Source organism: Arachis stenosperma, chromosome 4, assembly GCF_014773155.1.
Source record: "Arachis stenosperma cultivar V10309 chromosome 4, arast.V10309.gnm1.PFL2, whole genome shotgun sequence".
NCBI lineage: Eukaryota > Viridiplantae > Streptophyta > Magnoliopsida > Fabales > Fabaceae > Arachis > Arachis stenosperma.
Window position 1 is genome coordinate 88937359 of NC_080380.1, and position 72089 is coordinate 89009447.

Below are 72089 nucleotides of genomic sequence, written 5' to 3' on the forward strand. Positions count from 1 at the left end.
CAAAGCCCAGAAAGATAAAGGCGGTTCCGTTGAAGATAAGCTGACCTCACCCAAAGATAAGATAAAGATAAGATAAGATAACTAACTTATCTTATCTAAGAAGGTCACTTCTCACCATTATAAATACACTGGAGCACCCAGGTATAACTCATACTCTGATTCTACATAAAACCTGTTTAATACCCATGCTAACTTAAGCATCGGAGTCTCTTGCAGGTACCCCCCACCCTCCGGTGACGAAGGATCAGCAGTACAGCCAGTCCAACAAGTCGGACACGATAGCTCCGGCCGTCTCCCACCAGCCGGACACGTTAGCACCAACCAGTACAGGAGATCTCGTCCGAGATCGACCTCCAGTTTCAGGTAACCCTCGGAACAGAATCTAACAACAATTATTGAAAAGAATTAACAACAACAATCAAAAGAAACACATTTATTATGAATTACCTTGATTGAATTGAAAGAGAATAGAAGAAACAAAAGTAGATCTACAACAAAACACAAGAACAACATAAAAGAGATTACAATAAAAGAATGGTAGAAGAACGAATGTAACTACAAGGAATTGAGAAGATAGAAGTAGAAGAAGATGAATTAAAATCTAGATCTAAGAACTAAACCTAATCCTAATCCTAATCCTAGAGAGCAGTGAGAGCTTCTCTCTCTAAAACTAACTCTAAACTAATCCTAATGAGTGTGAATGATGGAATCCCATTTGCTCTTCAATCCTTGGCTTTAAATAGCATCTTTGGCGCCAAAGTTGGTTGGGATTGGGCCCCACAACTCCTCAGAATTTGTTGGTTGCGAATTCATTAAAAAATCATATATCAGCACCGACGCGTACGCGTACAGCACGCGTACGCGTCCATGGGCCATTTCACAGGGTGCACGTAAGCGCCAGGTGCGCGCGCGCATCCATGGGCGAGTTCAACTCTTTGGCTTTTCATGATCTTCTCCACTTTGCATGCTTTCCTCTTCACTCCTGTGATCCATTGCTAGCCTTTTCAATCTAAAATTACTAACAAACACATCAAGGCATCTAGTGGAATCAAAGGGAGATTAAAATCATCAAGTTAAAGGCCTAAAAAGCATGTTTTCACACTTAAGCACAAATAAGGAGACAATCACAAAACCATGCTAATTCATTGAATAAATGTGGGTAAAAGGTATTAAAATCTCCTAAAATCAATACAAGATAAACCCTACAAATGGGGTTTATCAAGGATCAATGACACTATCTGAATTTTGAGTTCTTATGGATGCCAATCATTCTGAACTTCAAAGGATAAATTGAGATGCCAAAACTATTCAGAAGCAAAAAGCTCTAAGCCCCGCTCATCTAATTTGAATTTTAGCTTCATTAAAGACTCTGAGATATTATTCCACCATAGCCTTCTTCTATTTATCCTATTTTATTTGTCTAGTTGTTTGGAGACAAGAAACAGTTTAAGTTTGGTGTTGTGATGAGCGGATAAAAATTATACACTTTTTGGTAGTATTTTCACATAGTTTTTAGCATGTTTTACTCACTTTTTATTATATTTTTATTAGTTATTATGCATAAATCACATTTCTGGACTTTACTATGAGTTTGTGTGTTTTTTTGTGATTTCAGGTATTTTCTGGCTGAAATTGAGAACCTGAGCAAAAATCTGATTCAAAGGCTGGAAAGGACTGAAGATGTTGTTGGATTCTGACCTCCCAAACGCACACCAAGTGGGCACCGGAAGTGTATTTCTGCACTATCTGCACCTAGTTACTCATTCTCTATAAACCTAGGTTACTAATTTAGTATAAAAACTACTTTTAGAGATTTACTTTGTATGGAATGACATTTTTGAAAAACCTTAGTGTATCTTTGTCGGCATGAGCCTCTAAACCCCATAGTTGGAGGTGAGGAACTCTGCTGTGCCTCGATGACTTAATGCAATTACTACTGTTTCTATTCAATCACGCTTGTTTCTGTTCTAAGATATTCACTCGTACTTCACCATGGCGAATGTGATTATTCGTGACATTCATCATCATTCCCAAAATTATGAACGCGTGCCTGACAACCACTTCTGTTCTATCTGAGCTCAACGTAGTCATTGGACGACAGCTTGAGTGTGTATCTCTTAGACTCCTGACTCACGAGTTTGATGACCTCTCCTGACAACAGAGCATTCGAATCTGTGAGACCAGAATCTTTGTGGTAGAGGCTAGAATCAATTGGCGACATTCCTGAGATCCGAAAAGTCTAAACCTTGTCTGTGGTACTCCGAGTAGGATCTAGGAAGGGATGATTGTGACGAGCTTCAAACTCGCGACTGTTGGGCGCAGTGACAGTGTGTAAAAAGATCAATGGATCTTATTCCAACACAAGTGAGAACCGACAGATGATTAGCCATGCGGGAAACTGTAGCGGATATGTTTTCACTGAGAGGACGGATGGTAGCCATTGACAACGGTGATCCACCAACATAAAGCTTGCCATAGAAGAAGCCAAGCGTGTTTGAAGAAGAAGGCAGTAGAAAAGCAGAAACTCAGAGGGTAGAACATCTCCAAAACCTTAACTTGTTCTCCATTACTGCATAACAAGTATTATTTATTTCATGTTCTTTTACTTTTTACAAATAAAACTAAGAATTATTATTGATATCCTGACTAAGAGTTACAAGATAACCATAGCTTGCTTCAAGCCGACAATCTCGGTGGGATCGACCCTTACTCACGTAAGGTATTACTTGGATGACCTAGTGCACTTACTGGTTAGTGGCACCGGAGTTGTGAAAAGTGTAAATCACAATTCCATGCACCACTGGTTGTCTGTTATTGAATGTTGTTAAGACTGATGACGCTGCTGAGTCTGAGACTAAATGCTGTGGTTCTTTTGCTTGATTTTGAATGCTGCAATGCATAGTGAACTATGATTGATGCTACTTGCAACTTCTGCACATAATATGCTTGACAAATTACTTGAATGGAATTTTTTATTCAACTTCTAGGTCTGATCATCTTGGATTTTAAATTTTCTTCCATTTGGCATTGTTACTCTCTAATTGTGCATGTCTTCTGTTGAATGTAACTACTGCCTGAGATGATGTAGTTATGCACTCTGTATTTTGCTGAAACATCAAACTGAACTTCACATTACCTATGCAATTATCTTGTTTGATGTCAATTGTTGGTGTGCATAGCATTCTTAGCCTACCAACCATGCACTTCATTGTTGATTTTGTTCTCGAGATAAAATTGGATTGATTTGATAGTATTGATTATTCTGTTTGGTACCTTTAAGTGCATAGCATGCTGGTTCACTGCATTTTATGTGACTGCCCATTCCTTTTTGCTCACACGCCAAACTAGCATTAAACTTCCAATCTTGAAATCTGATTGGTGCTTTTTGCAGTAGTACATATAATGTTTGTTTGGTGAACTGACTAACTGCTTATTCATGTGTTCTTGACCACAAATGATCATGTACAATTACTTGTCCCTTGTACATCTTTTTGAGTAATGAATCTGATTTCAACTGATATTGCTTTTTGGGAATAAGGATTGACTATGTGACTATTTTACCACTTTGTTCCATGAATAAGCAGGTGCTTTAAATTGTCAAGTTGATCATTGCCTTTTGTGTTAATTTTTACAAACTTTTTCAATCCTCAAGGCACAATCGCAATGAATCGATTTCTTTAAGTTCAATTCACTTACATAATGCACCTAAGAAATGCATATGCTTTCATTGTTTGTTCACTCATTCATTTGCTACTTAGGTTGCTTGATTTGGGGAAACACATTTCCTTTTTGACCATTTCACTACTGCATACATGTTTTTCCCTTGATTTAGTATCTGTTTACCTCATTGGCTCTTAATTAATTGTTTGATTATCTCCTCTAAATTTCTGTGACTTTTATCTATTCTCCTGAGTTGTATTCTATTTTTTCTTCTTTAAGATGACTCACAAGAGGAAGGAAAAAGCCAACCCTTTGGCTTGTCCTCCATCTGTGCCCCCAAGTAACCAACCAGACACGTTCATTAATTCTAAAGCCCAAGAGCAATACAAGAAATTAGAAAAATGTGCCTTTCATTACGAGAGAAAGCTAAACCTGCCTAAGAAATATGCAGATGCGATCCTTAACCGACTTGATTTTTATCATTGGGGATTCGTAAAATCCAACCCGGTGGAAGTGAATGAACACCAGGTCAAGGAATTTTACGCAAATCTCCTAAAGAGGGATGCCAAAACTATTTTTCTGAGAGGTGTCACTCTGGACACCTCTGATACTACTTTAGAGGCCCTCTTAGATATTCCGCATATTCCTCAAGATCGCGACGCTTACACTCAAGTAATGAGGGATGTTTCAACGGGTAAGATTTCTTTGGATGTGGTCTTGGAGAAGATAGGCCAGCCTGAAGCTAGATGAGAGTATAGTAAAGGGAACAATGCGTTTCCATTGAGCATTGCGTGCACTGAACTCAACCCAGAAGTAAGAATCTGGCAGCAGATCATCGCCGACTATATTCTTCCGAGCACGCATGCCACGCATATCAGAGTTCGGGTGGCAACGTTACTTTGGGCTATTCTGGAGGGGAAAAGAATCTATGTTCTTCCCCTTGTCAGAGAGTCGATGATGAAGGTGAACTAACAGCTGAAATTCAGTGTTCCTTTCCCATCATTGATCGCTAGATTTGTAGCCTTATCTGGTGTAGAGAGACGTCCAACAGACCAGACGTATGTCTACAATAGTAAGTAGCCCTTTCTACCATACGGAGACTACGAAGGACTGCCTTCGAAGAAGAGAAAGACCTCTGAGCCTACATCAGCAGCACCAGAGCCTTCAGCACCTCCTTCAGCACCCGCACCCATACCCCGACTCTAAATGCCTTATGAGCTGGGTCGGGAGATCTTGTAGACTCTGCACCGCATTGAGCACCGCAACGCTCGCCGCTTCCAGTGGATAGTGGCAAAGTTTGACGGTCGCAATCCGGGGTCACCTCCTCCAGATACACCAGAGCCTGAGGCCGAGGAGCATGCATTTGAGGAGCCAGCAGCTGAAGCTGGCCAGGCAGTATATATATCAGTTACTTTTAGTACTTTGACTTATGCACTTTTGCTTAGGTATATATATCAGTTACTTATAGTTATATCTAGTATTGCACTTTTATGTTGGTATATATTTACATATTGCATTTGATATTGCATGGTACATAGTATAGATATGGATTGTGATTGGATGTTATGAATAGCTTATCCCTAGCTCATTTTGATCCTAATTGTTCATGTTACTTTTGCTCGTTGAAAATTAGGAGAAGAACTAGGAAATTTTGAAAATTTTTGTATCCATCACAACATACATACATACATATATAGGAATAATTTTGGTGAAAAACAACATGACTTTCCAACAATTTTGGGCTTTCTATTGAATTGATTAGAAAACTATTTTTAAACTTGCTTGAATGAATTTTTATGGAAATGACATTGGGATTTTTGCTAGTAAAGAATTTTGTAAAAAAATAGTCGCGTTGTGAGTATAGATTCTAAACCAACAGAAAATCCCTTCGTACAAACATTTTGGTTGTCACAAGTAACAAACAACTTGAAATTGATAACCGAGTATTTAAACCTCAGGTCGTCTTCTCAAGGAATTGCAGGGAGGTGTTCTTATTATTGGTTATGCAAAGATATATTTTGGGGTTTTCAAAAGAGTTGAACAAGTAATGTAAAATAACAAGTCGTCAAAATAAAAACTAATAAAGCTCCTGGCAAGGTATGAGAACTGGAAGTCCTATCCCAGTTATCCTTATCAATTGTGATGAGAATTGGATTTTTCTCCCACTAAGTCAACCTCTAACTATGAAGGTAAGTCAAGTGGATGAATCAATTTTGATTCCTCAGGTCCTAGTCTTTCCTTGGGAAAGGCTAGAGTTATTGGAACTCAAATTAATTCTTGAAGAATTCCAATTTTCAGTCAACAATGAGTTTGATAACTCAAGAGTCACTAATTAATCAACCAGAGCCAAAAAGTAGAAAATCTAAATTATCTATATAAATAAAGAAAAGCAATCATAAATCTGAAATACCTCAAATTATATTAAATAGAAAGTTAGATTGAACATAGAAATCCATAAGCCAAATTGGCAACATCAAATAATCAACTAAAGTAATAAATAAAAGTAGAAAATAAATTAAAGGAACATTGAACCTGTGATGAAGAAGATGAAATTCTAATCCTAATCCTAATCCTAAATCCTAAGAGAGATGAGAGAACCTCTCTCTCTAAAAACTACATCTAAAACCTAAAATTGAATTATGATCTGATATGAATTGATGTCCTGAGTCTCTGCATGTTCCCGGACTTTAATCTGTGTTTCTGGGCTGAAACTGGGTTGAAATGCAGCCCAAAATATGTGCCAGCAACTTCTGTAGTTCTGTAGATCGCGCTCGTCACGAGTCCGCGTCGTCCACGCGTTCGCGTCACTCAGCATTTCTCGTACCCCGCGTGCGCGTCGTCCACGCTTTCGCGTCAATCGTGCAGCTTCCAATCCGCGCGGTCGCGTCAGACACGCGAGCGCGTCACTGTAATTCCTTCTATTTCGCGCGGTCGTGTGAGCCATGCGACCGCGTGACTTCTCGCAGGTCATCTTCTTAATTCCTTGTGTTCCTTCCATTTTTGCATGCTTCCTCTTTATTCCTTACGCCATTCCTTCCCTATGAAGCCTGAAACACTTAACATACAGATCACGACATCGAATGGTACGAAGGAAGATAAAAATATACAACATAAAGGTCCTTAGGAAGCTAGTTATTAATCATAGGATATTTTTAGGAAGGAATTGTAAATACATGCAAATCATATGAATAAGTGGGTGAAAAGCTTGATAAAACCACTCAATAAAACACAATATAAACCATAAAATAGTGGTTTATCAACCTCCCCACACTTAAACATTAGCATGTCATCATGCTAAACTCAAGGAGACTAAATAAATGAGTAGGAAAAGGCAAGACTCATACAATGCAACCTATGAATGTGAATGCAACTACATGCTAAAATGATTCTACCTACTTGGTGAAAAAGTAAATAAATCTTTCAAGAATAAATATGAGCTGGATTTCACTAATTCAAATCACAAAATACAATACAAATAATTTGCAAGAAGAAGATAACTCATGAAAGCAGGGAACATAGAATTAAGCACTGAACCCTTACTGGTAGTGTATATCATTCTAACTCTCAAGTGTCTAGGGTCAATTCTCTCAATTCTCTACTAATCTTGCTTTCTATAGCTTGCTCTTCATCTAACAATCAACAAAAATTTAATGCACCAATACACAAATCAAGAGGTCTTTTAAGGGTTGTAATGGGGTTAGGGTCAAGGTAGGATTGTATTTGGCCAAGTGGACTAAAATCTGAATCCTTAATTAACATAAACTTTTTCCACCTAACTTAAGACAATCCATATAATCACAATACAAGATCTAACTTCCCATTAACTGTGTTTTCTACATATTCATGCATCCTAAATTTGAGTTCAGTATATATGCATTGATACCAACACTTACTTTGGGGCATTTTGTCCCCTTTTATTATTTGTTTTTTTTTCACTTTTTTTCAATGCATATGATTAAGGTTTTGAATGTATAAACATGTTCTTAACATTTTTCATATTTTCACACAAAGTCTAACATACTCAATTCCCAAACCAAATGTTTCCAAACCCACTTTTCCCCACACTTAATTCATGAGCATTCTCACTAGTCTAAGCTAATCAAGGATTCAAATTAAGGACATTATTATTTTCCGCTTAGAGTTAGTGATGAGTTAAAGTAAAGAACAAGGGGTAAAATAGGCTCAACATAGGTTTGCAAAGGATAATAAAAGGTAAGGCCATATGGGTATGTAAGCTCAGTGAAACAAGGCCTCAATCATATAAGTGTATGCATACATCAAATAATGGAAATATAGAATTAAGCAAGACAAAGATCACAATTTTAGAGAGAAAAACACACACCAAAAATAAAATATTGGTTGATAGAATGCAACCAATCAAATAGGCTCAAAATCTCACTGGTTTTGTGTGTTCGAGCTCTAAACCATGTTCCAATATAATATTTCTCCAAACAAGTTTTTCAAAAAGTTTAATTCAAATTAGTGAAATGCTATAAAAATTTTCTTGAAAAAGAAAATGTTACTTCAACCAAGTGGTAAAATATGCACAAAATAAAACAGACATGCAATCAAACATGCAAATGCAACAATGAAAAACAAAAATTGGTGTTGAGAAGGGACTAACTAACCCGTGGAGATCGGTATCGACCTCCCCACACTTAAAGATTGCACCGTCCTCGGTGCATGCAAAGATGTGCAGGTGGCGGGGATTGTGGTTCCTCAGCCGGTGCTTGTTGTAGAGTCTTTCTCTTTACTCTTCCCGGTGGCCATCCTGAAAAGGGAGAAGAGAAAGAGACATGAAGTCAAAGGCACAGAGCAAGGGAGAGGGCAGTACGAGTAACAATCATGCCAAAATAAAGAAGAATGTCGTTAGCACATGGTCGTGACTCCATGAAATTAGGACAGCAATGGAAACAGGGCATGATAAATTGAGACAATTAAATGCAAGATGTTTATTGGCATGCTGGCAAAGGCATGAGTAGCGTAAATCAAGCATTAAAAGCCTTAATGTATTATTAGTCGTGAGAAACTAACAATAACGTTTGTATTGACAATTATATTTAATTAATAAAATATTGAAAAGGGTTTTGTAAAAAACAGGCATTAGAGTAGAAGGATAGATTATTAAAAATGCACAATGCCATACGGGCTTTTTCACAAACACAAAGCATGCATATTAAATAAGGTATGGAAAGTATTAAAATGAACATGAAAGCACCCTTAAAAAAATGATATATAATTGTCAAACAATTTCTTAACAATCCACAAGCAAAATAATGACCCAAATAAATTTCCAATACCAATTAAAAGAAAAAAGAAAGAAAAAAAAAGGAAGGAAGAAAGAAATAAGAAGGGAAAGAAAAGATTTAGATTTGGGGAAGAAAAGATAAGATATTTGGCTGATCTGGATAAGTTGTGCGGCGCTTGTGACGCGGACGCGTGAGTGACGCGTTCGCGCGGATAGCGCTTCTATGAAATGACGCGGACGCGTCATTCACGCGGTCGCGTGGATCGATTTGTGCCATTAGCGCGAGGGCAGCCTCGTGGTCGCGTAACTCTCTGTTTGAAATGCATATTGCCAAATCTTTGGGTGACGCGATCGTGTGGTTGAAACGATCGCGTGGATGGCCTAAATTTGAAAACAGCGCGGACGCGTGGGGCACGCATACGCGTGGCATGGCTTGTGCTTCTAGCATGAGTCCAGCCCAATTCTAGCTCAACTTTCGGCCATACACCCATTTTACGTCGATTTTGAGGCACGCGTTCGCGTGGGTGACGCGGACGCGTGGAGGCGTTTTTCTCACATGACGCGGACGCGTCAGCGACACGGTCGCGTGGACCAATTTGTGCCAAAGGCACGCCTCCAGCCACGCTTTCGTGTGACTCTCTGTTCAATTTATTTTCTTCCCAACGCACTTGTGACGCGGACGCGTCAGTGACGCTGTCACGTCACGGGCGTTTTTTTTATGCAAGATGCAAAATGTAGTATGCAGATGCAGATGCAAATGTTATGAACAATTCCAGGTTCGCTAAGAGAAAATAAAACTCAAAAACAAACAAAACTGAATTGAAAAAGGAACGATCATACCATGATGGGTTGTCTCCCACCTAGCACTTTTAGTTAAAGTCCTTAAGTTGGACATTTGGTGAGCTCCTTGTTATGGCGGCTTGTGCTTGAACTCATCCTGAAACTTCCACCAATGCTTGGACTTCCAATAAGCTCTATCAATACCAAGTAAATTTACCAAGCGTTGATGAAGTTCTCCACAAGCTTTGAGCTCCCAAAGTTGATCCTCATATATTCTTGGATCCCAAATCTTGTTTCTATACCTATCTTCAAGTTGATTATCATAATTCCATCCGGGTGGCAGGCAATCTGAATTCTCACTAAAGCGGCCAAACAACTTCCTAGACCCATTCAGTTGAGCTTTACACCAACTTTTGCGTTTAAATTTTGAGCACACAACCATGTTGAACCTTGCAGGACAACTCTTACCACGAACCATCTTCCTCTTACTCTTGATGCCACAGAGAGCTCTAAGTTGACCATCCATCTCCAGTAGCCCGTATTCAAGTGGAATTAGAAAGGTAAGGGATATGAATTTTACCCACTTGAATGTTGTGAAGGATGATGGCAACTTAGGGGGAGGTGTTTCTAATGAACGTGCAAGCTCCACTCCCTTGTGCTCTTCTTCAACAACTACCACCTCTTTGCAAGCTTCTTCAATTTCAACCTCTTCCTCTTGGTAACTTTCTTCCGATTCAATTTCTTCTTCATTGTTCACCAAGGGCATGGAAGGTTGTGTTTCTTCTTCTTTAATCTCCATGTCAAGTCCAATGGGATAGGATTCAAATGTAGATAAGAATTCATTAATGATTAAATCTATCTCTTGATCATCCCTTTCAAAGTCTTCAACCATGATATGCCTTGGAGGTTGTACACCCTCCTCAACATCAACATCAAACACCTTGGAAGGAGGCTCTATGAATGGACTGTCCAATGGAGGCTCAGCATCTCCTAAGTCTTCGACCACTTCTTCTTCTTCAATAATTCCAGCTTCCTCCACTTGTTCCAGTACAAAGTCATGATCCTTACTGTCCCCTGGAGTTTCTAGTATTTTCTTCATGCTACGTTCTTCATTAGATTCTCCACATGAAGCCATGGGGGTTCCTTGAGTGTCCAAACGTTTAGAAGGTAATTGATTTATTGCTTGCTCCAGTTGATGAAGGGTTGCATGAAATTGATCTACTGCTTCCTTGAGGTGAGCCTGTGATTCTTGGGTCGATGGACATGGATATGGTGCATAGGGAGGTGGTGATTCTCGAAAGTAATTGGATTGGAATTAGTGTGGATATGGGTTAGGGTCATATGGGGGTGTTTGGTGGTAAGGGGCTTGTGAGTGTGGTGGTTCAAAGTTATGTTGTGAGAATGGTCTCTGAGCATACGGTGGGGCTTGTTGGTAGCTACTAGGCGGTCCACCATATCTATCAGCTTGGTATGCATTGTAGAATGGCCTTTGTCTGTGATATCTAGGAGGGTGTTGTTGCCTAAAGGGTTGATCAGATCCTCTTGGCTCCATCCATCTTTGATTGCTTTGACCTTGATGCATATTCCTGTTATAGCTTCCTCTTCCTGCAACATAGTTGTAACCAGACTCATAGCCAAAGGGGTGAGAGTTCATAGTAGTGAGAGAAAATAAAAACAAAAACTAACAAAAAGAAAATATTTTGAAAAAGATATAATTTTTGAAAAAAAAATAAGATAGGATTTTGAAAAAGATATGATTTTTGAAAAAGGATAAGATAAGATAAAAATTTTTAAAATCTGAAATTTTTTTTTGAAAAATATTTACAATAACCAATAATAAGGCACACGTTTGCAATTCCCCGGCAACGGCGCCATTTTAACGTTAGAATTTTTGCTAGTAAAGAATTTTGTAAAAATATAGTCGCGTTGTGAGTATAGATTCTAAACCAACAGAAAATCCCTTCGTACAAATGTTTTGGTTGTCACAAGTAACAAATCCCTTTGAAATTGATAACCGAGTATTTAAACCTCGGGTCGTCTTCTCAAGGAATTGCAGGGAGGTGTTCTTATTATTGGTTATGCAAAGATATATTTTGGGGTTTTCAAAAGAGTTGAACAAGTAATGTAAAATAACAAGTCGTCAAAATAAAAACTAATAAAGCTCCTGGCAAGGTATGAGAACTGGAAGTCCTATCCCAGTTATCCTTATCAATTGTGATGAGAATTGGATTTTTCTCCCACTAAGTCAACCTCTAACTATGAAGGTAAGTCAAGTGGATGAATTAATTTTGATTCCTCAGGTCCTAGTCTTTCCTTGGGAAAGGCTAGAGTTATTGGAACTCGAATTAATTCTTGAAGAATTCCAATTTTCAATCAACAATGAGTTTGATAACTCAAGAGTCACCAATTAATCAACCAGAGCAGGTAGAAAATCTAAATTATCTATATAAATAAAGGAAAGCAATCATAAATCTGAAATACCTCGAATTATATTAAATAGAAAGTTAGATTGAACATAGAAATCCATAAGCCAAATTGGCAACATCAAATAATCAACTAAAGTAATAAATAAAAATAGAAAATAAATTAAAGAAACATTGAACCTGTGATGAAGAAGTTGAAATTCTAATCCTAATCCTAATCCTAAATCCTAAGAGAGAGGAGAGAATCTCTCTCTCTAAAAACTACATCTAAAACCTAAAATTGAATTATGATCTGATATGAATTGATGTCCTGAGTCTCTGCATGTTCCCGGACTTTAATCTGTGTTTCTGGGCCGAAAACTGGGTTGAAATGCGGCCCGAAATCTTTGCCAGCGACTTCTGTAATTCTGCAGATCGCGCTCACCACGCGTCCGCGTCGTCCACGCGTTCGCGTCACTCAGCATTTCTCGTACCACGCGTGCGCGTCGTCCATGCTTTCGCGTCGTTCGTGCAGCTTCCAATCCGCGCAGTCGCGTCAGACACGCGAGTGCGTCACTGTAATTCCTTCTATTTCGCGCGGTCGCGTGAGCCATGCGACCGCGTGACTTCTTGCTGGTCATCTCCTCAATTCCTTGTGTTCCTACCATTTTTGCATGCTTCCTCTTTATTTCTTACGCCATTCCTGCCCTATGAAGCCTGAAACACTTAACATACAGATCACGACATCGATTGGTACGAAGGAAGATAAAAATATACAACAAAAAGGTCCTTAGGAAGCAAGTTATTAATCATAGGATATTTTTTGGAAGGAATTGTAAATACCTGCAAATCATATGAATAAATGGGTGAAAAGCTTGATAAAACCACTCAATAAAACACAATATAAACCATAAAATAGTGGTTTATCAGGAACATAGAAGAGTAAAGAACAATTACCTTGTGAGATTTGAGCCATAATAAGTGGTTACACATTTTTAACCACTAATTTTGTTCATTGTGTGACATACCTCTTCTATGATTGTGATCTTGGTTTTGCTTGATTCTTTATTTCCAATGATTGATGTTTTGAATTACATTGAGCATGATTGAGGCCATCTTTGTTTAAAGCTTACTTTCCCATATAGCCTACCCTTTGCATATACCATTGTTAAACCCTTTTGAGCTTTATCTACCCCATTGTTCTTAATGTCACCACATTACAACCATAAGCGGAAAACCATGAATAACCTTGGATTGTATCCATGATTAGCTTAGGTTGGAGAAGTGTATTTCATTTAAGTGTGGGAAAATATTGGAAAATATTGGTAATGATTGAAAATATTACTTTTGGGTATTTATTGAAAATCTTAGAAAATGGGTGCATTCATGTATCAGCTACTAGAACCATATGCATTTTCACTTTCATTAAAAAAAAAACATTATCATCACAAAAAGGGGATGAAAGTTACCCCTAAGTGAAGGAAAATGAGTAAGAAATGCATATGTGATGTGAATGATGAGCCATACATGAGTGATTAGGATTGCCTTTTGTTTTGATTTGGTTGATATAGGTTGATGTGGAGACTTAAACTAATCAAGGATTCAACCATTTTAGTCCACTTAGCCATATCTATCCCACCGTTACCCTAACCCCATTACAACCGTATGAAGTCCTCATGATAATTACATTCATGCATCACTTTTTGTTGATTGTTAGACGAAAAGCAATTCCTTGAAAGCATGATTAGAAGAGATTTGAGTGATTGAAACCCTAAACACCAAGTGATCAAAGTGTATACACACCTAGTGAGGGTTCAATTGCTCAACTCTATGTTTCCATGCTTCTTATCATGCATTCTTGCAAGTTGCTTCGCTTTAATAAATAGGATCAATTCTTTAGATTTTGGTTGCATTGGATTATTCCCTTGCTTTGCTCTAATTGTCTATACTTGCTTGGAAATTTGATTGTTTGTTTTCACCATTTTCATATAGATACTATAGATAGATATATAGGTATAGATAGTATTTACATACTTGCATGCATAGATAGTTGCATTCAATAAATTGATTACCCCTTTGGATCATTCTCCTTGTTAGTTTAGCATAAGGACATGCTATTGTTTAAGTGTGGGGGAATTGATGAGTCCATATTTTCCAATATATTTTGGCTTGATTTGAATGGATTCTAGCATATGAACCCACACTAAAGCGCCCAAATAGCATACTTTTATATTTGATCCCTAATTTGAACCTAAATGAAAAAACATGCAATTTTGTGCTTTAATAGAGCGAATTAATTCCACTTTTTTTATGTCATTCGATGCCGTGATATGGTTTGTGAGTGATTTCAGGCCTTGAAGACAAGAATGGATGGCCAAAAGTGGAAGAAAGCATGTACAAGGGAGAAAACATGAAGAAAATAAGGAAAAGTACAAACAGCAACGTGTGCGTGCGCACAAGCCAGCATGCGTACGCACAAGAGAGAATTTGCATGCACGCGTGCGCACAAGTACCTGTGCGTATGCACAGGAGCCAAAATAGCAAAGTGTGCGGACGTACACATCTGTGCGTCTGCACATGACCCAACACGTGATTTCATTAATGAAACACATGCAGCGCATATTTTAGGGGCTTTTAGCCCATTTTGGAATGCTGAATTGCTGAATTGAAGTGCTATATAAGGGGAGAATCAACACTTAGCATGGGAGCTCACTTTTATTTAGGTAGTAGTAGTATAGGAAGCTTCCATAGGAGTAGGAGTAGTGTAACATTGCTCGCTTAGGGTTTATGCAATTTCAATTGTAGCATTTTATAGCAAGCTTTAATTTTGGATGTTGATCAACTCTTCTGTAAGTACTCTTAATTTTCTCTTAGATTACATTGTCTTTATTTTCATTTCCTCTTGGTTCAAGTGCTTTGTTTATATTTACAATTTTGAGTTCTTGAAGTTTTGATTGATGAATTTAGTATTTTATGCTTTCTTTTTGCTTGATTGCTTGTTTATACTTGGTTTTGTTGACAGTTGGTTATAGCTTTCCAATTTCCTTTGCAATTTTCCATACTTTACTTTTATGCACACAAGGTGTTTGTTAAAATGCCAACCTTAGATTTTGAGTAGATTTTCACACCTTGGCTTGTGGTTCGAGTTCCTAGGATACTAGAGTCATAATGTCCGACATTTAGTGGTAATTCTTGGGGAGTTAGTTGGCTCTTGTTTCCATTAAAGCTAGCTGGTGCACGAAATTGTGATCACTACTTTTCAAAACATAAACAATCCCTAGTAATGGCTCCAAAGACTTGGTGCTCAATACCATGGCATAAACACAACTTCGCACAACTAACCAGCAAGTGCACTGGGTCGTCCAAGTAATAAACCTTACGCGAGTAAGGGTCGATCCCACGGAGATTGGTGGTATGAAGCAAGCTATGGTCATCTTGTAAATCTCAGTCAGGCAGACTCAAATGTATAATGATGATGAACGAAAATACATAAAAGATAAAGATAGAGATACTTATGTATATCACTGGTGAGAGCTTCAGATAAGCGCATGAAGATGCCTTCCCTTCCGTCTCTCTGCTTTCCTACAGTCTTCATCCAATCCTTCTTACTCCTTTCCATGGCAAGCTCGTGTAGGGTTTCACCGTTGTCAGTGGCTACCTCCCATCCTCGCAGTGAAAGCTAATGCTCACGCACTCTGTCACAGTACGGCCAATCACCGGTTGGTTCCCGCCCCTACTGGAATAGAATCCCTCTTTTGCGTCTGTCACTAACGCCCAGCAGGTTAGGAGTTTGAAGCATGTCACAGTCATTCAATCATTGAATCCTACTCAGAATACCATAGACAAGGTTAGACCTTCCGGATTCTCTTGAATGCCGCCATCAGGTCCTGCCTATACCACGAAGATTCCGATTAAAGAATCCAAGAGATATTCACTAGAGCCTCGGATGCTTGTAGAACAAGAATGGTTGTCAGTCACCTTGTTCATGGGTGAGAATGATGATGAGTGTCAATCATCACCTTCATCAAGTTGAAGAACAAGTGATATCTTAGAACAAGAACAAGCGGAATTGAATGGAAGAACAATAATAATTGCATTAATACTCGAGGTACAGCAGAGCTCCACACCTTAATCTATGGTGTGTAGAAACTCCACCGTTGAAAATACATAAGAACAAGGTCTAGGCATGGCCGTGAGGCCAGCCTCCCAAAGTGATCAAAAGATCTAAAGAAAAAGGTTCCAAAGATCAGAAGATGTCAAATACAATAGTAAAAGGTCCTACTTATAGAAAACTAGTAGCCTAAGGTGTACAAAGATGAGTAAATGACATAGAAATCCACTTCCGGGCCCACTTGGTGTGTGCTTGGGCTGAGCAATGAAGCATTTTCGTGTAGAGACTTGTCTTGGAGTTAAACGCCAGCTTTTATGCCAGTTTGGGCGTTTAACTCCCAATCAGGTGCCAGTTCCGGCGTTTAACGCTGGAATTTCTGTAGGTGACTTTAAACGCCGGTTTGGGCCATCAAATCTTGGGCAAAGTATGGACTATCATATATTGCTGGAAAGCCCAGGATGTCTACTTTCCAACGCCGTTGAGAGCGCGCCAATTGGGCTTCTGTAGCTCCAGAAAATCCACTTCGAGTGCAGGGAGGTCAGAATCCAACAGCATCTGCAGTCCTTTTCAGTCTCTGGATCAGATTTTTGCTCAGGTCCCTCAATTTCAGCCAGAAAATACCTGAAATCACAGAAAAACACACAAACTCATAGTGAAGTCCAGAAAAGTGAATTTTAACTAAAAACTAATAGAAATATACTAAAAACTAACTAGATCATACTAAAAACATACTAAAAACAATGCCAAAAAGCATACAAATTATCCGCTCATCACTAGCATTTCACCAACTAGTTGGTGAGTTGGCTAGGACTTATGGATTAAGGTCAATTATGCTTGCTTGACTTACTCCTCGATGGTTGGGGTTAACTAGGCGAGACTAACTCATGACAATTACCATAGTTGTGGTTATGGCAATGATAGGACCCCTTGGATCTTCACTCCCAAGTCAAGGTCTCTTTTAAGCATTAATTCACAATTTTGCTCATTCCTTAGTTCTTTGATTTCTTAGTTCTTTTAATCTTCGATTTCTTGCTTGAAAACCCCTTTTTGTCTTAACAACCAAGGAAGTAACACTTCAATTGCGTCCTAGGGAGAACAACCCGAGAGTCTAAATACTCTCGGTTATATTTTGTTTTGAATTGAAATATTTGATTGTGAGGATTGTTTGTTGGTTTAGACTATACTTGAATCCATCACCTTTCTTAAATGAAAACTATTTTTATCACAAAAGAACAAGAAGTACAGGATTTCAAATTCATCTTTAAAACTAGCTTAATTAGTTTGATGTGGTGACAATACTTTTTGTTTTCTGAATGTATGCTTGAACAGTGCATATGTCTTTTGAATTTGTTGTTCATGAATGTTAAAAATTGTTGGCTCTTGAAAGAATGATGAAAAAGGAGACATGTTACTGAGGATCTGAAAAATCATAAAAATGATTCTTGAAGCAAGAAAAAGCAGTGAATACAAAAAAAAAAGAAGAAAAAAAGGGAAGGAGAAAAACGAAAAAAAAGAGAGAAAGAGAAAAAGAAAGATAAAGAAAGAAATAAAGTTGTGATCCAAGGCAATAAGAGTGTGCTTAAGAACCCTGGACACCTCTAATTGGGGACTTTAGCAAAGCTAGGTCACAATCTGAAAAGGTTCACCCAATTATGTGTCTGTGGCATGTATGTATCCGGTGGTAATACTGGAAGACAGAGTGCTTTGGGCCACGGCCAAGACTCATAAAGTAGCTGTGTTCAAGAATCATCATACTTAACTAAGAGAATCAATAACACTATCTGGATTCTGAGTTCCTAAAGAAGCCAATCATTCTGAACCTCAGAGGATAAAGTGAGATGCCAAAACTGTTTGGAGGCAAAAAGCTACTAGTCCCGCTCATCTAATTTGGAGCTAAGTTTCATTGATAATTTGGAGTCTATAGTATATTCTCTTCTTTTTATCTTGTTTGATTTTCAGTTGCTTGGGGACAAGCAACAATTTAAGTTTGGTGTTGTGATGAGCGGATAATTTGTACGCTTTTTGGCATTGTTTTTAGTATGTTTTTAGTATCTTTTAGTTAGTTTTTATTATATTTTTATTAGTTTTTAGTTAAAATTCACTTTTCTGGACTTTACTATGAGTTTGTGTGTTTTTCTGTGATTTCAGGTATTTTCTGGCTGAAATTGAGGGACCTGAGCAAAAATCTGATCCAGAGACTGAAAAGGACTGCAGATGCTGTTGGATTCTGACCTCCCTGCACTCGATGTGGATTTTCTGGAGCTACAGAAGCCCAATTGGCGCGCTCTCAACGGCGTTGGAAAGTAGACATCCTGGGCTTTCCAGCAATATATGATAGTCCATACTTTGCCCAAGATTTGATGGCCCAAACCGGCGTTCAAAGTCACCTACAGAAATTCCAGCGTTAAACGCCGGAACTGGCACCTAAATGGGAGTTAAACGCCCAAACTGGCATAAAAGCTGGCGTTTAACTCCAAGGAGAGTCTCTACACGAAAATGCTTCATTGCTCAGCCCAAACACACGCCAAGTGGGCCCGAAAGTGGATTTTTATGTCATTTACTCATCTTTGTAATTCTTAAGCTACTAGTTCCCTATAAGTAGGACCTTTTACTATTGTAATTTTCATCTTGGTTCTTCTGGTTCCCTCTTTGGGGCCGAAACCAATGATCACTTTTGTTCTTATGTATTTTCAACGGTGGAGTTTCTACACACCATAGATTAAGGTGTGGAGCTCTGCTGTACCTCGAGTATTAATGCAATTACTATTGTTCTTCCATTCAATTCCGCTTGTTCTTTGTCCAAGATATCACTTGTTCTTCAACTTGATAAAGGTGATGATTGACACTCATCATCATTCTCACCTATGAACAAGGTGACTGACAACCATTCTTGTTCTACAAGCATCCGAGGCTTAGTGACTATCTCTTGGATTCTTTAAAAGGAATCTTCGTGGTATAGGCAGGACCTGATGGCGGCATTCAAGAGAATCCGGAAGGTCTAAACCTTGTCTGTGGTATTCTGAGTAGGATTCAATGATTGAATGACTGTGACGTGCTTCAAACTCCTAACCTGCTGGGCGTTAGTGACAGACGCAAAAGAGGGATTCTATTCCAGTAGGGGCGGGAACCAACCGGTGATTGGCCGTACTGTGACAGAGTGCGTGAGCATTAGCTTTCACTGCGAGGATGGGAGGTAGCCACTGACAACGGTGAAACCCTACACGAGCTTGCCATGGAAAGGAGTAAGAAGGATTGGATGAAGACTGTAGGAAAGCAGAGAGACGGAAGGGAAGGCATCTTCATGCGCTTATCTGAAGCTCTCACCAGTGATATACATAAGTATCTCTATCTTTATCTTTTATGTATTTTCGTTTATCACCATACCCATTTGAGTCTGCCTGACTGAGATTTACAAGATGACCATAGCTTGCTTCATACCACCAATCTCCGTGGGATCGACCCTTACTCGCGTAAGGTTTATTACTTGGACGACCCAGTGCACTTGCTGGTTAGTTGTGCGAAGTTGTAGTGATCACAATTTCGTGCACCAAGTTTTTGGCGCCGTTGCCGGGGATTGTTTGTGTATGGACAACTGACGGTTCATCTTGTTGCTTAGATTAGGTATTTTTCTTCAGAGTTCTTAAGAATGAATTCTAGTGTTTCAAGGTGATGTTCTTATCATCACCAAAGCTGATTGATTCTCATCAATTTAGCTCTTGAATGCAATGTCCTGCTGAAGCTTAGCCGGCCATGTCTAATTCCTTTAGACTAAAGCTTTAGACTAACATTGCATGATTCCTGGAATTCTCATTAAGAATTTTGATACCTTTATTTTCCTTTTCACTTAATTTTCGAAAAAGCACAAAAAAATTACAAAATCATAAAAACCAAAAATATTTTATGTTTCTTGTTTGAGTCTAGAGTCTCATCTTAAGTTTAGTGTCAATTGCATGTTCTTACTGCATTCATGCATGTGTCTTCATTGATCTTCAAGTTGTTCTTGATGATTTCCTTGTTTTGATCTTTGAATTCTATTGACTTGAGCATTTTGTTGTTTCTCATATGCATTCTCATCTTGTTAGTGTCAATAGTATACAAACTGCTAAGTTTGGTGTCTTGCATGCATTGTTATTTGATTTTAGTTGCATTTTTTATTATTCCTCATTATTAAAAATCCAAAAATATTTTTAATTTGTGTCTTTTCAAGTCAATAATACAGAGAATTGAAGATTCAGAACATACAGCAGAGGAATTATACAGAAAAAGCTGAGCATTCGAAAATGCCCAGTGAAGAAGACAGACTGGCGTTTAAACGCCAGCCAGGGTGCCTGGCTGGGCGTTTAACGCCCAAAAGGGTATAGTTTTGGGCGTTAAGCGCCAGAATGTGCACCATTTTGGGCGTTTAACGCCAGGATGGCAAAGGGGGAAGATTTTGTTTTCAAAATCAATTTTTTTTCAAGTTTTCAAAGTTTTTCAAAATCAAATCTTTTTCAAATCATATCTTTTCAATCAAATGTTTTCAAAATCAATTTCTTTCCTTTTTCAAGATACTTACTAACAATTAATGATTTGATTGAACATTTTTTGCCTTTTCTGTTGAGGAAGGTTTTATGTTTAAATCATATCTTTTCTTGTTAGGCAAGTCATTAATTTTTAAAATCATATCTTTTCAAATTGTTTTCAAATCAAATCTTTTTAAAAATGTTTTTTCAATCATATCTTCTCAATTACATCTTTTTAAAACCAATCATATCTTCTTAACCACATCTTTTTAAAAATAGTTTTCAATCAATCTTTTTGATTTCTAATTTCAAAATCTTTTTCAAAAAATCACTTAATTTCTTTCCCACTTTTATTTTCGAAAATCAATTAGTGTTTTTCAAAATGTTTTCAAAATCTTTACTTAATTTTCGAAAATTACTTCTCTTCTTCTCACATCCTTCTGTTTATGGACTAACACTATCCCTTAATGCAAAATTCGAACTCCATCTTATTTGATAAGTTCGAATTTTCTACTTCTGTCTTCTACTTTTCTTTTCCTCTGACACTTCAAGGAATCTCTATACTGTGACATAGAGGATTCCATATTCTTGTTCTCTTCTCTTTCATATGAGCAGGAACAAAGACAAAGGCATTCTTGTTGAAGCTGACCCTGAACCTGAAAGGACCTTGAAGCGAAAGCTAAGAGAAGCTAAGGCACAACTCTCTGTAGAGGACTTGACCGAATTTTTCAAAGAAGAAGAACTCATGGCAGCCGAAAACAACAACAATGCCAACAATGCAAGGAAGGTGCTGGGTGACTTTACTGCACCTACTCCGACTTCTATGGGAGAAGCATCTCTATCCCTGCCATTGGAGCAAACAACTTTGAGCTTAAGCCTCAATTAGTTTCTCTAATGCAACAGAATTGCAAGTTCCATGGACTTCCATTGGAAGATCCTCATCAGTTTTTAGCTGAATTCTTGCAAATCTATGACACAGTCAAGACTAATGGGGTTGACCCTGAGGTCTACAGACTGATGCTATTCCTTTTGCTGTAAGAGACAGAGCTAGAATATGGTTGGACTCTCAACCTAAGAAAGCCTGGACTCTTGGGAAAAGCTAGTCAATGCCTTCTTGGCAAAGTTCTTTCCACCTCAAAAATTGAGTAAGCTTAGAGTGGAAGCCCAACCTTCAGACAGAAGGATGGAGAATCCCTCTATGAAGCTTGGGAAAGATACAACAATTGATCAGAAAATGTCCATCTGACATGCTTTCTGAATGGAGCATCATAGTATTTTCTATGATGGTCTCTCTGAACTATCCAAATGTCTTTGGATAGCTCTGCTGGAGGATCTCTTCATTTGAAGAAGACGCCTACAGAGGCTCAAGAGCTCATTGAAATGGTTGCAAATAACCAATTCATGTACACTTCTGAAAGAAATCCTGTAAACAATGGGACAAGTCAGAAGAAAGGAGTTCTTGAAATTGATACTCTGAATGCCATTTTGGCTCAGAAAAATATTGACTCAACAAGTCAATTTGATTTCTCAAAGTCTGTCTGGAATGCAAAATGCACCAAGCAGTACTAAGGATGCTTCATCTGAAGAAGAAGCTTATGATCCTGAGAACCCCTCAATAGAAGAGGTGAATTACCTAGGAGAACCCTATGGAAACACCTGTAATTCTTCATGGAGAAATCACCCAAATTTCTCATGGAAGAATCAAGAGAGACCTCAACAAGGTTTCAATAACACAATGGTGGAAGAAACAGGTTTAGCAATGGCAAGCCTTTTCCATCATCTTCTCAGCAACAGACAGAGAATTCTAAGCAGAACCCCTCTGACTTAGCAACAATGGTCTCTGATCTAATCAAAACCACTCAAAGTTTCATGACTGAAACAAGGTCCTCCATTAAGAATTTGGAGGCACAAGTGGGACAGCTGAGCAAGAAAGTTACTGAACTCCCTCCAAGTACTCTCCCAAGCAACACAGAAGAAAATCCAAAAGGAGAGTGCAAAGCCATCAATATGGCCGAATTTGGAGAGGATGGAGAAGCAGTGAACGCCACTGAGGAAGACCTCAATGGACGTCCACTGGCCTCCACTGAGTTCCCCAATGAGGAACCATGGGAACTGAGACTCAAAATGAGACCATAGAGATTCCATTGGACTTACTTCTGCCTTTCATGAGCTCTGATGAGTATTCTTCCTCTGAAGAGGATGAGTATGTCACTGAAGAGCAAGTTGCTAAATACCTTGGAGCAATCATGAAGCTAAATGACAAGTTATTTGGAAATGAGACTTGGGAGGATGAACCCCCTTTGCTCACCAAAGAACTGGATGACTTGTCTAGGCAGAAATTACCTCAAAAGAGACAAGACCCTGGGAAGTTTTCCATACCTTGTACCATAGGCACCATGACCTTCAAAAAGGCTCTGTGTGACTTAGGGTCAAGTGTAAACCTCATGCCTCTCTCAGTAATGGAGGAGCTAAGGATCTTTGAGGTACAAGCTGCAAAAATCTCACTAGAGATGGCAGACAACTCAAGAAAACAAGCTCATGGACTTGTAGAGAATGTTTTGGTAAAAGTTGAAGACCATTACATCCCTACTGATTTCATAGTCCTAGAGACTGGGAAGTGCATGGATGAATCCATCATCCTTGGCAGACCCTTCCTAGCCACAGCAAAGGCTGTGATTGATGTTGATGGAGGTGAACTGATCATTCAAGTGAATGAAGAATCCTTTGTGTTTAAGGCTCAAGGATATCCCTCTGTCACCATGGAGAAAAAGCATGAAGAGCTTCTCTCAAATCAGAGTCAAACAGAGCCCCCACAGTCAAACTCTAAGTTTGGTGTTGGGAGGCCACAACCAAACTCTAAGTTTGGTGTTGAACCCCCACATTCAAACTCTAAGTTTGGTGTTGGGAGGTTCCAACATTGCTCTGAGAAAATATGAGGCTCCATGAGAGCCCTCTGTCAAGCTACTGACATTAAAGAAGCGCTTGTTGGGAGGCAACCCAATGATTATATTTTATATATTTCTCTTTGTTATTTTATGTTTTTTGTAGGTTGATGATCATAAGAAGTCACAAAATCAAGTGAAAAAGCAAAAACAGAATGAAAAACAGGAAGAAAAACAGCACACCCTGGAGGAAGAACTCACTGGCGTTTAAACGCCAGTGAGGCTAGCAGTTGGGCGTTTAACGCCCAGTCTGGCACCATTCTGGGCGTTTAACGCCAGAAAGGGGCACCAGACTGGCGTTAAACGCCAGAAAAGGGCAAGAACCTGGCGTTAAACGCCAGGAATGGGCATCAGCCCGGCGTTTAACGCTAGAAATGGCTCAAAACGTGATTTTGAGTGCCATTTGGTGCAGGGATGACTTTTCCTTGACACCTCAGGATCTGTGGACCCCACAGGATCCCCACCAACCCACCCACTCTCTCTTCTTCACCCATTCACCAATCACCTCAATACCTCTTCCCCATAAACCCTTCTTCACTCCTTCATTTTCACACCACCTAAACACCACTTCTCCCCTCTATGGCCGAAACACAAAGCCACTCCCTTCTTCCTCACTTCTTCTTCTTCTACTCTCTTCTTTCTTCTTTTGCTCGAGGACGAGCAAACCTTTTAAGTTTGGTGTGGTAAAAGCATTGCTTTTTGTTTTTCCATAACCATTTATGGCATCCAAAGCCGGTTCAACTGAGAAGGCATGACCTCAAGCCCATCACTAAGAGAAGGATGGAGCAAACAAGAGACCCTCTCATCAAGAGATCCCTGAGATACCTCAAGGATGCACCTTCCTCCACAAGACTATTGGGAGCAAATCAACACCTCCCTAGGAGAATTGAGTTCCAACATGGGACAACTAAGGGTGGAGCACCAAGAACACTCCATTCTCCTCCATGAAATTAGAGAAGATCAAAGAATCATGAGAGAGGAGCAACAAAGACAAGGAAGACATTGAGGAGCTCAAACACTCCATAAGGCCTTCAAGAGGAAGAACAAGCCGCCATCACTAAGGTGGACCCGTCTTTAATCTCCTTGTTCTTCATTTTCTTGTTTTTCGAATTTTTATGCTTATGTTTATCTATGTTTGTGTCTTATGATCATTAGTGTCTTAGTGTCTATGCCTTAAAGCTATGAATATGAATCCATCACCTTTCTTAAATGAAACTGTTTTTATCACAAAAGAACAAGAAGTACAGGATTTCAAATTCATCTTTAAAACTAGCTTAATTAGTTTGATGTGGACAATACTTTTGTTTTCTGAATGTATGCTTGAACAGTGCATATGTCTTTTGAATTTGTTGTTCATGAATGTTAAAAATTGTTGGCTCTTGAAAGAATGATGAAAAAGGAGACATGTTATGAGGATCTGAAAAAATCATAAAAATGATTCTTGAAGCAAGAAAAAGCAGTGAATACAAAAAAAAAAGAAAAAAAAAGGGAAGGAGAAAAACGAAAAAAAAGAGAGAAAGAGAAAAGAAAGATAAAGAAGAATAAAGTTGTGATCCAAGGCAATAAGTGTGCTTAAGAACCCTGGACACCTCTAATTGGGGACTTTAGCAAAGCTAAGTCACAATTTGAAAGGTTCACCCAATTATGTGTCTGTGGCATGTATGTATCCGGTGGTAATACTGGAAGACAGTGCTTTGGGCCACGGCCAAGACTCATAAAGTAGCTGTGTTCAAGAATCATCATACTTAACTAAGAGAATCAATAACACTATCTGGATTCTGAGTTCCTAAAGAAGCCAATCATTCTGAACCTCAGAGGATAAAGTGAGATGCCAAAACTGTTTGGAGGCAAAAAGCTACTAGTCCCGCTCATCTAATTTGGAGCTAAGTTTCATTGATAATTTGGAGTCTATAGTATATTCTCTTCTTTTTATCTTGTTTGATTTTCAGTTGCTTGGGGACAAGCAACAATTTAAGTTTGGTGTTGTGATGAGCGGATAATTTGTACGCTTTTTGGCATTGTTTTTAGTATGTTTTTAGTATCTTTAGTTAGTTTTTATATTTTTATTAGTTTTTAGTTAAAATTCACTTTTCTGGACTTTACTATGAGTTTGTGTGTTTTTCTGTGATTTCAGGTATTTTCTGGCTGAAATTGAGGGATCTGAGCAAAAATCTGATCCAGAGTCTCAAAAGGACTGCAGATGCTGTTGGATTCTGACCTCCCTGCACTCGAAGTGGATTTTCTGGAGCTACAGAAGCCCAATTGGCGCGCTCTCAACGGCGTTGGAAAGTAGACATCCTGGGCTTTCCAGCAATATATGATAGTCCATACTTTGCTCAAGATTTGATGGCCCAAACCGGCGTTCAAAGTCACCTACAGAAATTCTAGCGTTAAACGCCGGAACTGGCACCTAAATGGGAGTTAAACGCCCAAACTGGCATAAAAGCTAGCGTTTAACTCCAAGGAGAGTCTCTACACGAAAATGCTTCATTGCTCAGCCCAAACACACGCCAAGTGGGCCCGGAAGTGGATTTTTATGTCATTTACTCATCTTTGTAATTCTTAAGCTACTAGTTCCCTATAAGTAGGACCTTTTACTATTGTAATTTTCATCTTGGTTCTTCTGGTTCCCTCTTTGGGGCGAAACCAATGATCACTTTTGTTCTTATGTATTTCAACGGTGGAGTTTCTACACACATAGATTAAGGTGTGGAGCTCTGCTGTACCTCGAGTATTAATGCAATTACTATTGTTCTTCCATTCAATTCCGCTTGTTCTTTGTCCAAGATATCACTTGTTCTTCAACTTGATAAAGGTGATGATTGACACTCATCATCATTCTCACCTATGAACAGGTGACTGACAACCATTCTTGTTCTACAAGCATCCGAGGCTTAGTGACTATCTCTTGGATTCTTTAAAAGGAATCTTCGTGGTATAGGCAGGACCTGATGGCGGCATTCAAGAGAATCCGGAAGGTCTAAACCTTGTCTGTGGTATTCTGAGTAGGATTCAATGATTGAATGACTGTGACGTGCTTCAACTCCTAACCGCTGGGGCGTAGTGACAGACGCAAAAGAGGGATTCTATCCAGTAGGGGCGGGAACCAACCGGTGATTGGCCGTACTGTGACAGAGTGCGTGAGCATTAGCTTTCACTGCGCGAGGATGGGAGGTAGCCTGACAACAGTGAAACCCTACACGAGCATGCCATGGAAGGAGTAAGAAGGATTGGATAAGATTGTAGGAAAGCAGAGAGACGAAGGGAAGGCATCTTCATGCGCTTATCTGAGCTCTCACCAGTGATATACATAGTATCTCTATCTTTATCTTTTATGTATTTTCGTTTATCACCATACCCATTTGAGTCTGCCTGACTGAGATTTACAAGATGACCATAGCTTGCTTCATACCACCAATCTCCGTGGGATCGACCCTTACTCGCGTAAGGTTTATTACTTGGACGACCCAGTGCACTTGCTGGTTAGTTGTGTGAAGTTGTAGTGATCACAATTTCGTGCACCAGTGAGCATTTTTCCCGCAAAGCAAAAATTGTTACGGGGTATGCACTGGAATTTCAAATTAGGGAAGAATAGAAGGGTCTTCTTGATTAAATGATTTAGCTTTACATATGGTTTCTCCTTTTGCTAGCTGTTTTCACTCTCGCTTTCCTGCCTCGATCTTCTCTATGGGTGTTGTGATCCCGATTCTTCCATCTCCACAAATTAGGGAAGAATAGAAGGGTCTTCTTGATTAAATGATTTAGCTTTACATATGGTTTCTCCTTTTGCTAGCTGTTTTCACTCTCGCTTTCCTGCCTCGATCTTCTCTATGGGTGTTGTGATCCCGATTCTTCCATCTCCACCGTGTGACCTTTCTTTCTATCCTTTTTCTCGGTTTCTCACTGCACGGTGTTGGTGTCACTCTGAAATCCTGGATCTTCAACCCAGTTTTCTTTATCCCCATCCAGTTCATGTTTCTGGATCCTTTCTTGGATTATCCCAGTTTTCTCTATCTGGATACTGATAAACTCCATTTGTAGGGTTTATCTTGTACTTGATTTAGGGGATTTTATAACCTTTTACCCACATTTATCCATTGAAATAGCATGGTTTTATAACTTCTCCTTTAATTGTGCTTAAAAGTGGAAACATGCTTTTTAGGTCTTAAAATAAATAAATTCAATTCACCTTGATTCCATTAGATGCCTTGATATGTTTGTTAAGTGACTTAAGGTTTAGGAGGCAAAGATTGGACCAAGGGAATGAAGGAAAAGCATGTAGAAATGGAGAACTCATGGAGAAATAAAGGAAACGCAAAAGCTGTCAAGCCAAACCTCTTCGCACTTAATCGACCATAACTTGAGCTACAGAGGTCCAAATAATGCGGTTCCAGTTGCGTTAGAAAGCTAACATCCGGAGCTTCGAAACGATATAAGATTTGCCATAGTTTCTATACGTATAAGGACGCGTACGCGCACTGTACGCGCACGCGTCGTTGGTGCACGTGATCACTTCATGCAAACTCGTGGCTAGCGAATTTACAAGCCTTGTGGGCTCAATCCAACTCATTTCTAATGCTATTTAAGCCAAGGATTGAAGGGGGAATGAAGACACTTTCATACTTTAGATACTTTTGATCATTAGTCATAGTTTTAGTAGTTAGAGTTAGTTTCTAGAGAGAGAAGCTCTCACTTCTCTCTAGGATTAGGATTAGAATTAGTTCTTAGATCTAGGTTTTAATCTTTGCTTTCTTCTACTTCTACCTTTCAATTCTTTGTTGCTACATTCATCTTCTTCTACTCTTTTGTTGTAATTTCCTTTATGTTGTTCTTATATTTTGTTGTAGATCTAGTATTGTTCCTTCTACATTCTTCCAATTCAATAAGAGGTAATTCATACTAAATGTGTCTTCTTTGCTTTTCTATTATTGATCTCTTGTTTTTGTAGTTGTAGATTCCTTTAATTCTTGCATTTAATAATGATTACTTCTATTGCACTTTATGTGTTTGTTGAAATGTCTCTTTTAGTTTTAGTGTAGATTTTGTTCCTCTTGGCCTAGGTAGAGTAATTAGTGACACTTGAGTTATCTAATTCCTTTGTTGATTGATAATTGGAGAGATTGCTAATTGGTTTGGAGTGCACTAAAGCTAGTCTTTCCTTGGGAGTTGGCTAGGACTTGTGGCTCAAGTCAATTCATCCACTTGACTTTCCTTTATTTAGTAAGGGTTAACTAAGTGGTAGCAATGAACAATTTTCATCACAATTGAGAAGGATAACTAGGATAGGACTTCTAATTTTCATACCTTGCCAAGAGCCTTTTATAGTTGTTAGTTTATTTTCATTGCCATTTACTTTTCATGCTTCTTATCCAAAACCCCAAAATAACTCATAACCAATAACAAGACACATTATTGTAATTCCTAGGGAGAACGACCCGAGGTTTGAATACTTCGGTTTATAAAATTAGGAGTTTGTTACTTGTGACAAACAATCTTTTGTATGAAAGGATTATTGTTGGTTTAGAAACTATACTTGCAACGAGAATTCATTTGTAAAATTCTAAACCGTCAAAAATCCAATCATCAAAATGGTGCCGTTGCCGGGGAATTGCAATGGTGTTATGTTGTTGGTTATTGTATATATATGAATATTGTGAATAGCTTGATTTTTGGATTGCTTGTTAGTTTTTGCTAGTCTTAGTATTTTGTTTCATTATTTCTTATTAGTTTTTTGTTTCTTATTTTCTCTTGCTACCATGAATTCTCACTTTGGCTATGAGTGTAGTTACAATTATGTTGTAGGTGATGAGAACTATAATGAGAATGTGTATCAAGGATGGGATAACCAAAGGTGGGAGGAGCCATATGCTTATGATCAATCCTCTTGGCAACAACCTCCACCAATGCACTATGAAGAAGAGCCATTCTATGATGCATATCAATCCAATAGCTATGGTGAATCTCCTTGTGATTTTCAAGAACTACCACCATATGCCTATGAGTCATACCCTCAACATGAGCCTCAACCACACTCACAAGCCTATTTTCAACAAACACCTCCATATGACCATGATCCTTACCCACCATACCAACCTCCTTTTGAACTATATGAGCCATACATGGAACCACAATTTCAAGATTACTACGCCCAAGAACCACCTCAATACACACCACCACCTTACCAAGAAGAACCACCTTCCTATAATGAACCCTTTCTCCAAGACAATGAACCCTCTTATCCACCCCAATCCTCAATGGATGAAATCCTTAGCCTTATACTTCAAGGGCAAGGAGAAATGGAAAGGGAGACACTAGAATTTATGGCTACCTTGGCCAAGGTAGTAAGCATTTTAGCCTCCCAATGCTTGAGCACTCAAAGCACTCCCATGGTCACATGTGGAGAATCAATTAAAGAGCATAGCATGAAGGAGAGATTGGAAACTCCGGTGGAAAATGAGGAAATGCCACTTTGTATTAGAATAATTGGAGAAGCCTATGATTATTGAAGAAAAGGAAGAAGTGGTTGAAGACTTAGGAGATGCGGAACTTCCATGGGAAGCTAAAATCAAAGAAAATCCCTCCAAGAAGAGTAAATTTGATGTTGAGGAGGAATGTGCACAACCTCCGAGGCATATTCTATATGAAGACTTGGAGAGAATGAAGCAAGAATTGAGTTCCCTTGTTGATGAAGATCATGCATCCAATCTTCTTGGTGAAGAATCCTTTGAATTTGAAGAACCTTCTCCCAATGAATTTAAAAGTGATGTGGAGGTAGATTTCTCTCAACCTCCCATTTATAACTTGAGTGATGGAGAAGAGTTAGAGGAAGTTGATGAACAAAGGATTGAGAATGAAGAAGTTTATGAAGAGGTGGTGATTGACAAGGAAGCAAACAAGGGAGTAGAGCTTGCAAGCACATTGGAGATACCTCTCCCCAAGCCACCACCATCCATTCTCTCATTCAAGTGGGTAAATTCCTTATACTTAAGCTTTGTTATTCCCCTTGAATATGGTTTGCTTGAGACGGATGGTCAACTTAGAAAAATTAGTGGCTTTAAGAGTAAAAAGGAGATGGTTAGTGGTTGGAAGCATCATTCTAGGTTCATTATGGTCACATGTCCAAAGCTTGATAGCAAAGGTTGGTGTATAACTAGAGTACATGGGTCTAGAAGGATGTTTGGTCACTTTGTTGAGAATTCACCTTGCTCACCACCCACATGGACTAAGGATAATCAACTTGGACATGGGTGTGAAGACAAAATATGGGATCCGGGAACACATGAGGATCAACATTGGGAGCCCATGGTTTGTGAAGAACTCCATCAAAGCTTGGAGATATTAATCTTGAATGATGGAGCTTATTGGAAGTTCAAGCATTGGTGGAAGTTCCAAGATGAGTACAAGCACAAGCCACCTTGAGAGAAGCTCCCCATAAGTCCAACTTAAGGACAATAAACAAAAGTGCTGGGTGGGAGACACCCCACCATGGTAACTTCTTTTCATTTTCTTTTTTTGTACATATTGATAGAATTAGTTTAAATTCTTGTTTTGATTGATTTGATGAGTTTAATTGGTATTTTAGTATGTTAAATAAGATTTTATGGTATTTTGGTAGCTGTTTGGAGGTTTGGAATGCTTGGATTAGTGCAAAAAAACATAGCAAAAATTTTTGAAAAACAGAGCACCATCCACGCGTACGCGCGCTTCACGCGTACGCATGCATCAAGCATTTTCGACCATCCACGCGCGCGCGCCATGCATGCGTACGCGTGGATTGAGAAGTTCCACATTCCATACATTTTCCAGAGAGTTATGCCTACGCCACGCCAACGTTGTGCCTTTGGCACAACCCCACTCACGCGCATGCGCACATGGCGCGTACGCGCCACTCTCGAAATAAACCATCCGCGCGCGTGCAGCATGCGCGCGTATGCGTGGATTTTCTTCCTTTACCACATTTCTTTTCTTCTCCTCTTTCTATTTCTTTCCTTCTCCTTTCTCCTACCCCTCATCCAACACTTCCAAACACCATCGATAACCATTTATTTTAGTTAGTTATTAGTTAGTTAGTTAGTCGATTAGTTAGTTTTAATTAGTTTTCATTTCATTTTTTCCTTTTCATTGTAAGTGTTGGATTGTTATTCTTGTTTACCATTAATTGCTGTTGAGTACTAAAAAGGGATGTTATCTTCACATCATTATGTTTACAATCTTTGTTGGATTCTATTGTTGAGGTTATATTTTGTTACTTGGTTTTAAGTTCTTCATGCTTACCTTTCGAAAAATACCAAGTGATGAGAATTGCCTTTGAGATTGTAACTCTTTTTGAATTACATGATTTGGCCACCATGTGATTTGAGCCTTATTTTGTGATTAGGCAATCTCTTGATGGATGATGTTATGCATTTACCTTAATGCATTATGTTCATGATTATATGCATCCATATGTGTTTGGCTTGAATGCTTTCATGCTTCTTTAATGCTTGTTTTACCTTACAAGTTCACTTAAAGCATCTCAAGCACACTAGGATAAGTAAAGTACATGCTTCTTTTGTGACATCACTTGTTATGCTAATGTGTGTTCTAACAGGCGCCTAATTTAGAATTCACACACTTATTTGTCATTAATGTCACACTAATTCACTCACTTATTTCTAGTGATTTACCTCATTCCAACAATGTATGCTTCTTTGCTTTTATGTCTTCTCATCTTATGGTGTTATATTTTTGTTTTTCATGAACAATGCACCACAAGCACACATGGAAGCGGAAGAAAGAACATGCAACAATCCGGAGACTCGCCGTACCCCCTTGCTCATCCTTCAATGCACCAAGGACGGTGCAAACTTTTAAGTGTGGGGAGGTCGTCCGACCGATCGGCAATTTTGGGTGACAAATTTCTAATCCCAACACTTTTGCATTTCATTCTAGGATTTTATGGTTTTTACTTGCATTTTCTTAATTTTGCATATATATACAAAATAAGCTTAGTCAAAATAATGAAATTTTTCAAGGATTTCTATCTATAGGGCACCTCAATTGATTTGAGTAAAAACTTTTTCATAAAACTTGCTTGAATTATATATCTTGTGGATCATGTTTCTGAGCTAAGAACACAAGCAAGTGAGATTTGAGCCTAATGGCGTGGTTACATCTTATAACCACTTATTTTTCCTTCTTGTGTGCATTATTCTCTTTCTATGAATGTAATCTTCGATTTGTTTGATTCTTTATGTCCATTATTTTGTGTATTCATGCATTTATATGATTGAGGCCATCATTTCATTAGCTCACTTACCCAAATAGCCTTACCTTTTATTTTCCATTGTTAGCCAACTTTGAGCCTACGATTAACCCACTTGTTCTTATTTTTAGCACATTACAAGCTTAAAGCGAAAAACAATAAATGTCCTCAATTTGGATCTTTGATTGGCTTAGGCTAGTGTGTGTGAGTACCATTCAAGTGTGAGAATCTTGGGACATTGGGGGAATAAAAAGGTAGTTTTGTATTGTTATTGAAAATATTGGGAATTGGGTACATACTCATGTATTGATCAAATGTAAAACCTTATGCATTGAGGTTCTTGTATATAGAAAGAAAAAAAATGAGAAAAACAAAAGAAAAAGAAAAACAATATGGAAAAGAAAAGAAAAAATAGAAAAAGAAAGAAAAAAAAAAAAGAAAAGTAATAAAAAGGGGACAAAATGCCCCAAGTAAAGCAAAGTCCAATAAAGATCAATGCATAAGTGTTGTGAAATAAAAAGGGATACATGAGTATGTGAAAAAAAATGAGAAGAATAGGTAGTTAGGTTAGAACTTAATTGTATAGGATGTCATAGGTTAGGTGGGAAGTTTAAGCTTATCAAAGATTCAAATTTCAAGCTCACTTAACCAAATATGCATCCTACCTTGACCCTAGCCCCATTACAACCTAAAGAAAAGACCTCATGATACTTGTATGCATGCATGAAATATTTGTTGATTGTTAGAAGAAAAACAAATCTTGGAAAGCATGATTAGAAGAAAATTGAGTGAATCAACCCTAAACACTTGAGCGAATAGAGTGCAAACACATCCGGTGAGGGTTTGATGCTCAATTTCATATTTCCACCTACAATCATCACTTTTCATGCAAGTTTGTAAAAATATTTAATAACTCAATTCAATTGTGGATTAAACTTGCTAGTCCTTAGCCCTTGTGCATATATGCTTCTTGGAGATTGATTTATTTTAACTAAGCAATTGCATTCATGTAGATAGTTGCATATAGGTGGATTGCATTTAGTTAGTTTCCATTGAATAAATGCCATACCCTTACTTCATTCTTGGTTTTAGCATGAGGACATGCTTGGTTTAAGTGTGGGGAGGTTGATAAACCCCATTTGTAGGGTTTATCTTGTGCTTGATTTAGGGGATTTTATAACCTTTTACCCACATTTATCCATTGAAATAGCATGGTTTTATAACTTCTCCTTTAATTGTGCTTAAGAGTGAAAACATGCTTTTTAGGTCTTAAAATAAATAAATTCAATTCACCTTGATTCCATTAGATGCCTTGATATGTTTGTTAAGTGACTTAAGGTTTAGGAGGCAAAGATTGAACCAAGGGAATGAAGGAAAAGCATGTAGAAATGGAGAACTCATGGAGAAATAAAGGAAACGCAAAAGCTGTCAAGCCGACCTCTTCACACTTAATCAACCATAACTTGAGCTACAGAGGTCCAAATAATCCGGTTCCAGTTGGGTTAGAAAGCTAACATCCGGGGCTTCGAAACGAAATAAGATTTGCCATAGTTGCTATACGTATAAGGATGCGTACGCGCACTGTACGCGCACGCGCCGTTGGTGCACGTGATCACTTCATGCAAACTCGTGGATAGCGAATTTACAAGCCTTGTGGGCCCAATCCAACTCATTTCTAATGCTATTTAAGCCAAGGATTGAAGGGGGAATGAAGACACTTTCATACTTTAGATACTTTTGATCATTAGTCATAGTTTTAGTAGTTAGAGTTAGTTTCTAGAGAGAGAAGCTCTCACTTCTCTCTAGGATTAGGATTAAAATTAGTTCTTAGATCTAGGTTTTAATCTTTGCTTTCTTCTACTTCTACCTTTCAATTCTTTGTTGTTACATTCATCTTCTTCTACTCTTTTGTTGTAATTTCCTTTATGTTGTTCTTATATTTTGTTATAGATCTAGTATTGTTCCTTCTACATTCTTCCAATTCAATAAGAGGTAATTCATACTAAATGTGTCTTCTTTGCTTTTCTATTATTGATCTCTTGTTTTTGTAGTTGTAGATTCCTTTAATTCTTGCATTTAATAATGATTACTTCTATTGCACTTTATGTGTTTGTTGAAATGTCTCTTTTAGTTTTAGTGTAGATTTTGTTCCTCTTGGCCTAGGTAGAGTAATTAGTGACACTTGAGTTATCTAATTCCTTTGTTGATTGATAATTGGAGAGATTGCTAATTGGTTTGGAGTGCACTAAAGCTAGTCTTTCCTTGGGAGTTGGCTAGGACTTGTGGCTCAAGTCAATTCATCCACTTGACTTTCCTTTATTTAGTAAGGGTTAACTAAGTGGTAGCAATGAACAATTCTCATCACAATTGAGAAGGATAACTAGGATAGGACTTCTAATTTTCATACCTTGCCAAGAGCCTTTTATAGTTGTTAGTTTATTTTCATTGTCATTTACTTTTCATGCTTCTTATCCAAAACCCCAAAATAACTCATAACCAATAACAAGACACATTATTGTAATTCCTAGGGAGAACGACCCGAGGTTTGAATACTTCGGTTTATAAAATTAGGGGTTTGTTACTTGTGACAAACAATCTTTTGTATGAAAGTATTATTGTTGGTTTAGAAACTATACTTGCAACGAGAATTCATTTGTAAAATTCTAAACCGTCAAAAATCCAATCATCAGGTACATTGTGCATTAAGGTGTCCTACTTCCATCGATGTTTTCTGTCCCAAACGACCCCTCAGAATAGTATTGGTATCATCATCATGTTTTCTATGATTTGCTTGATTTTGTTTCAATTAAATGCTAATTTACTAATTTTTATACTGTAATCTATTGGTAGATGAAGATGTATAAGAGATCAATTGAGAATGGGGTTGAAAAGAAAATTATGGATGAGAAAAAAAGTGATTAGTTGATTTTGAATTAGTGTGGGTTGGTCTTAAATTTATCTTTTTTCGGGTGTAGCTTTTACTTTATTTTTTAGCTCTCTTGGAGTTTCAGCTGAACTCTTCTGCATGATTGATAAAATTTTGTAGCTTTTATTTTATTTTTATCTGGGTCAATATTGATAAATTTGGTACTTAAAGGGGTTGTTTTCATTTACACTGGCTTTTACTTTATTTTTCAGCTCTCTTGGAGTCTCATGTGAACTCTTCTTCATGATTGATAAAAGTTTGTAGCTTTTATTTTATTTTTATCTGGGTCAATCTTGATAAATTTGGTAGTTAAAGGGGTGTTTTCATTTACACTGGTATGTGATCGATTGAGATTTGTGTTGGAACTATTCCAAAATTCAAAGGGCACTGTGTTTGAATTTGGATGGCTTGATTTGTTGGTTTGTTACCTTTTGGATTGATGCTTTTTTTCTTCTGATTGTTAGTTAATTATGTGTTTTGAGAATCAATTTTATGCTTATTAGTTTGTAGGAATTCATCATTAACATTAATTAAAGCTACATTAGTACATTTTCTAAGTTCTTCTTATGATTTGATACATGATAAATAGATCACTCCCAATTTGGATTGCAGAATAGTTCAAGTACTGCTAGAGGATGGGAACGAACGAATAGCACATCGAAAGAAGATTTAGCTTTGAAACTGAGTCGACTTCCATCGACGTTTTCTGTCCCACACGACCCCTCAGAACAATATTGGTATCATCATCGTGTTTTCTATGATTTGTTTTATTTTGTTTCAAATAAATGCTAATTGACTAATTTTTATACTGTAATCTGTTGGTAGATGAAGATGTATAAGAGATCAATTGAGAATGTTGCTGGTTTTGGATCTGAAAAAGCGTGTAGGAAGCCGTTTGGCCTTTGTGATGTTAAACATCACAAGTCCATCAGTTTACTCATGCACCAACAATCATAATTTTGAGTTGATTCTTTGTCTAATAGGGTCTTCTCTTCTGTATCCTTGTCTATGGTTAGCTATGATTATTTTGGAATACAGCCATCAAAACTCAATTCTGTCACCTATTTAAATATTATTGCATAGTCATTACCTTTTGATCGTTACTTCCTGGCATCAGCTGGCAATACTGTAATTCATGAAACTTGCCCCTTTTGTTCATTTATTCTATCACTTCCACACTGCCACTCCATCCTTTCTCAAGATTTTCTTTTCATTCAGTTGTATTTATGTTCTTATATAATCTACTCATTAAAATATTTTCTTGAATGCAGTTTTATATTTGTGATTTCCCAAATGACAATCCCCAAAGAGTGAGAAAGTTTGCACAGGGAAGGACACATTTCTTGGTAACATCATTGACTGTACATTTCACTAGAATCGCTATTGGTGATTGTCGTGATGGTGTCCTTGTCTATTCTTACCACGAGGTGAGTGGTACTGCGGTCTCTATTGTGGAAACCTCCATTTCCCCAACAACTCTGCCTTCTTCTTTTTTCTTGGAAAAAAAGGAAAAATAAAAGATAAATGGAAATAAGAACTCAATTTTTGAGGTTTACTTTTCATTGGATCTTCTTGGAAAATTAAAGAGCATTTTCTACATTAATATTGTTTTAGGTTTTCTGCTTTAGTTATGGATGGTTACACATTATTTTTGTATTCTTTTCCTTCTAATCAAATTTCTTGTTCTATGAACATCATTTCTCTCTCTCTCTCTCTCTCTCTCTCTCATGTTTCCTTAAGTAATAAAAGTTATCCTATGTTTGGTATAGTAGGATAAAAAATCCACTTATCTTAATATGTTTTGAGAAAATTGGTAAAGTGATAAAGTAAGACTTTAATCACCCTTGAATTAAGATAGGGCTCACAAATAATAAAAGTTACAAATTCAAAGGTGATTAAAACTTTACTTTTCCTCTTTACCAAACCTCCACATTTTAGATGATCTTTTTCCCCTTTCATGACCAGAACTATTTGACTTTTTTGGTGAACTATTTCACTTATAAATTCTAATTTAGGATACAAAAAGATTGGAGCAACTTTACTCTGATCCATTACTGAGGTTAGTTGCTGATTACATTCTTATGGATGCTGAAACGGCTATCGGCTGTCGTTTTGGATCATAAAGGAAGCATTACTATTTTATGTTCAGATCATTTGGAAGGCTAGCCTTCTGTTAAACCAGCTTCTCCTTAATGATTTTCTAATCTAGGTTCATGTTGAAAGAAAATTATCGACGAGAAAAAAAGTGATTAGTTGATTTTGAATTAGTGTGGGTTGGTCTCATATTTATCTTTTTTTAGGTGTAGATTTTATTTTGTTTTTCAATTCTGTTAAAGTTTCAGTTGAACTCTTCTGCATGATTGATAAAAGTTTGTAGCTTTTATTTTATTTTTATCTGGGTCAATCTTGATAAATTTGGTTTAAGTGAATTTTCTAGAGAAAATATTCTGCTTTATTTGCAAATTGGCTTTTTGAAACTTAGCTTATTACTCTAAAGATTTTGGCTACTGTAGAATAATAATATTTATTTTTTAGTATCTATTAATTGAAAAAAGGAGTTTATATTTCTATGATTTTTTTAGACTTTATATTTGATGGGCTGGTGTGGTTGAGTAAGATGTATGCAATTCACTTGAGTTTTGGTGGACTTTAACTCATTCCAAATATTGATTTATAATATTGAATAAGATGTATAGCTTATAATCAATTTTATGTTTTCTTAAATAGATAGTCACATGGGCTGGCAACATGAGGTCTATATATTCTCCTCCCATTCTCCATTCTCTCGACTCCACTTCTCCTCTCTAGCTCTCTTTAATTTGTCAAAGCTTTAGAAGATATGGGTTAGGTAGCTCTCTCAAATGGGCAGAGCCATTCTCTGAATGGTTATAGAAAGAGCTGTTGGTATGAAGAAGCGATTGAAGACAACTTAAGATGGTGTTTTGCTCTTAATAGGTACATCTTTTTAACTACTCTTCTTCCAAATTCTTAATTAAGCAACCCAAATGTATCATATCTGATGTTTAGAAAAACCACATTGCACTTTAGTTTCTGATGAATCCACATTTCATGGTATTTAATAGTTTTAATTAGGTAGATTTCATTGACTTTTCTTGCATTTATTCATTGAAATAGCATAGTTTCATAATTTCTCCCCAAATTGTACTTGAAAGTGAAAACATGCTTTTTAAGCTTTATAATTGCTAAATTTTATTCACTTTAATTCTATTTGATGCCTTGATGTATTTGTTGAGTAATTTCAGGCTTACAAGGCAAGTATGGGTTAAGTGGAAGGAAAGCATTCAAAATGGGAGAATTCAAGAAATGAATGATTTGTAAAGCTGCCAGCCCTGACCTCTCGGTACTAAAGTGATCATAACTTGAGATACAGAGGTCCAAATGAAGCGGTACTAGCGGCATTGGAAAGCTAACATTCGGGGCTTCGAAATGATATATAATTTGCTACAATAGACTAAGTTGAAGTGTGCGTGTGCACACAATTTGTGCGCACGCACAGGTAAAAAAACAGCAAGTGTACGGACGCACATATCTGTGCGTCCACACAGGTCCTGAAGCTATTTCAATCCAAATTGAAGAGGAATGAAGGGGGGAGCACTTAGGTTTAGGTTTTTACATGTTTTTGTTAGTTTTTCTAGAGAGAGAAGCTCCCCCTTCTCTCTAGAATTAGGGTTTTTATCTTTATTCTCTCTTTAATTTCTCTCTTTAATTCTTGTTTAATTGTAGTTTCATTTACATTTTCTTGTTCTATTGCTTTTACTCTCTTTGTTTTTTTGTTAATTTCTCTTTTATGCTCATTTTAGTTGTATGAACACACTTGTCACTTTTAATTTTCTTTAATGCAAATTTGATATTTATGTTTCTTTATTGCCTTATTGAGTTGCTATCTTTATTTTCTTTGCTTGGTAGTTGTAGCATTTATTAATTCTTGTCATTTACCATGCTTTCTTTTCGTACTCACCAAGTGTTTGATAAAATGCTTGGTTGAATTTTTACATAGTTTTTCTCACTTTTGGTTGAGAAATTGAGTGGTTTGGGTGAACTTGAGTAGTGAATGTCCATTCCACATTGTGTGAGGGTTGTTAATTAACTTGGTTTCAACTAACGCTAGGCTTTCACTAAGTTAATTAGTGAGTTGGTTAGGACTTGTGATTGAGGTTAATTATGCCCTTTTGACTTATCCTCGATGTAGGGTTGACTAATGGGAATTAATTCACACACAATTACCATGTTTGTGGTCCACTACTAGGATAGCAAGCCCTAATCACCCAATCCTCACCAAGAGCTCTTTTAGTATTTAAATTCTATTTTCATCACCTTTACTTGCCTTCATTTTATTTCTTGTATGTTAAGTTACCTTCTTACCTTTTAATTTCTTGCCAATTGCTATCATAACAACCTCCAATCCCTCATAGCCAATAATTGAACATTTCATTGCAATTCCTAGGAAAAACGACCTGAGAATTCAAACTCCCGGTTATTGTGTTTTGATTGTGACTATCTTTTGAATTAACATTTGATTATGAGGATTCATTGCTGGTTTGGATTATGCTGAATTGATCTATTGTTTTGATTGATTCTAAACCGGCAATAATTCTCTTATCAAATTTGGCGCGGGAATTGCAATGGTGTTATATTGTTTGCTATTGTTAATATGCGAATATGTGAATAGATTATTTTTTATTGGTTGCTTGTTTTTGTTTGTAAATATGTCTTTTGATTGTTAGCTTGCCTTAATAAATTTTTGTTTTAAAATGCATATGTGAATAGTTAGTAATCTTGTTTAAATTGTCTTTTGATTTAAATTGCATATTTAAAATATTTTTTAATTAGTTTTTAAATGGTTAAAATAGTTTTGAATAGATTTTTGTTGGTATATATTACAAGTACTTTGAATAGTCCATAATTTTTAATTTGAAAAATATAATTTTAGATTAATTTTAAAATTAATATAAATAGTTACATATTTTTATTAATTTTTTGTTTATATTCATTTTGCATTGTTGGCTGCATTTCTGTTTAAAAAAAAAAAAAATCACTCTCTGTGCGTACGCACATGCGTACAGACACTCTCATGCACGCCCTCTGCTCACAACGTTCGCACCCCCAATTCATCCTCTTCTGCTGGGAGCACCAGCACTGTTGGTGCGTCCGCATCCCCCTACTCTTCCTTCCCTTCTCTTTTCCTATTCCCCAACGTTCATCCCTCTCCTCTCATTCTCTGTTCCAACATCCACCACCACCATCACCCATCAACGTCCATCACCACAACCTCCGCCGGCAACCGCCAGCGACCGCCGCGCCCTTTCCCTTCTCTTCTTCCACTCTCCCTCTCTCGGCCTCACCACCGCGTCCTCTCTGTCCTCCCCGCTTGTCTCCTCTTCGCGGTACCCTAGCGCCGCCCAGAACCACCGAGCCTGCGCGGACCGGCATAGCCACCGTAGCCTCCACCATCGACGAGCCACGGTGACCCAACCCTCTTCTCCTTCCTCCGCGAATCACCGCCCAGCGCCGCCAGCCACACTAATTGCTGAGCCCAGAACCCACCGCGTGCTCTCTGTCCTCCTCACCGTCGTCCAACATCTCTCGGCAGCCTCCTTCTTCTCCCTCTATCCTTCCCGTCGCTGTCAGGTCCAGAGACCACAAGGTCCTCTTCTTCGCGACCCCCTTCTGACACAACCCTTGTCTCTCTCGTTCCTTCTGGGTTGAAGAACAGAGCAAGTTCAAGCTCCTGTTCTCTTCGTCTGAGGTGAGTTCCAGCTATTGCGACGACACCACCCCTGTTCCACCAAGCCCAGAACTCCTCTCCCCTGTTTCTTTGCTGCGTCAACTCTCCGCCGCTGCTATTGAAGCAGCGCCACCACCAGGCCAGCTGGGTTGCTCTGGCCGTTCACTCACCATCATCCACCATCTTCTATCCCTACCCTTCCTCTGTCCAATTCTGCTTCCCAGGTTCCCTTTCTTCTCATTTTCATTTTAGTTCTGTTTGGTTAATCTGTTAGTTAGTCTGTTTAGTTTAATTTAGTTAGTTATATATGCTTAGTTGATTAGGTGGTTAGAGAATATGGACTGGTTAGTGGATTTAGTTTTGTTTGGAATAATGCTGGTGTTTGGAAATGTTGCTGTTTTATTGATTTTCCTTGGTTTGTGGTTGCTGTATGGTTTGCCCCTGTGCTAATTTGGCTGGTTTGATGCTGCTGTATATTGGTTTATTGCTGCCTTGTCCTGCCTGGTTGAGGCTGAGTTTTTGTTTTAATTTGAACCTAATCATTTGATTCAGTTAGGTGCATTTGTTTGGATTCATATTGCTTTCTTGTGGAGTAGTTATTGAATTCAATGGAAGGAATCCTGACTGAATTAATTACTGTTGTTTCTTGCTGCTGTGCTTTTGTTCATGGCTGTTTGGAGTGAACCAGTTGCTAGATATTGTTAATGGTTGCTTGTGCAGTGAGGATTTTTGCTTAATGTATGAATTTAAGTTGTTTATGTTGCTGTTTTGTTCCAATTTGAACTCAATCGCTTGACTCAAGATACTTAGTTGTTCAAATTCATGATGAATGCTTGTGATTGGTTGTGAAATCGAACAAAAAGAGTGCTGCTGCATTGTTCTTTGTTGATCTGTTGTGGTGCTGAATTTTGAACCATTACTTTTGTTCATGGTTCAAAGAATGTTGCTTGATGCTGTTGGTTTGGTTTTAATTGTTTGTTCATGCTTTATTACTGGATAATTGGCTTATTTGTTTGGTTCATATGAATTCAGATATGATCTTTGTGTTTTTACTAGTTAATGCATTCATATGGAATCTGAATTGATTGGTTGAAGTGGGAAAATAGGCCAAACTTACTGCTGAAATGCTGCAGGATTTTTTCTAACCTTGTTTCATTAAATGACATTGTCTTCTTTGGTGCAACAAGATTCTATTTGACGGATTTCTGTGTCAATAGAATCTTGTTTGCTAAATGGGTTTGGAAATTTCCTCTTGAGCTTCCTTGCAAGTTTTGGTCATGCTTCTAACTTTCCTTGCTTACTTGTGATGTTAATTTACTTCTATGCATTGAATAGTTCAAGTGAATTTTTAAATTGACATTAAACTTGAAATTCTTTGGAAAATTTGAGCCTCTTTTGCATAAACTCACAAGATTGAAGATTTTAAATCTAAGTGGCTGAATTGATCCATTTTATTTTTGCCTAACTTTCATTAAGTCACTTAGATCATGAGGTTTTCAATTCTTGTTTCAACTTGTGACGTTTATGCCTCATTGAATTTGGTGTTTGAATGTTTCTTGATCAACTTGTTTCTCAATGTTTTGATTTTGCCAACACCAAATTGCTTAAATTTATGCCACTTTGCTTGTGATTGATAATTACTTGATTATGTGCTCTACACATACATGTGCATCACTTGTTTTGGAATTTTGAATTGTTGAGAAGTTGAACATGAACTTGCTTGTTTTGGAAATTGTTGGAATTTTCAGAATTAAGGGATGTTTTTGCTATGCACATAACTTTTGCTTTTCTTTTTTCGATTTCAACTAACTCTTCCTTTTTCTTTATACGACTTTTGACTTTTGTTTTCTTTTTCAACCAACTTTTTCTTTTTCTTCATATAACTTTTGACTTTTCTTTTCTTTTTCAACTAATTTTTTCTTCTACTTAACATAACTTTTGACTATCTTTTCTTTCTTTTCTGTTTCAACTAATTATTTTCCTTTTACTAACATAACTTTTAACTTTTAACTTTTAACTTTTAACTTTCTTTTTGTTTTTTAACTAACATTAACTTTTAACTTTTGACTGTTTTCTTTCTCTTTGTGCATAGTAACAAGGCTCTTTCCTTCTTTTATTTTTTGATAAACAAGCAAGATAGCTTTCTTAGATTCATTTATTTGATTGGAGGTTGCTTCTGTTTGCTTTCAACTTGAATCTCATGCATGCTTCCATTCAAATATACATTATTTGTTCACTTCATATATATGTTGTCTGGTGATTCAGTTTTCAGCTTCTGTTCACTTGAGGAGGAGGAAGACCAGCATCATGAGCCGGAGGAGGCCCGAGACCCACCAGCAGACGGAAGAGCCGATGATAGCGGCGACTCCTTCCACTCCGCATGATCGTAAGCACTGAGGACGGTGCTACATTTTAAGTGTGGGGAGGTTGTCCAACGTCAGCAGCGCATTTTGGGTGACAAGCTTCATTTCCGAACACTTTTAGTTTAGTTTTCTTTGTATGCTTTTTAGTTGTTTGGTATATATTTTATCTTTTAAGAAACATTTTACTTAGTTTATTGCACTTTATTAGTTTATTGCACTTTTTAATTTTGCTTGTACATAACTTAGTATTATATAATAGTTATGCATATTTTGGCATTTTGCTCTCAATATTGGCTTTTACATACGCTTTTTAGTTTTTTTAGCTATGATTGTGATTTTGGATGATGTGATGATTGCACCTAGTTTGATTTCCTATATATTTGTTATTTTGATTTGATTGAAAGTAGGAATTAGACTTAGGATTTTTGACTTTTTCATCTAATCACACTATATACATATATAGAATAAGTGTTAGTGAATTTAATGAAATTTCCAAGAAACTTACTTTTTATAAAGGGCATTGAAAATTCAAATTGAATTGAGTTCAAAATTTTCATTGAAACTTGCATGATTTATACATTGTGGAATATGGTTTTTGAGTTGAAGAACATACAACTTGTGAGTTTTTGAGCCTTATTGTGTGGTTACATTATTTGACCACTTATTTCATTCTTGTGTGTTGCTCTTCTTTATGATTACAATCTTTAGTTTGTTTAATTTTATATATCAATTATTTAATGTATGACTATGCAATTATGTGATGAAGGCCATTACTTCATTATAGCTCACTTAACCCAAATAGCCTACCATTGCATTTACCCTTGTTTGCCACATTGAGCCTTGATAATCCCCTTTGTTTTTTATTTTGCCACATCATTAACCTTAAGCGAAAAACAATGAAATATCCTTTATTTGAATCTTTGAGTAGCTTAAGTTAGTGAGTGTGTGTGATGTTTAAGTGTGGGGAAGATGTGGGAAACTTGAGTTGATGAAAATGTGTTTTATTCTTGTTGAAAGATCTTGGAAATTTGGGATGCATACTCATGCACTACCACAAAAACGGAAGATAGCGGCGGCCAATTAGCAGCTATTTTCACAACCGTCGCTATCTGGTGGTTTTCCAACAGTTTCAGTGGTAAACACTAGAGGAGCAGCTATTTGATTTAGTTTTATCACGAATTTTAAAAAACCGCGGCTAATCTACCTCTTCTTTGGTGACATTTCAATCTCTCCCTTCCCAAAAACACAACAACACTCAGCAGCTTCACCAAAAAAAATGGGAAAGAAACCTAAAGAGAAAAGAGGGAAAAACGGAGAAGGAGAGGGAAGGGAGGAAGGAGCCGGGCTGGTGCTGCTGGATTCGCCGCCGCCGTCGCGTTACCCTGCCGTCGGAAAGCCAGAACCGCGAAGAGAGAGGAAGACCGCATCAGCTCACTGCGAAGCCAGCGCCGTCGTCGTCCTCATCGCGGGTCTTCACCATCGCGTCTTGCCACCGCCGCCACCACTAAGCTTGCCGTTGTCGCCACTGAAGCCGAAGAGAGAGAGAGTTCGCAAAGAGAGTGAGTGCGCGCGCTCACGAAGGAGAAGAACGACGAAGAGTGAAGGAGAAGCAGAAGACGATGAACGTAGGGGAGAAGGAGGAGGTCCGTTCTCGCACCGTCCTGCTCCGCCGCCGCCGCTGCCGCCATCGATTGGGGTCAAGGTCGTCACCGTCGCACCCTGTTCCCGTCGCCATTAGGGTTTGCTGCTGCTACCACTGATAGAGCCGACGCTGGGATGAGCCGAATACGGAGAGGAGGTCGCCATTGCACGCGCCTCCACCAGTTACAACCGTCGCCGAATCCGGGACAGATTCACGAGTAACTCTGCTTCTTCCTTTCTTGAATCTGTTCTGCTTCTATTTTGTTCCACTATTCTCCTAACTTTCTTTCTATGTACTTTGAAATTGGTTTTGCTCATTTGTTGTACCCAGTAATTGCTTTGCTTCATTGATGGTATGTCTTGTTTGCTTTTCAATTTTAATTTTGCTGCTTGACTGGCAATGACATAGGTATTGTACATTTTATTGATTTGTTATTTCCTTGGATATGTTACTGGCACTTGATAAACTTGTTCTCCACCACGAGGGTGTTGAGATAATATACTCATTAAAATCTGCACTATTGTTAGTTTAGTAGACCTCTAAACCACTCAAATCTTCTTAACAGGTATGGTTCATGGAGAGTTTGCTTCACCTATGCCACATGGTTTGGGATAAATGAGTTGATTGCTTCTGGAAAGAGTTATAGTGATTCCCCAGCCATTCATAAAGCTTGTGAATTTTTGCTGTCTAAGCAGCTTTCAAATGGTTGCTAGAGAGAGGGTTATTTGTCTTGTCAAAACAAGGTTAATTTTACTGTTTCTAAATGCCAATATCATTTATTTTTCTTCTTAGAAATCCCTAAAACTACTAAGCATTTTCTTGTGGGAGAGTCTTTTCCGAGTAGTGCATGCATAAACACGATAAAGAAGTTGCTGAGATTATAACTCTCTGGGAAGTGTGTAGGAAGGAAAGGGGAGTATAAGACGATGAATTTTATGAAACTGATAAAATTTTGATATAACGTATTGTATTTTGTTTTTAAGTAACATTCAGTTAGAATACTCTATTACTTTCAGGAATCTAAAGGCTGAGAGTTATATTTATGTTTCTCCCAATGTCTGTTTTTCAGGTGTATTCAAATCTTGAAAACAACAGGGCTCATCTTGTAAACACATCGTGGGCCTTGCTGGCTCTCATTGCTGCTGGACAGGTATATACAGCAAAATATTTGCTACTTTTGTGTTGCTGCCTTTGAACTGATTAGGTTAAAACTTTGATTCTAACACAAAATTCTAACATTTGCATTATAGATGGAGAGTTTCTGTGCCACACATTCCAGTACTTAGTTACTCGCGACGACTACTCAGCCATTGCCAATGGGACTTTTTTCCAACTTGGTCACAGCAGAGTGGCTGCAGAACACTAACAGCTATTCACAAGATGCTATTCTGGCCGGTGGAAAGGTTAATGTGACAGTTAAACTGTTCTTGTGGAGACAGTAATATTAGCAAAGATTATGGATTGTTCATCACATACCCTCTTAAGCCTGAGGATTCTTTGCAGTCAATTGCAAACCAGACAAAGCTTGATCCTGAGTTGTTGATGAAATACAACCCCGGTGTAAATTTCAGATAAGGGAGTGGTCTGGTTTATATTCCCGGCAGAGGTTCGCTTTCTGATTTCGATGCCATGTTTAGGTCGTCTTATATAAATTCATGAGGATTATGTACATGTTAAGATTTGTGACATATGGTGCATTTATAGATAGAACTGAAATTAGAGTAGTCCCTCATATCTATGCTAATTCCTAAGCAGTTTGGCTTTTTGCAGTTGAACTTAAATGCATTCAAGAGTATAATAATTAATAAAATTAGCATCATGGTTATGAATGTATGTTTCAAATTAGTTTATCAGGAACTTAAACCTTGAGACAAATTCTTCATATTTTCTTTTCATTTCACTTTCCAGATGAAAACGGCAACTATGCGCCTCTTCACCGAAGGTATTGTTCTTTAAAGTTCAAACCTTATTGGGTTCATGCAATTCTCTAATAACCTGCTAATTTTTATGAATGTATTGTCATTTTCATTTTCAGCTCTGGAGGTTTGTCCATTCTCAATCAAAAGAAAGTAGTCTTATTGATAATTGTTTACACTCGAATTTGATATCAATACCCAATCCAGGGTAAGGATATCCTAAAAGAAAAATGTAATAGTACTACTTTCTGCTCAATTTTGTTCTTGTAGAACAGGTTTACCAGGTAAGGTTGTTGCTGGAATATCTGTTGGAGTTGTAGCAGTACTTCTGTTATTAGCATTTTGTGTTTGTATTAAATGTTGCGGAAGGAAGAAGAAAAAACTGAGAACAGAATATTTCGGTCGGAACACTACTCGAGCTAGGGAAGGTATGGATTTTGCACATATTTCATACTTGTTCAAAGTTTGAAACTCCCTCAAATAGCCCTTTAATTTGAACATGGGGAAGTACTTAAAAATTTTAATGATTTGATGGGCTTGACATTCCAAAATTATGATGCTACCATATAAAATGAGAGTCAAATACTTAGTTTGTACATCTGAAAAAACAAATGTTAAAAAAATAGTTTGACAACTCTTTTACTTATAGATAGTTTCCTTTCCAGTTCCTTGATGGCTTCAGTACAATTTATGTTGTGTATCATGCAAGAATGGTGAACATGAACAGTCGAGTGACTCTTACTTATCATTCCTCTTTCAGATAAAGCCTCAGATAGCTTTGTAAACACAAGTATAGAAAAATCAGCAGAGTTTTCATATGAAGAACTGGCCCATGCCACAAGTAACTTCAATTTGGCTAACAAAATTGGTCAAGGTGGTTTTGGAGAAATCTATTATGCAGAGCTGAATGGCAAGGTTTGTAATCTCTATGTTGTTAGATTTGATTACAAGATTTTTCAGAAAGGTTACATATTTGTTTTATAGTTGTATATACTATAAATATGTTAGAATTAGGATAGATTGGCAGTTGTTTTACCTTCCATCTTTTCTAATTCCACTGAAGTTCTCTCTAATAACACAGAAAGCTGCAATAAAGAAGATGGACATGAAAGCATCAAAATAATTTCTCGCAGAACTATGATCAATGGTGGTGCTGAAATCAAGGGACTTGTAGCTTTGGTGAATTTTGATACCCTACTATGCATTACTTCTTTTTTGTGTGAAAGCTGATAACATCAGAGGGCCTAGTGGCTTTACACAAGTAATTCAGATTATATTTATGTTCCTTCTTTTCTAATTTTTCTGGTGATTTTTGTGGCAGTTTCATCAAGTTTTTGATCAACCAGATCCTAAAGGTCTTAAAGAACTGGTGGATCCTAGGCTTGGAGATAATTACTCAATTGATTCAGTTTTCAAGGTATTATCTACTAGTTATATATTACTCTCAGAGATCGGAACTAGCACAGGCCTGCCTCACAATCCACAAATACTAAAAGCTTATCCAATTTATTTGAATTGAAGCTAATGTTTTCTCTTTCATTAGCTGATCTGTTTACACTATACATTCCTCATGAATAAAAGATTAGAATCTTTCTCTTGCTTCAAAGTGTTAGGTTAGCTAGTTTTTAACCCACTCCAACAGACATGACAATAACACGTAGGTAGTGGCATTAATTTAATTGAGGATACTAATCATAAACCCAATGTAAGAAGATATTTATTCAATGGAATGCACAATGCTAAATTGCTAATCAACCATAAATGTTTATAGCATCCAGTCATACATATCACAAGTTGATCAAATTCTATGAATATTGAAAGTCTAAGGCTTCTTTCTTCTTTGGTGTAGTCTATAATAAGGTTTTTATGTGTGGCTTTGAAGTATTGATAACGTGACAAAGTTAATCAAAAATGGCCTAAACAATTGTAATTAGTCATTTTTTTAAAGCACATGTATGAAATTGCGGCGGTTTAAAACCTTGCATTTTTTTTAAAAACCTCACAGTTTTGCGGCGGTTTTAAAACCGTCGTAGTTTTTTTAAATCCATTGACCAAATAGTGGCGGTTTCAAAACCGCTGCAAAATCAATTATCTGATTTGCAGCGGTTGTGCCCGCGGTTCCTTAGAACCGCCGCTAAATCATATAACCACTCCCTAATAGGCGACGCTTAACGAACCGCTGGAATCCCGTTTTGCGGCGGCTTAAAACCGCTGCAAATCACTCCAAAAAGCGCCGCAATTTCCCGTTTCCATATTACATATGTAATATTATAGAAACAATATGCATTGATTAGTATAAATTATGTTCTTGATAAATAAAAGAAAAGAAAAGAAAAAGAAATCATAAAAAGGGGACAAAATTACCCCAATGAAAAATTCAATAATAATCAATGCATATGTGATCGAATTTGATGCATGAGTGTGTGTATTTGTAAAAGTGAAATCATGGGTAGCTAAGCTTGATATTAGAATTGTATAGAGTATATATGTGTTAGTGAGAAGTTAGGCTAATCAAAGATTCAAATGCAAGCTCACCTTGCCATATATACATCCTTACCTTTAACCTTAGCTCCATTACAACCTTAAAAAGAGTTCATGATTTTTGCATATGTACATTAAATTTGTGTTGATTGGTTAGATGAAGAACAAACTTTAGAAAGCATGATTAGAGGAGAATTGAGTTAATTGACCCTAAATACTTGAGTGACTATAGTGCATACACATATCCGGTGAGGGTTCAATCACTCAATTCCATATCTCCAGCTATGATCTTTGCTTATCTTGCAAGTTTGGTTAAAATTCTTTTATGACTCAATTCAATTGTGAATAGAATTTGGTTCTAATTGCTTTAGCCCTTGGTTGTATATAAATGCTTTCTTGGTAATTGATTTACTTGGACTAATTAAATATATATAGATAGTGAAATAGTATAAGGTATAATAGTTACATACATATATAGGTACATTGCATATAGATAGTTACATTGAATAATTGTTGATTCCCCTTCTTATCTTCTTTTGGTATAGCATGAGGACATGCTATTGTTTAAGTGTGGGGATGTGATGAATCCACATTTCATGGTATTTAATTGCTTTAATTAGGTGGATTTCATTGACTTTTCTTGCATTTATTCATTGAAATAGCATAGTTTCATAATTTCTCCCTAAATTGTGCTTGAAAGTGAAAACATGCTTTTTAAGCTTTATTATTGCTAAATTTTATTCACTTTAATTCCATTTGATGTCTTGATATGTTTGTTGAGTAATTTCAGGCTTATAAGGCAAGTATGGATTGAAGAAGTGGAAGGAAAGCATGCAAAATGGGAGAATTCAAGAAATGAAGGATTTGTAAAGCTGCCAGCCCTGACATCTCGATACTAAAATGATCATAACTTGAGCTACAGAGGTCCAAATGAGGCGGTTTCAGCGGCATTGGAAAGCTAACGTCCGGGGTTTCGAAATGATATATAATTTGCTACAGTGGACTAAGTTGAAGTGTGCGTACGCATACAATTTGTGCACACGCATAGGTCAGAAAATAGCAAGTGAGCTCATTAACTGATATATAATTTGCTACAGTGCACACAATTTGTGTGCGTCCGCACAGGTCCTGGCACGTGAGCTCATTAACTGAAAATCGCTGGGGGCGATTTCTGGGCCCCAAAAACGAACCCAACTCATTTCTGAAGTTATTTCAAGCCAAATTGAAGCGGAATGAAGGGGGGAGCACTTAGGTTTAGGTTTTTACATGTTTTTGTTAGTTTTTCTAGAGATAGAAGCTCCCCCTTCTTTCTAGAATTAGGATTTTTATCTTTATTCTCTCTTTAATTCTTGTTTAATTGTAGTTTCATTTACATTTTCTTGTTCTATTGCCTTTACTCTCTTTGTTTCCTTTGTTAATTTCTCTTTTATGCTCATTTTAGTTGTATGAACACACTTGTTACTTTTAATTTTCTTTAATGCAAATTTGATGTTTATGTTTCATTATTGCCTTATTGCGTTGCTATGTTTATTTTCCTTGCTTGGTAGTTGTAACATTTATTAATTCTTCTCATTTACCATGCTTTCTTTCCATACCCACCAAGTGTTTGATAAAATGCTTCGTTAAGTTTTTACATAGTTTTTCTCACTCTTGGTTGAGAAATTGAGTGGTTTGGGTGAACTTGAGTGGTGGATGTCCATTCCACATTGTGTGAGGGTTGTTAATTAACTTGGTTTCCACTAACGCTAGCCTTTCACTAAGTTAATTAGTGAGTTGGCTAGGACTTGTGGACTGAGGTTAATTATACCCTTTTGACTTATCCTCGATGTAGGGTTGACTAATTGGGATTAATTCACACACAATTACCATGTTTGTGGTCCACTACTAGGATAGCAAGCCTTAATCACCTAATCCTCACCAAGAGCTCTTTTAGTATTTAAATTCTATTTTCATCGCCTTTACTTGCCTTCATTTAATTTCTTGCATGTTAAGTTACCTTTTTGCCTTTTAATTTCTTGCCAATTGCTATCATCACAACCCCCAATCTCTCATAGCCAATAATTAAACATTTCATTGCAATTCTTAGGGAAGATAACCCGGGAATTCAAACTCCCAGTTATTGTGTTTTGATTGTGACTATCTTTTGAATTAACATTTGATTATGAGGATTTATTGTTGGTTTGGACTATGCAACTAACGAATTGATATGTTGTTTTGATTGATTCTAAATTGGCAATAATTCTTTTATCAGTTTCCTTAACTACTCAGAATCAAATGAAGTTTTGCTTCCCATGCTTTTCTCATTATTACCTTGATACCTTTTATCTTTGGGTAAAAAGAAGCAAGAATATCACTAACAATTTAGTGATTGCAACTACTTCTCATGTTCGGAAAAAAGTATAAGTGATAGAAAATAAAGACGAACATTAGAAAATCACTAATAATTTTGACCTCCTATCAAAACCACTCACTATACGACTTTCTACATCTCACACTATCATGGTTCTTTTATCATATTCTTTGATGCAGTTTGTTTTTTTTAATTCCTAATTCTTATACCATTATTATAACTATATATTTTTCTTAGACTAAATTATAATTTTAGTTCTCATAAAATTCAATTTATTTATAAAATTTATTTTTGGAAAAAGGGATATTTTAAGTTTTCAAATGTCATCTTAATTTGATAAACTTTAAAATTTCATTTTGTATTTGAAAATAATTCATATATTTCATTTTGTGGGTTAATTAGAAATTTTATTCTAGAGTACATATAAACAATTATTATCTAGATAAAGTTTACCTTTCTTCTTTATGTTACAAAAGTTATTCATCTGGTAGATATAAGAAAAAAGGAAAAATTACTTTAAAAAATTGTTAGCAAGATTTAATTTTTAAAAAGAACATTTAATACTAAAATTATTAACAATAATTAATTTTTCTTTTAATATGTATCATATTTAAGAGGAAGGATCAATTTTTTTTATAAAACAGTAAATATATTCTTAATTATTTTTTTTACTTATTTTTGTTAATTTGTATGTTAATCTCTTTTATATTGTCTAAAATTTTCATTGATTAATTATTTATTTATTTTTTTATTTTTCTGTGATTTTCCGTCATTTTTTTCTCTGTTTATCAATAGAAAATAAAAATAAAAAAAATTGTGAAAATTACTTAAACTTTGGAAAAAATCAAATTTATTGATATCAAAAACTTTGAAATGAATAAAAAAAATTATATTATGATATATTTTTTGCAATATTTAGTTCTTTTTAACTATCATAAATATTTAAAAAAATAGTGCTTAATAATTGTGTAATTAATTGTCTTCTCTAATAATTAATTTGTCATAACCGTTTTTTTAGTGTAATTTATTTTAAAAAAATTATCCACATAGTTTTAAGTATTATCTTCTATCTTCTATTAGTATTTTCCCAATCTTTAACATCACCAACGAAACATTAAAAAACCAAAGGTCACTCCCTCCCCCCCAACACGCAATAAAAAAAAAGAACGTCACAAACAAGAGGTAACGCAGTGACTGATAAACCCCATTTGTAGGGTTCAGCTTCTGTTGAATTTAATTCAGTACAATTGTGGGTTGGATTAATTCCTATTGCTTTAGCCCTTATGCTTACATATGTTCTCTTGAAGGGTTGATTTGTTTTGGCCTAAGCATTTACATTCATGATAAATAGTTGCATTTTGATAGTTTGCATATAGTCTAGTTGCATTGGATAAAGGTCATACCCCTTGTTTCCTTCTTGGTTTAGCATGAGGACATACTAAGGTTTAAGTGTGAGGAGGATGATAAATCCTATTTGTAGGGTTCATCTTGTGTTGAATCTAGAGTATTGGTGCACGAAATTGCAATCACACTTCGCAATCCCGCACAACTAACCAGCAAGTGCACTGAGTCGTCCAAGTAATACCTTACGTGAGTAAGGGTCGATCCCACGGAGATTGTTGGCTTGAAGCAAGCTATGGTTATCTTGTAATTCTTAGTCAGGATATCAAAAATTATCAGGATTGATTGTGAAAAGAAAAAGAACATGAAATAAGTACTTGATTTGCAGTAATAGAGAATAGGTTGAGGTTTTGGAGATGCTCTGTCTTCTGAACCTCTGCTTTCCTACTGTCTTCTTCTTCAAACACGCAAGGCTCCTTCCATGGCAAGCTGTATGTAGGGTTTCACCGTTGTCAATGGCTACCTCCCATCCTCTCAGTGAAAATGTTCAACGCGCTCTGTCACAGCACGGCTAATCATCTGTCGGTTCTCAATCAGGTTGGAATAGAATCCAGTGATTCTTTTGCGTCTGTCACTAACGCCCAACCCTCAGGAGTTTGAAGATCGTCACAGTCATTCAATCCTTGAATCCTACTCAGAATACCACAGACAAGGTTTAGACCTTCCGGATTCTCTTGAATGCCGCCATCAATTCTAGCTTATACCACAAAGATTCCGATTAAAGAATCCAAGAGATATCTACTCAATCTAAGGTAGAACGGAGGTGGTTGTCAGGCACACGTTCATAGTTGAGAATGATGATGAGTGTCACGGATCATCACCTTCATCAGGTTTAAGAACAAGTGATATCTTAGAATGGAAGCAAGCATGATTGAATGAAAAACAGTAGTAATTGCATTAATCCATCAAGACACAGCAGATCTCCTCACCCCCAACCATGGGGTTTAGAGACTCATGCCGTAGAAGATACAATGAGAAACGTGTAAAGTGTCATGAGGTACAGATACAATGTCAAAAGATCCTATTAATAGTGAACTAGTAACCTAGGGTTTACAGAATTGGGTAAATGACAGAAAAATCCACTTTCGGGCCCACTTGGTGTGTGCTTGGGCTGAGCATTAAAGCATTTTCGTGTAGAGACTCTTTCTGGAGTTAAATGCCAGCTTTTATGCCAGTTTGGGCGTTTAACTCCAATTTTTATGCCAGTTCCAGCGTTAAAACGATGGGAATTCTGAAGCTGATTTGCAACGCCGGTTTGGGCCATCAAATCTCGGGCAAAGTATGAACTATTACACGTTGCTGGAAAGCCCAGGATGTCTACTTTTCAACACCATTGAGAGCGCGCCAATTGGGCTTCTGTAGCTCCAGAAAATCCACTTTGAGTGTAGGGAGGTCAGAATCCAACAGCATCTGCAGTCCTTTTCAGCCTCTAAATCAGATTTTTGCTCAGGACCCTCAATTTCAGCCAGAAAGTACCTGAAATCACAGAAAAACACACAAACTCATAGTAAAGTCCAGAAAAGTGAATTTTAACTAAAAACTAATAAAAATATAATAAAAACTAACTAAAATATACTAAAAACATACTCAAAACAATGCCAAAAAGCGTATAAATTATCCGCTCATCACAACACCAAACTTAAATTGTTGCTTGTCCCCAAGCAACTGAAAATCAAAATAGAATAAAAAGAAGAGAATATACTATAGACTCCAAAATATCAAAGAAACTTAGCTCCAATTAGATGAGCGGGACTAGTAGCTTTTTGCTTCTGAACAGTTTTGGCATCTCGCTTTATCCTTTGAAGTTTAGAATGATTGACATCTATAAGAACTTAGAACTCAGATAGTGTTATTGATTCTCCTAGTTAAGTATGATGATTCTTGAACATAGCTACTTTATGAGTCTTGGCTGTGGCCCAAAGCACTCTGTCTTCCAGTATTACCACCGGATACATACATGCCACAGACACATAATTGGGTGAACCTTTTCAGATTGTGACTCAGCTTTGCTAGAGTCCCCAATTAGAGGTGCCCAGGGTTCTTAAGCACACTCTTTTTGCCTTGGATCACAACTTTATTTCTTTCTTTTTCTTTTTCTCTTCTTTTTTTTTTCGTTTTTTTTTTTTTTGCTTTTTCTTGCTTCAAGAATCAATTTGATGATTTTTCAGATCCTCAATAACAGTTCTCCCTTTCCATCATTCTTTCAAGAGCCAACAATTTTAACATTCTTAAAACAACAAATTCAAAAGACATATCACTGTTCAAGCATTCATTCAGAAAACAAAAAGTATTGTCACCACATCAAACTAATTCAACTAGTTTCAGAGATGAATTCGAAATCCTGTACTTCTTGTTCTTGTGTGATTAAAGCATTTTTCATTTAAGAGAGGTGATGGATTCATAGGACATTTATAGCTTTAAGACATGAACTTTAAATTTTATTAATCATGAACTAAGAACAAGACTCAAAAATAGATATAAGATAAGACTAATAATAATAGAAAACAAAAAATTTAAATAGGCTCCTAATGATAGAGGTTATCACAGAGTTAGGACTCAACAACCTTGATTTTGAGAAGTGGATGCTCTCTCCACTTGAGGAGAGAGCTTTTGGCATTTCATCTCTTGAAGTTCACGCCCCTGCTTCTCTTGTTCCTTCAGCAATTTGCAGAGCATGCAGTTCTGATTCTGCTATTCTTCCTTAAGTTGCTCCATAGTTTCTTGCAACTTGGTGATAGATGCTTCTAGGCTGGCCCAGTAGTCAATTTCAGGAAATTCAGGGAGGAACTCCTGCACCCTCTTTTTGATAGAATTGTCTTGTATTTGTCCTTCCATTGACTTCTTGGTGATTGGATGTTCAATGGGTATGAATTCATCTACACCCATCTTCACCCCAGCCTCTTTACAGAGCAAGGAGATCAAGCTTGGGTAAGCCAGTTTGGCTTCAGTGGAATTCTTATTTGCAATTGTGTAGATCTCACAAGCAATCAGATGATGAACCTCCACTTCTTTTCCAAGCATAATGCAATGAATCATCACTGCTCTCTTGATGGTGACCTCAGAACGGTTGCTAGTGGGCAATATGGAACGCCCAATAAAGTCTAGCCAACCTCTTGCAATTGGTTTGAGGTCTCCCCTCTTGAGTTGGTTTGGGACACCTTTTGAATTGGTTATCCATTTAGTTCCAGGGAGGCATATGTCCTCTAGAACTTGATCCAACCCTTTATCTGCTCTCACCATCCTCCTATTAAAGGATTCAGGATCATCTTGCAGTTGAGGCAATTTGAAGACCTCTCTTATTTTGTCCAGATGGAAGTAAATAATTCTCCCTCTGACCATGGTTTTGTAGGTATGAAAAGCAGTTCCAGTCATTCTCTGCTTATCTGTCAGCCACAGATTTGAGTAAAATTCCTGAACCATGTTCCTTCCAACCTTTGTCTCAGGGTTGGTTAGAACTTCCCATCCTCTGTTTCGAATTCGCCCTTGGATCTCCGGATATTCATCTTCTTTCAGATTGAATTTGACTTCCGGGATCACTGACCTCAGACCCATTATTTTGTGGTAATGGTCTGCATGTTTTTTGGTTAAGAACTTTTCTTGACTCCAATCATCCTTTGGATTATTCTCTTTCTTGCCTCTTGAATTGGTTTGTTTTCCTCTAGGAGCCATGATCTTGATAAATCTTGGCCTAGTGATCACGGAAAGCACACCAAACTTAGAGGTTTGCTTGTCCTCAAGCAAAAGAAGGCAAAGAGAGGAGAGAAGAGGAGAGCAAATTCGAATGGTGTGGGAAAGGAGGGTGGCCGAACGTGTTTAAATAGGAGAGGAGGAGAGATTTTCAAAAATTTGCAGGAGATTTGAGAAGATATGGACAAAATTTTGGGGAGATAATTGAGTTTTTTGAAAGAGTCTAGGAAAGGATTTGAAATAGATTTGAAGAAGATTCTAATTTTTGGAATTGGAAGGTGAATGATGAAAGTTTGTAATGTGTTTATATAAAAAGATATGGATTAAAATAAGAAATTTTGAAAAAAATTTGAAGTGGGAACAAAATCTCCTCCCTCTGCCTTTCTGGCGTTAAACGCCCAGAATGGTATCCATTCTGGCGTTTAACGCCCATTTGTTGGCCTATTTGGGCGTTTAACGCCCAACCAGGTATCCTGGCTGGCGTTAAACGCCAGAAATCCCTTCATCACTGGGCATTTTGCTAAACGCCCAGGATGCTACACACCTGGCGTTAAACGCCCAGAATGGTGCCCATTCTGGCGTTTAACGCCCAAAGTACCCCTTACTGGCGTTTTTTCGCCAGTAAGCTCTTTTTCTCTGCTTTTCGCACTGAATCCTTCTGTAACTCTGTGAATTCCTTCAAATTTGATAATTGCCCTTTAAGAATATGTATCAAATCTTGATTAGACAGAACAGATACCCTTCTAATCACTGGGTTGCCTCCCAGCAAGCGCTTCTTTATTGTCTTTAGCTGGACCTTCACTGGAAATCACTCAAGTCTCAGTTTTGAGCATTTTTGCTCAAAATTGCTTTCAAGATAATGCTTGATCATCTGTCCATTAACAATGAACTTCTTGTCAGAATCAGTATCCTGAAGCTCAACATATCTATATGGTGATACTCTTGTAATCAGATACGGACCCCTCCAGCGGGACTTAAGCTTTCCTGGGAATAATCTGAGCCTAGAGTTGAAAAGTAGGACCTTTTGTCCTGGCTTAAAGACTCTGGATGACAATTTCTTGTCATGCCACTTCTTTGCCTTTTCCTTATAAATTTTTGCATTTTCAAAGGCATTGAGTCTGAATTCCTCTAGTTCATTTAGCTGGAGCAATCTTTTTTCACCAGCTAACTTAGCATCCATGTTTAGGAATCTGGTTGCCCAGTAGGCTTTATGTTCCAATTCCACGGGCAGATGACAGGCCTTCCCATACACCAGTTGGTATGGAGAGGTTCCTATAGGAGTCTTGTATGCTGTTCTGTATGCCCACAGAGCATCATCCAAGCTCTTTGCCCAATCCTTTCTACGGGCAATAACAGTCCGCTCCAGGATTCTTTTGAGCTCTCTGTTAGAGACCTCAGCTTGCCCATTTGTCTGTGGGTGATACGGAGTTGCTACTTTGTGGCTAATTCCATATCTAACCATAGCAGAGTACAGTTGTTTATTGCAGAAATGGGTGCCTCCATCACTAATCAGTACTCTGGGAACACCAAACCTGCTGAAGATGTGTTTTTGGAGGAATTTCAGCACGGTTTTGGTATCATTATTGGGTGTGGCAATTGCTTCCACCCATTTAGATACATAGTCCACTGCCACTAGAATATAAGTGTTTGAGTATGATGGTGGGAAGGGACCCATGAAGTCAATTCCCCATACATCAAACAATTCAATCTCTAAGATCCCTTGCTGAGGCATGGCGTAACCATGAGGCAAGTTACCAGCTCATTGGCAACTGTCACAGTTACGCACAAACTCTCGGGCATATCTATAGAGAGTAGGCCAGTAGAATCCGCATTGGAGGACTTTGGTTGCTGTTCGCTCACCTCCAAAGTGTCCTCCATATTGTGATCCATGGCAATGCCACAGGATTCTTTGTGCTTCCTCTCTGGGTACACATCGGCGGATTATTCCATCTGCACATCTCTTAAAGAGATATGGTTCATCCCATAGGTAGTACTTGGCATATGAAATTAATTTCTTTCTTTGCACTCTGCTGTACTCCTGGGGTATGAACCTCACAGCTTTATAATTTGCAATATCTGCAAACCATGGAGCTTTCTGAATGGCAAAGAGTTGCTCATCTGGAAAGGTCTCAGAGATCTCAGTAGAAGGGAGGGACGCCCCAGCTACTGGTTCTATTCGGGACAGATGATCCGCTACTTGGTTCTCTGTCCCTTTTCTGTCTCTTATTTCTATATCAAACTCTTGCAGAAGCAACACCCATCTTATGAGCCTGGGTTTTGAATCCTGCTTTGTGAGTAAGTACTTAAGAGCAGCATGGTCAGTGTACACAATCACCTTTGATCATACTAAATAGGATCTAAATTTGTCAATGGCATAGACCACTGCAAGTAACTCTTTTTCTGTGGTTGTGTAATTCTTCTGTGCGTCATTTAGAACACGGCTGGCATAATAAATGACGGGCAGAAGCTTGTTATGCCTCTGTCCCAACACTGCACCAATGGCATGGTCACTGGTATCACACATTAATTCGAATGGTAATATCCAGTCTGGTGCAGAGATGACTGGTGCTGTGACCCGCTTAGCTTTCAGGGTCTCAAATGCCTGCAAACACTGTGTATCAAACACAAATGGTGTGTCAGCAGCTAGCAGGTTGCTCAGAGGTTTTGCAATTTTTGAAAAATCCTTTATAAACCTTCTGTAAAATCCTGCATGCCCCAGAAAGCTTCTGATTGCCTTATCATTGGCAGGTGGTGGTAATTTTTCAATTACCTCTACCTTTGCCTTATCCACCTCTATACCCCTGCTTGAAATTTTGTGCCCAAGGACAATTCCTTCAGTCACCATAAAGTGACATTTTTCCCAGTTTAAAACCAGGTTAGTCTCTTGGCACCTTTTCAGGACAAGTGCTAGGTGGTTAAGACAGGAGCTGAATGAGTCTCCATATACTGAGAAGTCATCCATGAAGACTTCCAGAAATTTCTCCACCATATCAGAGAAGATGGATAGCATGCATCTCTGAAAGGTTGCAGGAGCATTACACAAACCAAAAGGCATCCTTCTGTAGGCAAACACGCCAGAAGGGCAAGTGAATGCTGTTTTCTCTTGGTCCTGAGGATCTACTGCAATCTGGTTGTAGCCTGAATAGCCATCCAAAAAGCAGTAATAATTATGACCAGCTAGTCTTTCTAGCATTTGGTCTATATATGGTAAAGAAAAATGATCCTTTCTGGTGGCTGTATTGAGCCTTCTATAATCAATACACATGCGCCACCCTGTGACTGTTCTTGTAGGAACCAATTCATTTTTTTCATTATGAACTACTGTCATGCCTCCCTTCTTGGGGACAACTTGGACAGGGCTCACCCAGGGGCTATCAGAAATAGGATAAATAATCCCAGCCTCTAGTAATTTAGTGACCTCTTTCTGCACCACCTCCTTCATGGCTGGATTTAGCCTCCTTTGTGGTTGAACCACTGGTTTGGCATTATCCTCCAATAGATCTTGTGCATGCATCTTGCTGGACTAATGCCCTTAAGATCACTTATGGACCACCCAAGAGCTGTCTTGTGTGTCCTTAGCACTTGAATCAGTGCTTCCTCTTCCTTTAGATTTAAAGCAGAGCTTATAATCACTGGAAAAGTGTCACCCTCTCCCAGAAATGCATACTTCAGGGATGGCGGTAGTGGTTTGAGTTCAGGTTTGGGAGGCTTATCCTCCTCCTGAGAAATTTTCAAAAATTCTCTTGTTTCCTCTGATTCTTCCTGATCAGGCTGAGCATCCTTGAAGATGTCCTTAAGCTCTGATTCTAGACTTTCAGTCATATTGATCTCTTCCACCAAAGAGTCAATAATGTCAGCGCCCATGCAGTCAATTGATGTGTCTGGATGATGCATAGCTTTTACAGCATTCAACTTGAACTCATCCTCATTGACTCTCAGGGTTACTTCCTTTTTTTGTACATCAATGAGAGTTCGTCCAGTTGCTAGGAAAGGTCTTCCTAGAATGAGAGTTACACTCTTGTGCTCTTCCATTTCCAGCACTACAAAGTCAGTTGGAAAGACAAATGGCCCAACCTTGACAATCATGTCCTCAATTATGCCTGATGGATATTTAATGGAGCCATCAGCAAGTTGGAGGCATATCCGGGTTGGTTTGACTTCTTCAGTCAACCCAAGCTTCCTGATAGTGGATGCAGGTATTAGATTGATGCTTGCTCCAAGGTCACACAGGGCTGTCTTGGTGCAAGCACCTTCTAATGTGCATGGTATCATAAAGCTTCCTGGATCTTGAAGCTTTTCTGGTAAGCTTTTCAGAATGACTGCACTGCATTCTTCAGTAAGAAATACTTTTTCAGTTTCTCTCCAATCCTTCTTATGGCTTAAGATTTTCTTCATGAATTTAGCATAAGAAGGTATTTGTTCAAGTGCCTCTGCAAACGGAATCTTTATCTCAAGAGTCCTTAGATAGTCTGCAAAGCGGGAAAATTGCTTATCCTGTTCCGCTTGGCGGAGTTTCTGAGGATAAGGCATCTTGGCTTTATATTCTTCAACCTTGGTTGCTGCAGGTTTATTCCTTACAGAAGTGGTTGGAGAAGCCTTTTTAGAGGGGTTACTATCAGCACTTTCAGGTGTCTGGTTCCCTTTTTGCGTTTGAACGCCAGGATTGGGTGGAAAATGGGCGTTTAACGCCAACTTTTCCCCCTTTTCTGGCGTTTGAACGCCAGAACTGGGCAGGGAATGGGCATTTAACGCCAGCTTTCCCCCCTTTTCTGGCGTTTGAACGCCAATAGTATTCCTCTCTGGGCTCTTACTGTCCTCAGAGGGATTTTGGATAGTGGTTTGGCCATCCTCTGTCAATTATTCCTTTATTGACTTTTTGCTACTTTGAGCAGTGTTATTCAATGTCTTCCCACTCCTCAGTTGAACTGCTTGGCATTCTTCTGTTATCTGTTTAGATAACTGCTGTTTTGCCTGATTCAACTGTGATTCTATGTTCTTGTTAGCAATTTGAGTTTCTTGGAGCATCTCTTTAAATTCTGCTAACTGTTTTGTCATCAGGTGTAATTGTTGATTAAGCTCAACCATCTGTTCTTGAGGATTAGGATTAGTGGCTAATGCCATAACCTCTTTTTGTGTAGAGGGCTCATTGCTAGAGTACAAATGTTGATTTCTAGCAACAGTATCTATAAGCTCTTGAGCCTCCTCAATCGTCTTCCTCATATGTATAGATCCACCAGCTGAGTAGTCTAGAGACATCTGAGCTTTTTTTGTAAGCCAATAGTAGAAGATGTCTAACTGTACCCACTCTGAAAACATTTCAGAGGGGCATTTTCTTAGCATACCTCTATACCTCTCCCAGGCATTATAGAGGGATTCATTATCCTCTTGTTTAAAGCCTTGGATGTCCAGCCTTAGCTGTGTCATCCTTTTTGGAGGGTAGAATTGATTCAGGAATTTGTCTGATAACTGTTTCCATGTCTTTATGCTTGCTGTAGGTTGGTTATTTAACCACCTCTTAGCTTGATCTTTTACAGCAAATGGAAACAGTAATAATCTGTAGACATCCTGATCCACCTCTTTATCACGCACTATGTCAGCAAGTTGTAAGAATTGTGCCAGAAACTCAGTAGGTTCTTCCTGTGGAAGACCGGAATACTGGCAATTTTGCTGCACCATGATAATGAGTTGAGGGTTTAGCTCAAAGCTGCTTGCTTTGATGGGAGGTATACAGATGCTACTCCGATATGCAGCCGTAATGGGGTTAGCATATGACCCCAGAGTCCTTTTGGACTGTTCATTCCCACTTATGTCCATGATGGAGAAAAAGGAATTGATGTGAATAGTAATCAAGATATATATGTATATATATATTTTTTTGAAAAGAGGAAAGATAAAAACAACAAAGGGACACCAAACTTAAAATTTTTCAGAAAATCAAACATGAATTTTCGAAAACCTAAAGAAAAAAAACACAAAGAAGACACCAAACTTAGAATTTTTAAAAGATCAAAAAGGGACTAAGGACATGCAAATTCAAAAATTAAAAGAAAAACAAAAGCATGCAATTGACACCAAACTTAAAATATGAAACTACACTCAAATAAAAGACTCTAAACCAACAAAAATAAAACAGTCCTAATCTAAGCAACAAGATAAACCGTCAGTTGTCCAAACTCGAACAATCCCCGGCAACGGCGCCAAAAACTTGGTGCACGAAATTGCAATCACACTTTGCAATCCCACACAACTAACCAGCAAGTGCACTGAGTCGTCCAAGTAATACCTTACGTGAGTAAGGGTCGATCCCACGGAGATTGTTGGCTTGAAGCAAGCTATGGTTATCTTGTAACTCTTAGTCAGGATATCAAAAATTATTAGGATTGATTGTGAAAAGCAAAAGAACATGAAATAAGTACTTGATTTGCAGTAATGGAGAATAGGTTGAGATTTTGGAGATGCTCTGTCTTCTGAACCTCTGCTTTCCTACTGTCTTCTTCTTCAAACACGCAAGGCTCCTTCCATGGCAAGCTGTATGTAGGGTTTCACCGTTGTCAATGGCTACCTCCCATCCTCTCAGTGAAAATGTTCAACGCGCTCTGTCACAGCACAGCTAATCATCTGTCGGTTCTCAATCAGGTTGGAATAGAATCCAGTGATTCTTTTGTGACTGTCACTAACGCCCAACCCTCAGGAGTTTGAAGCTCGTCACAGTCATTCAATCCTTGAATCCTACTCAGAATACCACAGACAAGGTTTAGACCTTCCGGATTCTCTTGAATGCCGCCATCAATTCTAGCTTATACCACGAAGATTCCGATTAAAGAATCCAAGAGATATCTACTCAATCTAAGGTAGAACGGAGGTGGTTGTCAGGCACACGTTCATAGTTGAGAATGATGATGAGTGTCACGGATCATCACCTTCATCAGGTTTAAGAACAAGTGATATCTTAGAATGGAAGCAAGCATGATTGAATGAAAAACAGTAGTAATTACATTAATCCATCAAGACACAGCAGAGCTCCTCACCCCCAACCATGGGGTTTAGAGACTCATGCCGTAGAAGATACAATGAGAAACGTGTAAAGTGTCATGAGGTACAGATACAATGTCAAAAGATCCTATTAATAGTGAACTAGTAACCTAGGGTTTACAGAATTGGGTAAATGACAGAAAAATCCACTTCCGGGCCCACTTGGTGTGTGCTTGGGCTGAGCATTGAAGCATTTTCGTGTAGAGACTCTTTCTGGAGTTAAACGCCAGCTTTTATGCCAGTTTGGGTGTTTAACTCCAATTTTTATGCCAGTTCCAGCGTTAAACGCTGGGAATTCTGAAGCTGATTTGCAACGCCGGTTTGGGCCATCAAATCTCGGGCAAAGTATGGACTATTATACATTGCTGGAAAGCCCAGGATGTCTACTTTTCAACGCCGTTGAGAGCGTTCCAATTGGGCTTCTGTAGCTCCAGAAAATCTACTTTGAGTGCAGGGAGGTCAGAATCCAACAGCATCTGCAGTCCTTTTCAGCCTCTAAATCAGAATTTTGCTCAGGACCCTCAATTTCAGCCAGAAAGTACCTGAAATCACAGAAAAACACACAAACTCATAGTAAAGTCCAGAAAAGTGAATTTTAACTAAAAACTAATAAAAATATAATAAAAACTAACTAAAATATACTAAAAATATACTCAAAACAATGCCAAAAAGCGTATAAATTATCCGCTCATCAAGTATTTTGTCAACCTTTTCTCACATTTACTCAATGAAATAGCATAGTTTTGTGATTATCTCCTAATTTGTGCTTAAGTGTGAAAACATACTTTTAGACCCTTAATTTGATATTTTTAATCCCCCTTTGATTCCAATAGATGCCTTGATGTGTTTGTTAGTGATTTCAGGTTGAAAAAAGGCTAGAAATTGATCGAAGGAGTGAAGAGAAAGCATGCAAAGTGGAGAAATCATGAAAAGCCGAGGATTTGGAACGCGCCCATGGACGCGCGCGCGCACCATACGCGTGTGCATGGATCGTGCAATGCTTCAGGGACGTGTACGCATGCTGTACGCGTATGCGTCGATGCCCACGCTGACACTTTTAATCAAGTCGCACCTGGCGATTTCAGAAGGGCTTCTGGCCCAGTTTTGAAGCTAATCCTTGGCAGAAAAAGACTAAAGAGACCAAGGACTGAAGGGAAAAGACATAATTCATTCAATCATTATTCACTATTCATAATTTTAGGTTTTAGATGTAGTTTTTGGGGAGAGAGGCTCTCTCCTTTCTCTAGGTCTTAGATTTTTAGGTTTACTTCTTCTCCAATTCAGATTTCTATCTTGCTTTTTTTTAGTTTCTATTCTACATTCTATCACTCTAGCACCTGAGTTTATCTTCTCTTGTTGATTTATTTATTTTCCCATTTAGTTTGTGAACTTTTGATGTTAGATTCAATTTCCATATTAATGCAGTTTATGTTTTCCATGGTTATTGTTACTCCCTTTAGTTGTTAGTCATTGATGCTTGCAATTGGTTGTTTAGGTTTATTTTCCTTGTAAGTTTTCTATGCTTTTATTTTGTGCCTACCAAGTGTTTGATAAAATGCTTGGAAGAATGTTAGAGTAGATTTTATGTTCTTGGTTTGGGAAGGTAACTTAGGAACTCTTGAGTTACTAATGTCCAAGTAATTGATAATTGATAGCCATTAACTCTAGCTTCTATTACTTCAATTAGTGAATAGCTAGGACTTATGGACTTGGATTGATATAGCTTAGTTAACTTTCCTTTACTTATTAGGGGATGACTTAGTGAGATTGATCCTTGCAGTTACATGTTGTAGTTAGTGATAAGGATATAGATCCTTGACCACCAAACCATGCTAAGACCATTTTTATCATTTAATTTCCATTGTAATTTACTTTCCTTGTTCTTAATCTAAAACCCCAAAGATATACAACTCATAACCAATAATAAATACACTTCCGTGCAATTCCTTTTAGAGACGACCCGAGGTTTGAATACTTCGATTATTATTTTAAGGGATTTGTTACTTGTGACAACCAAACTTTTGTATGAAGGGATTATTGTTGGTCTAGAAACTATACTTGCAACAAAAGTTTATTGTAAAAATTCTAGATCACAGAAAAATACGTTCATCAAAATGGCGCCATTGCCGGGGAATTGCAAACGTGTGCCTTATTATTGGTTATTGTAAATATTTGCTTTTTTCTTGTTTGTTTGTTTTTGTTTTTCATTCTTATTAGCTACTATGGATTCTCACCCCTATGGCTATGAGTTTGGTTACAATTATGTTGCTGGAAGAGGAGATTACAAGGAGAACATGCATCAAGGTTGGGACAATTAAAGGTGCGATGCGCCATGGTGCATAAAATTGTGATCATCAACAATGGCGCCAAAGACTTAGAGCTCTCAAACGTGAATCACACTTTGTCACAACTTTGCACAACTAACCAGCAAGTGCATTGGGTCATCCAAGTAACACCTTACATGAGTAAGGGTCGATCCCACTGAGATTGTTGGTATGAAGCAAGCTATGGTCATCTTGTAAATCTCAGTCAGGCGGATTCTAATGGTTATAATGGTTTTCGAATATAAAGATAAATAAAGCATAAAATAGAGATAGAGATACTTATGTAATTCATTGGTGGGAATTTCAGATAAGCGCATGGAGATACTGTGTTCCTTCTGAATCTCTGCTTTCCTACTACTTTCATCTAATCATTCTTACTCCTTTCCATGGCAACCTGTATGTTGGGTTTCACTGGCGTCAATGGCTACCTCTCGTCCTCTCAGTGAAAATGGTCCAAATGCTCTGTCACAGCACGGCTAATCATCTGTCGGTTCTCGATCATGTCAGAATAGAATCCAGTGATTCTTTTGCGTCTGTCACTACGCCCAACACTCGCGAGTTTGAAGCTCGTCACAGTCATTCCATCTCAGATCCTACTCAGAATACCACAGACAAGGTTTAGACTTTCCGGATCTTAGGAATGGCCGCCAATAATTCTAGCTTATACCACGAAGACTCCGATCTTTCGAAATGGAGGCTAAGAGATACTCGCTCGATCTAAGGTAGAACGAAAGTGGTTGTTAGGCACGCGTTCATAGGTGAGAATGATGATGAGTGTCACGGATCATCACATTCATCATGTAGAAGTACAACGAATATGTTAGAATAAGAATAAGATGAATTGAATAGAAGAATAATAGTAATTGCATTAATACTCGAGGAACAGCAGAGCTCCACACCTTAATCTATGGTGTGTAGAAATTCCACTGTTGAAAATACATAAGTGATGGTCCAGGCATGGCCGAATGGCTAGCCCCCAAGGTCTAAGAACTAAACATCCAAAGATAGATACCAAGATGTAAATACAATAGTAAAAAGTCCTATTTATACTAGACTAGTTACTAGGGTTTATAGAAATAAGTCTTAGTGTAGAAATCTACTTCCGGGGCCCACTTTGGTGTGTGCTTGGGCTAAACTTGAGCTTTGCACGTGCAGAGGCTTCTTTTGGGGTTAAACGCCAAGTTGTAATGTGTTTTTGGCGTTTAACTCTAGTTTGTGACGTGTTTCTGGCGTTTTACTCCAGAATACAGCATGGAACTAGCGTTGAACGCCAGTTTGCGTCATCTAAAGTTGAATAAAGTACAAACTATTATATATTGCTAGAAATCCCGGGATGTCTACTTTCCAACGCAGTTAAGAGCGCGCCATTTGGAGTTCTGTAGCTCCAGAAAATTTATTTTGAGTGCAGGGAGGTCAGAATCTAACAACATCAGCAGTCCTTTTTCAGCCTGAATAAGATTTTTGCTCAAGTCCCTCAATTTTAGCCAGAAAATACCTGAAATCATAGAAAAACACAAAAACTCATAGTAAAGTTCAGAAATGTGAATTTTGCATAAAAACTAATAAAAACATCCCTAAAAGTAGCTAGATCCTACTAAAAACTACCTAAAAAAATGCCAAAAAGCGTATAAATTATCCGCTCATCACAACACCAAACTTAAATTGTTGCTTGTCCCCAAGCAACTGAAAATCAAATAGGATAAAAAGAAGAGAATATACTATAAATCTCAAAATATCAATGAATATTAGTTCTAATTAGATGAGCGGGACTTGTAGCTTTTTGCTTCTGAACAATTTTGGCATCTCACTTTATCCTTTGAAGTTTAGAATGATTGGCATCTCTAGGAACTCATAGTTCAGATAGTGTTATTGATTCTCCTAGTTAAGTATGTTGATTCTTGAACATAGCTACTTTTATGAGTCTTGGCCGTGGCCCTAAGCACTTTGTTTTCCAGTATTACCACCGGATACATAAATGCCACAGACACATGACTGGGTGAACCTTTTCAGATTGTGACTCAGCATTGCTAAAGTCCCTAGTTAGAGGTGTCCAGAGCTCTTAAGCACACTCTTTTTGCTTTGGATCACGACTTTAACCACTCAGTCTCAAGCTTTTCACTGGACCTGCATGCCACAAGCACATGGTTAGGGACAGCTTGATTTAGCCGCTTAGGCCTGGATTTTATTTTCTTGGGCCCTCCTATCCATTGATGCTCAAAGCCTTGGATCCTTGTTACCCTTGTCTTTTGGTTTTAAGGGCTATTGGCTTTTTCTGCTTGCTTTTTCTTTTTCTTTCTTAAAATTTTTTTTGCCACTTTTTTTTTTTTGCAAGCTTCTTCTTTTTCACTGCTTTTTCTTGCTTCAAGAATCAATTTTATGATTTTTTTCAGATTATCAATAACATTTCTCTTGTTCATCATTCTTTCAAGAGCCAACAATTTTAACATTCATAAACAACAAGATCAAAAAATATGCACTGTTCAAGCATTCATTCAGAAAACAAAAAGTATTGTCACCACATCAATATAATTAAACCAATTTCAAGGATGAATTCGAAACTCATGTACTTCTTGTTCTTTTTGTATTAAAAACATTTTTCATTTAAGAAAGGTGAAGGATTCATGGAATTATTCATAGCCTTAAGACACAAACATAGACAAACATGAAGCTCAAAAACCGAAAAACAAAGAGATAAGAACAAGGAACTTAAGGAATGAGTCCACCTTAGTGATGGTGGCGCCTTCTTCTTGAAGGAACAATGGTGTCCTTGAGCTCCTCTATGTCTCTTCCTTGCCTTTGTTGCTCCTCCCTCATAGCTCTTTGATATTCTCTAATCTCATTGAGAATGATGGAGTGCTCTTGGTGTTTCACCCTTAATTGGTTCATGTCATGACTCAATCCTTCTAGAGAAGTGTTGAGTTGTTTCCAATAGTTGTTTGGGGGAAAATGCATCCCTTGAGGCATCTCAGGGATCTCTTGATGATGAGCTTCCTCATGTGTCTCTTGAGATCCATGAATGGGCTCTCTTGTTTGCTCCATCCTCTTTTTAGTGATGGGCTTGTCCTCTTCAATGAGGATGTCTCCTTCTATGACAACTCCAGCTAAGTAGCATAGATGGCAAATGAGATGAGGAAAAGTTAGCCTTGCCAACGTGGAGGGCTTTTCGGCTACTTTGTAGAGTTCTAGAGAGATGACTTCATGAACTTCTACTTCCTCTCCAATCATGATGCTATGGATCATGATGGCCCGATCCACAGTTACTTCGGATCGGTTGCTAGTGGGGATGATGGAGCGTTGGATGAACTCCAACCATCCTCTAGCCACAGGCTTAAGGTCCAGTCTTCTCAATTGAACTGGCTTGCCTTTTGAGTCTCTTTTCTATTGAGCTCCTTCCACACATATGTCTATGAGAACTTGGTCCAACCTTTGATCAAATTTGACCCTTCTAGCGTAGGGGCGTGCGTCTTCCTGCATCATAGGCAAGTTGAACGCCAACCTTACATTCTCTGGACTGAAGTCTAAGCATTTCCCCCGAACCATTGTAAGCCAATTCTTTGGGTTTGGGTTCATGCTTTGATCATGGTTCCTAGTGATCCATGCATTTGCATAGAACTCTTGAACCGTTAAGATTCTGACTTGTTGAATGGGGTTGGTAAGAACTTCCCAACCTCTTCTTTATGATTCGGTCATTTAAGATGGGTTTGGGTGGGAAAGAGATTTTGAATTTGAAGGTAGGTGAGGTTTATGAGGAAAAGTGGATGGATGTGAGTGGTGAAGAGGTGATAGGGAAGAGTGATTGGTGAATGATGTTTGGGGAAGAGTGTTATAAAAAGGTGTATGAGAGAGGGAGAAGGTAGGTGGGGATCCTTTGGGGTCCACAGATCCTGAGGTGTCAAGGATTTCTCATCCCTGCACCCTTTAGGCATGTAAAATGCCCTCTGTATGCAATCCTGGCATTTAACGCCAGACTGCAGCATGTTTCTGCCGTTAAACGCCACTTCCATGCTTGTTTTGGGCATTCAACACCAATCTGCAGCATGTTTCTGGCGTTGAACGCCAGTTCCATGCTTGTTTCTGGCGTTTAACGCCAACTCTCCTCAGGGTGTAATCCTGGCATTTAAACGCCAGACTACTGCTTGTTTCTGGCATTCAACGCCAACTTCATGCTCTGTTCTAGCGTTGAACGCTAGCCAGATGCTCCTTACTGGTGTTTAAACGCCAATAAGCTCTTCCTCCAGGGTGTGCTTTTTCTTCTGCTATTTTTTATTCCTTTTTTAATTTTTGCAATTGTTTTGTGACTCCACATGATCATAAACCTAATAAAACATAAAAGAACAATAGAAATATAGACAAATAAAAATTGGGTTGCCTCCCAATAAGCGCTTCTTAAATGTCAATAGCTTGACAGCGAGCTCTCATGGAGCTTCACAGATCATCAGAGCATTGTTGGGACCTCCCAACACCAAACTTAGAGTTTGAATGCGGGGGTTCAACACTAAACTTAGAGTTTGGTTGTGGCCTCCCAACACCAAACTTAGAGTTTGATTGTGGGAGCTTTGTTTGATTCTGTATTGAGAGAAGCTTATCGTGCCTCTTTTCCATGGTTGCAGAGGAAGATCCTTGAACTTTAAACACAAGGTAGTCCCCATTCAATTGAAAGACTAGCTCTCCTCTGTCAACATCAATCACAGCTCCTGCTGTGGCTAGGAAGGGTCTTCCGAGAATGATAGATTCATTCTCATCCTTCCCAGTGTCTAAGATTATGAAATCAGCAGGGATGTAAAGGCCTTTAACCTTCACTAACACGTCCTCTACCAATCCATAAGCTTGTTTTATTGACTTGTCTGCCATCTCTAATGAGATTCTTGCAGCTTGTACCTCAAAGATCCCCAGCTTCTCCATTACAGAGAGTGGCATAAGATTTATACCTGACCCCAGGTCACACAGTGCCTTCTCAAAGGTCATGGTGCCTATGGTACAGGATATTAAGAATTTACCAGGATCTTGTTTCTTTTGAGGTAGAGTTTACTGAACCCATGAATTTAGTTCACTAATGAGCAAGGGAGGTTCATCTTCCCAAGTCTCATTACGAAACAACTTGGCATTCAGCTTCATGATGGCTTCTAGATATTGAGCAACTTGCTCTTCAGTTACATCTTCATCCTCTTCAGAGGAAGAATAGTTCTCATGGCTCATAAATGGCAGAAGGAAGTTTAATGGAATCTCTATGGTCTCTATATGAGCTTCAGATTCTTTTAGGTCCTCAATAGGGAATTTCTTTCTGTCTGAGGGACGTTCCATGAGGTTTTCCTCATTGGGATTCACGTCCTCC

The 72089-nt window shown here is 37.9% G+C and overlaps 1 protein-coding gene across 4 annotated transcripts; it reads left to right on the top strand.

Annotated features, from left to right (window-relative positions):
- The first annotated feature begins 40874 nt into the window (after positions 1-40874).
- Positions 40875-51405, top strand: LOC130973714 (uncharacterized). 4 transcript variants are annotated; one of them, XR_009084250.1, is made up of 12 exons: positions 40875-41785; positions 43827-44015; positions 46132-46309; positions 46636-46716; positions 46817-46969; positions 47070-47172; positions 47475-47508; positions 47602-47910; positions 48243-48397; positions 48564-48661; positions 48804-48899; positions 50754-51405. XR_009084250.1 is itself a non-coding variant. In XM_057898350.1 (3 exons), exon 3 carries the CDS (start codon positions 45201-45203, stop codon positions 45660-45662), a length of 462 nt encoding a protein of 153 aa, XP_057754333.1. In that variant the 5' UTR covers positions 40875-41785; positions 43827-44015; positions 44942-45200; the 3' UTR covers positions 45663-45826. The 4 variants fall into 4 exon arrangements, 1 of the variants encoding a protein (XP_057754333.1); XR_009084249.1 differs by having other exon boundaries at positions 46817-47172; XR_009084251.1 differs by having other exon boundaries at positions 46817-47172; positions 47758-47910.
- Positions 51406-72089: the final 20684 nt, after the last annotated feature.

What these genes read in the sequence shown, in the direction of transcription:
- LOC130973714 (XM_057898350.1), top strand. Translation starts at nt 45,201, where the DNA reads ATGGGAAAGAAACCTAAAGAGAAAAGAGGGAAAAACGGAGAAGGAGAG.